Source organism: Ixodes scapularis, unplaced genomic scaffold, assembly GCF_016920785.2.
Source record: "Ixodes scapularis isolate PalLabHiFi unplaced genomic scaffold, ASM1692078v2 PGA_scaffold0__279_contigs__length_252992795, whole genome shotgun sequence".
Taxonomy (NCBI): domain Eukaryota; kingdom Metazoa; phylum Arthropoda; class Arachnida; order Ixodida; family Ixodidae; genus Ixodes; species Ixodes scapularis.
The window spans coordinates 52,797,413-52,868,683 of record NW_024609835.1 but is presented as its reverse complement, the minus strand read 5'-3'; the positions used below and the strand labels follow the sequence as shown (position 1 = coordinate 52,868,683).

Here is a 71,271-nt window from a genome sequence, read left to right as displayed (position 1 = left end):
GTCACAGATCTTGTTGAGCAAACCAAACACACTGTAATAATCAGGTAAAGCATTCTAGCAACTTCTGGCCTTTGTTTTTAAGAAGAGATATAGTTATCATCTGAAATTATTTTGGTTATTACTGTTTCCCCTATCCTTCAAGACGAAGACGCCTAGCATGCAGACTTCGTGCAGGTGAACGGCAGAGTGGCCGAGTGAGTGTCTTACATTTCGGTCGCGTCGATGTTTTTCTCATTTGTTTATCCTATTGCTTGCAATCTTTCCTGCCATAGAAGTTTGGCTTTGGCTTTTGTAGCATAAGAGCTGTTGTTATACTAGCAGGAAAGAAACCAGAACTCGAGTCGTTGCTCCAACTTTTCCTTCTAGAATGACAATGTACCGATTATTGGAATTTAGGTGAGTGTATGGAGGAAGCACTGGAGGAAATATTAGAATACAGGATCGCTATCGGAGCTGTATCGGTGGATTCTGTTTTGCATAGAAAGATGATTACTTCAGACCGGTACACTAAACTACGAATAATTCATTTGGTATCACGCCTCAAGTCAATTTAAGGCCATGGTGACATGTGCGACCGGATAAGCTTAAACATTCTTACTTGTGCCTAAAACTGTATTGTTTCTATGCGGAATTATTTCAATTCAAACGCGTTCTTCCTTCCCAATACAGTGTATGCGATAGCTGGTTATTTGAATTATAACAAAGTTACATTAAAAAAACGTTAGCAGTTTAAAAAATAAAATATTCAGCCACTCCAAATTTACAAGGTCTGTCTGTTTGTTTGTTTTTATGGCAGAAATAATCTTGTTGCATTACCGAACCCTCATTCTCCACCAAACGTTGCTGTAGCATTCCGAAATAGATGCCAAGATTTTGAAAAATTAAGTTATCTCATTCAAAATGTATAAGTGATTCTTTTTGAAAATTTGAATGCAAAAATGGGGCCCCTTTTCGGTAACTGGCGCCCATTCATTTCCATGTATTCAAAAGTTTCATACGCCGCCGTTCAAAAATATTTTGCGTTTAAATATAATTTTTCTCAGAAATGCCGTTTTTTTGTACATGGTTGTGATTGTCATTAATATACGTTTCCTGTATTATTGAAAGGACTAATTAAATGAGACTGCAGTCCGGTCAGTGAACCTGTAGCTCCAGGGTACGGTCTTCAACACAGCGTTTCTAGTGGGCTTACCAATAATATGTCAATATAGATCTACCAAATATATTGATTATGTATGCTTCAAAGATATCCATGAAATAATCCTTAAATACGCACATGACCGAACGCTAATTATTAAAGCATAAGGCTCTGTGAGATTTTCACAAATTTTGGCGAACTATATTTCTAACTCTAGCAGTAGAGTTATTTTTATTATCATGCAACGTCGTGCGACAATGAGCAGTACCTTAAATAGCATAGTACCTGGTGGCTTAAGTTTATTTGCGCGAAAAATATATGCTTTGAAAAGCCGGATTCCAGAGGCAAACCACATTTATTAAATACATATCATAATAGACAAACATATTTAAAATTCGAAAACCACCGCATTTTGAAATGGTCGGAATTTTTTATTTAGTCAAATGTCACTTACCACCCATCAGGCTTGCGCGAATATAAACACAAACAGGGGGGCGCCATATCTGACTCTCTACAATATTTGCTGAAGCAGAAAATTACGCGAGTTTCCAAACCTTTTACTTTTGCCTTTTATCAAGTATTTATTAACGCGGAGCTCCAAATCTACTTTGTACTCACGGCTCGGAGCGTTCAGTTTAGTACCCTACTAAAACCATTGTACAGTGATAGCTGTTATGGGCTCTTCCCACAACTGGAATCGACGCCCGTCGTAGATGTTGTAGTTGTTATTGTTGATGTTGTTGTAGTTGGCAAACCCTTGAAAAAGACTGCCTGCTGCTTGCTGCCCGCTGGAATTGAACCTGAGTCAGTGGCGGGCTAAGCGGAGGCGTTACCACACAGCTACGTTGTTTTTTTGTTTTTTTTGTTTTTTTTTTTATTCTTTGTTGCAAGACAACATGAAATGTCACCCTTCACATTAAAAATTAACTGCAAAACTTTTGCAGCATATAATCAGATGCTCGCATCTCGGACATAGCTTTACAGATGCCCAGCCACTCGGGCTTGGGCTCACGGTGGGAAAGCACACTTTCAACCTGTTCAATAAGCGAGAAAAAAATAGATGCGTACTTTTCTGGCATTAAGGGTGGCATGCCTGATGGCTATACGTGACCTCCAGATACTACAAAGGCCGAGAAAAAAAAAAAAAAAACATATCATGGGTAACACCGTTATCGTCCTTCACGTTCAAAAACGGATGCCCTAGGGTGTAATACAATACTCTTTCCTCAGCGCGCGTTCGAGCCTATTCCAGTAAAACATGTCATTTGGAAAAAAGTTAATAACATGCTTCATGCACTGTCTCAGGTGCCTTACATAATACACCCTATACAGTCCAAGGCACATCGATACCATTTTCTTGCAGCCACATCTTAACGGGTAAAATATAGGCATGTAACTTAAAAAATAATTTTTCACCGAGGGTGGTACAGAGATGCGCTTTACTCTCTGAAGTACTTTTTGGTCGGGATCACAACAAGAGGTTCGATAGATCGGTGTCCGAAACAAACTGACCACGAAATTCCCTGTGCGCGCTTTCTTGCTCACTGAAGACAAATATTCGAAAGAGAAACGGGCATACAAAGAGTTAACTGCGTCTATGTCTTATTTCTTAAAGCCAAATAGTCTTGCCAGCTCGCTTCTACACGAATAAGAAAGAAAAAACGGTAAATAGGTGACAGTTTAGTTTGAATAAATACACGTATAAAAGGGTGGTCCTGTTCTCGCATAAAAAAGGAACGAGAAACGAATTGCTTAATAAACAAATGAGAGTGGCAGCTCTAGTCTCACATGACATTCCCAATGGAACACGTTATGCACGCCTCATGCGTTCCAGCTTGACCTTCAGATAAACAAAGCGAAACTACGATTAAACTTCTGCACATTAAATCGGCGACAGACTATGTGGTTTGGAAAACGTACCAAATCTTTCAAGTTTAAAACATATGACAAACTGTCGCCCTCGCAAAGATGGACAGGTCACGATACTTCCATCAGGAAGCGCGGCTGTCCAGGTCGGTGGCGACCCCCGACTAAAACGTTTTGCTATTGCGACAACACATTAGCGGCACACCGAGGTACGCGCACGACACGCCGTCATAGCGAACGCCTTCAAACACTGATGGCGCTGTAGCACATGCGTCGTGTCCAAACCATCGGCACTTGTTCCAGTTAATTGCTGCGCTGGTTGCGTCACATAAGGGTTTCGCCAAAGTAAACGCCGTACCGGCACTTGATTTATCACCACAGAACACTGCTAAGTCGTCGGCATAGCTCAGAATCTTAACCTCCACATTTTTTGAACGAAAGCCATGACACATGGTACAAAAAAAGACAACAAAAAAACTTAAACAGGAAGGTTTTAAATACAAATTGAACAAAGGCGATATGGGGCACCTTTGCCTTACACAAGCTTTCACATAATTTGTTTTGGTCAACGGCTTGCTCACTCTTAACAAAGCCCGTGAGTCTACTTTCCCGCACAACACTCGGAGAGCCAATCACCGCAACTTACGGAGTGAGCTGGGCGAATGACGATGCCAAAACATATGTTTCGACCAAAAAACGCAGTCTGAGTTGTGACATTAAGCAATGCAAGCGTGACGTTTTGCATTGCTTAATGTCACAACTCAGACTGCGTTTTTCGGTCTAAACGTATGTTTCGCCATTGTCATTCGCTGAGCTGCCTTCGTAAGTCACGATGATTGGCTCTCCGAGTGTTGTACGGGAAAGTGGACGCACAGGCTTTTTTTAGAGTGCTGATTATAAGCTTCATGATGCGGTCTTTATATACCGTTTTGACGCCTTCGAAAATGACATCGCCTACGTTTACTCGCTTTAAAACATCGAAAAGAACATCGTGAGTGACACGATAAAATGCTTGGTCGAGGTCGATTTGAAGCATGGCTACTTGGCCGATGCCCCCATCACATGTTGCTAATACACCGCGTGCGACATTTACGTTCGTCGTAGTTGATCTCCCTTGGATTTCACGTTTGACGTTATTCATACACGCAACGGCCTGTTACCGCCGTGCTAGAACCTTTGCAAAAATCTTAATAGTCTACGTTACACAGGGTAATTGGGCGGAAGCCACTGACATGACGCAGTTTCTCGTCATCGTTGCCCTTGAGTATCTGGACGGTAAAGGCATACCTGTAGAAGACTGCGACAATCTTTTCCTTTCGTACGCGATAACTAGAAAACAAATGGTAGCGACATCGCTTTAAACTTCTTAAGAAAATTAGGCACACGGACCATCCAGTCCCAGTGTTTTTAAGGTTGACAAGTCATCGATTGCTTTAAAGATCTCTTAAATTGATATTGGATGAGAAATACTCGAGGCGCTGCCGCTGACTGCGGCAGCTCTTTGAGAAGTTCTCCACACATGGGATCCTTCCTTCCTGAACCTTGTGACCCAAAAAGTTGCTTATAATGCATAACAAACACTTGCCCGATCATTTCCGGGAAAGTCCTGGTGGCGCCGTTTACCTCGATTTCTGCTATTTCACCCCGAAGCGCGTGTCGGTTCCTGTCCGCAAGAACCTTCTTAGTAGATTGCTCGCCCAACAAATCCGCCCGCGCTCGCACCTCGGCGTCGCGGTAACGCTCCTGATGAAGCTGTTCTAACCACCTCTCAAGGCCATCTTGATTCTCTAAGCACACACCGGGAGTTTCATTCTCAGCGCTGTACAGCGCAGATCGAGAGCTTTCGAGCGACCTTTCGATCGACCTTTCGATCGATCGTCCGATCGAGCGACACATAACCTTTCAATCGCCAGCATCTTCACTTCCTGTTTGGTGATTGCCAACTTCTCAAAAATTACCCCCCTCTCGCCTTCAAAACACGTTCTGAAAGTGCTGTCTTCAAGGAAAAACTTATCGTCGAGCAGCTTCGTGTTAAGCTTTCAAAGCCTCCACTTCGGCGACGTTTAATCACCAAACGTTGTCGCTACCAAAAAAAAAAAAAAAAAGAACTGGCGTTACACGGGATTTAGATAACAGTGCTGCCACGGAGTCTGAAAAGCTAATCCCAGCTACGTGGGCCTGTTATGAAGCTTGAAAATGTGTGAGACGCATCTCAGACTTGTTGTTTTAACGGTCCTTGCGTCAACCAGATCAAAATTGCTGAGCAACTCATCTAAAACTGTCATACGTCTATCAGTGCGCCGACTAGTTGTCTACCTTTCTATCGCTCGAACGACGCAATTAAAATCTCCATACAACACGAAGGCTCTATTGCAATCTACAAAACCGCGAAGGTCATAAAAAAAAAAAAGAAACCCGCTCTTTCATCGAACTGGCGGTGTACAAATAAGCCGCCAATGAGCTGCTGAAAACATACACACACACACACATACACACACACACACACGCACACAAATAAGGCAGCGCTCCGTGTCGGAGGTAATAGCTAACTCCGAAAAAAACACATACTAAAAAAAACCCCGAAACGTCAATAGCAGGTGTGACACAAAGTTCGTTCACTGCCAAATAGGGCATCCGCGCACTCGCTACCTGCTCCTCCTCAGTCACCTTGGTCTCCTGCAAGGCCAATAAATCGGATCTCTTCTTGTTAATTAGCTGACGCTGTGCTTGTACAGTATTTTCCCGCGCGCAGAGACCTCCAACGTTTAGCCTTGCGACCATGATGGCGGTGTCGGCTGTACGAAGCATGCAGGGCGTGATACAACACTTTCCTTGGCGTCGCAGAAAGAATCCTTGATACCGGGCGGTGCTTCCTTCCTTGCTGCCGCGGCGTCGCCGATCGTCCGGCGGACAGTTCGGTAACGGCTTGTACTTGCCGCGCTTGCTCATCCCCAACCACAGATTGGGGTTGAAAGTCTTCCCCGTCATCACGGGCCGGCCGTCGAGGGGTGCGCTTTGGGGAATGCGTGCTCTCGTTCATGCCTTCCGGTGACTTGGAAGGCGCCTTGTCACTCGGCGTGAGACACTGCAGTGAGCGGAAATGCGCCACCTTCGGGCAAAGACTCCACGGCGGCAGGAGGAGCTTGAACTTGCTCTGGAATAGCGGCGGCCGGCTTGTCCTGAACCGCTGGCGTAGCCTCCTGAGCTGGACCGCCGCCTCCGGCAGCGCTCACCTGGTGGTTCAGAGGCGGCTGGTCGCAACGCCCCAATCCTCTGGCAGTCAGCTAAGTTTCATCAACCTCCATGGTCAGCGAGGAGCGAGAAGTCGTCCGCCACGGCTCGGCCGGTGACGTCAGCATACATCTTCAAGCGCTCCTCCTTGTCGTGCCCGAAATGGTAACACTGGGTGCACTGGGGGACACGGCAGTCGCGGCGAACAGGCCTCGTTTTTTAAACAGACCGGAACCCTTCCTGGAATGACGACGAAGGTGTTAGCACCATGCTGCCGGAGTTGGTTGAGACGTCTTCAGGCGCGACGCCGGTCTTGAGCGTCATGAATACGAACCGAGTGGTGTATTCTACGCCATTGAAGCCCTCAACGCTCCACTTCTGGCGTCCGACTTCGTAAACTTTGCCTTACGCATCTAAGATTCATCAAACGGCGTCGTCCGAAACGTGAAACGACACCCAGTGCAGGCGGACCCGAACCTCCGTGCAGCTGGGGTCGATGATTGTGCACCTAAGGTTTTTGACGCCGAGCTCCTTGTGCGCGAGCAGTCGGTTCTCCGCTTCGGGCGTTCGAAGAGTTGCAAGCCAGACGTGATGCATCTGATACACCCCAAACGATGTGACGTCCGACAGCACAGCGAGGCTCTTCAATTATTGCCTGAAATCTTGAGGTCACAGTGGATGAGCACGGAGTTCAGGCACGCCTGCCCGGTTCGCATCGGTGGCAAAACAATGCTGTACTCGTCGGCCGAAGCCGCACCAGCCGCAACAAAGGAACCACGGCCGGCGAGGGTAGCTATCGCAGCTCCGGAAGAGCTCGTCAACCTTCGACCGCTTCGTGCGAGCGCAGAAGCCTATATACAGAGCTACGCCGCTTTTGTGTTCTTTCTTAACACGGGGCTACACCACTGCGTTGACCAACGAGTTGAAAACCCGCTTTAAACTAAGAGCTTTCGTAATACCCGTTGCCCACTGCACGCACTCACTGGAAAAAAATAGCCAATAAAAAATGCCGTCGTAGCACTGCCCACGGTTCAAGTTTGAAAAGCGCATCAGTAATCTAGTTATCTCCGATTACATAGAAAGCGCATCAGTAATCTAGATAACTAGATTACTGATGCGCTTTTCAAACTTTTCTATTTAGTGTATTCCCTTTCCTTTATAACTAGTATCTCCTTTCCCTCTTTGAGAACGTTGAGACCCTTCGGGGGCGGTTTTATCGTTGTGCCATTCTATGTTGTTGCTAGATGAAAGATGTCCTGTTCCCGTCCTTGTCCTCTCTGTTTTATACTTTCAAGTTTTGTATCTATTAACCAACATGCTCGTTTTCAATTGTAAAAGACGAAGATCACTCTCATATTGTTGCTTGTTCGAGGTCGGAATGTTCTACACGCCGAACCTTCTACGCCGATTATTCCAGAAGACCACGCATGTACATAAGGGGCTCCGCGTGGCGAGCCACAGTCAGTCTCGCCCCAGCGTTCGACTCTGCTGCCACGCCGACTTCGACGCCTGCGACGCTCTATTATTATCTTTTGTATTCGTTTATTTTTGGCACAAGTTCGCCACATTAAACGTTTATTTCTTCCTGTTTATTTGTTATTTTTGGTAACCACCCGTGACATTTTGGTGGAGGTGCGGGGTAACGCATGTCCCTGCAGCGTACCCCTCCCAGGGCCCGCAGTGCAAGTCCGAGAGCAAGCCCCCGAAGACCCGACGAAGACACCACCAAGACTCGATTAAGTCGCCGCATTCAAGGCCTACACCCGGAATTTGGACCTTTGCCACCCAGGACCGTGCAGTCAAACAGGACGACGATGAACAACCAGTCGCCGCAGACCCCGACCGCTCCATCCGTCGTCTTCATGCCCGTCGCCCCACGCAACCCGACGCCGTTCCATGGTGAGGCCCATGAGGATGTGGAGGATTGGCTACAGCATTACGAACGAGTGGCCCGCCATAACCAGTGGACACCAGAGCAGTGCCTTCAGAACGTCTACTTCGCTCTGGAAGGCACGGCGCGCACCTGGTTCGAGAACCACGAAGCGTCGATTTCGACGTGGGAAGAGTTCCAGGCCGAGCTGCGACGCACCTTTACCAACCAGCAGCGACGACTGCGTGCCGAAGAACGCCTCCAAGCAAGACACCAAGGGCCAAACGAGAGCGTCACAAGCTTCGTCGAAGACGTTCTCCGCCTCATGAACCGCGCCGACCCAAACGCTCCCGAAGAGAAAACGTTGCGGGTCCTAATGCGCGGCGTCAAAGAAAACATCTTCGGGGGCCTCGTGCGGAGCCCGCCTACGACTGTCCAGGGTTTCATTACTGAGGCCACCAACATCGAACGTGCCCTTCACGCACGGGCCTCACACTACAAGAGACTTCCCGGCTTCGCTGCCCTCTCGCCGTCCAGCTGTAGCATCCCGGACATCCGCGACATCATCCGGGACGTCGTCCGGGAAGAACTCAGGAAGCTGCTGCCTGCTGCCAACCAGCCGGCTTCGCTCTCGATAGCCGAAGTGGTGCGCGAAGAAGTTCAGCGCGCAATTCAACCGGAGACTCCTGCCAGCGTGGCGCAGCCGATGAGCCGACGCTGACCTACGCCGTAGTGGCCCGAGGACCGTCGCCAACTGCTCAACACTACCCGGTGGCGCCACGACAAGACCCATCAACGCAGGCGTACCCCCGACGCAACGACGAAGTACGTCAGTACGACCGCCGAGAACTGCAGGCGCCAAGGAAAACCGACGTGTGGAGGACAGCGGATCGACGACCCGTCTGCTACCACTGCGGGGAGACCGACCACATCTACCGTCGTTGTCCCTACCGGCAAATGGGCCTGCGTGGGTTCCACCCGAACGACCCACGCCCGAGGTACGGCGAACGCCCTCGTGACATCGAGGAGTACTTCCGACGTTCACCCTCCCCAGTGTCGTCTCTCCGCCGTGAAGCCTGCTCCCCATCGCCACGACGTTCAGCCTCCCCAGCGCCACGATCCCGCCGAGAGAGCCTGTCTCCCCTGCGTCGTCGGGAAAACTGAGTGCGGCAACGCCTGGAGGTGACGTTGCCGAAAACGACGGAAGCAAACAGCCTCCAAGAACGCCGGAGCGCTCCCACTCTCTCGACGCCCCGCATTGCACCGACGCGCCTACAACGGTGTCCAACAACCTAAACGTTGTTATCGATGCCCAAAACGCATCGGCACTCGTTGACACCGGGGCAGACTACTCAGTATTGAGTGGGAGGCTATCTCGCCACCTTCGAAAAGTCACGACACCGTGGGATGGACCGCAGATACGAACCGCCGGAGGACACCTCATCACGCCTGTCGGACGGTGCACCGCTCGCGTCGAAATTCACGGCGAGACGTGTCCTGTGAAATTCGTCATTCTACAAGACTGTTCCAGAGACGTCATTCTCGGCATGAACTTTTTGTGTGAATACGGCGCCGTCATCGACCTTGGAGAAAACAGATTGACGCTGCGGACACCTGTTCCGCCTTCAGAGAAACTCCAAACTGCGTCAGCCGCCGTCCGAGTCGCTGCCGACCACGTGAATCTGCCGCCGCGATCAAGTGTTGTCGTACCCGTCGTGACCGATGCAGCTACCCGTAGCGAAGTTCTTCTGGAAGGTAACCTCCAGTTGCTCCTGGGAAGAGGAATAGGCGTCGCACGAGGAGTAGCTGAACTTCAGGATGGCCGCACTGTGGTCCTCGTGACGAACTTCCGGAATGAAACGCAACACCTCACAAAAGGTGCAGCCGTTGGCCACGTCGAGGATCTCCGAAACTCCGCCGAAATCGCCGCCATTACTGATGAATCCTCGCCACCTCAGCAAGACGGTACGTCGCCAGCGCAACTCGACATCGACCTTAAGCTTCCGGACCCGAAACGACGGCAGCTGATTAACCTCCTCGCCGAATACCGTGACTGCTTTGCGACGTCGTCGAAGGTACGCCAAACAGCCGTTGCGAAGCACCGCATCATTACCGAGGACGACGCGCACCCTGTGCATCGATCACCGTAAAGAGTCTCCGTTAAAGAAAGGGAGGTGATCCAGGAGCAAGTTCAAGAGATGCTGAACGGCGACATAATCCAGCCATCAAGCAGTCCGTGGGCCTCTCCAGTCGTACTGGTTAAGAAGAAGGACGGAACGCTTCGGTTCTGCGTGGACTACCGGCAGCTGAACGCGGTGACGAAGAAAGACGTCTACCCACTCCCCCGAATCGACGACACGTTAGACCGGCTGCGCCACTCTCGATACTTCTCATCGATAGACTTGAAGAGCGGCTACTAGCAGATCGAAGTCGACGAACGGGACCGAGAGAAGACAGTTTTCGTCACGCCGGATGGGCTGTACGAGTTCAAGGTAATGCCCTTCGGACTATGTACGGCGCCAGCAACTTTCCAGCGTGTTATGGACACCGTACTGGCAGGACTGAAGTGGCAGAGCTGTCTGGTCTACCTCGATGACGTCGTGGTGTTTTCCAGCGACTTCGACGAGCACTTGCGACGACTCCGAGCTGTTCTTCAAGCCATACGGACCGCTGGACTCACCCTCAAGCCGTCAAAGTGTCGGTTCGCCTATGACGAACTGAAGTTTCTAGGTCACGTGGTAAGCAACGAAGGCGTGCGCCCAGACCCTGAGAAGACTCGCGCGGTCGCGTCGCGCGGTCGCGAGGAAATTACATTTGCCTTCCATTTTTTTTTTTTTTTTTGGCAATTGATTTGCTTCATTTTTTCGCGCAGAATCAAGTAGAAAAAACGCTGACTGGGGAAGAAAAAATGTGCTATCTTAAATTGCAGCTGTGATTATCGTTTTTCAAAGTCCCATGAAATTACGTTGCGGCTTGTTTTTATTTGATTAAGTGCATCTTCAAAGTAGGACATCGTAAAATATTAACCAACATCTTTTTACCGGATTTAGGCCGGCTCCAAAGTATTTCCCTCTTTTTCTTTTTCATTGAGGACAGCTGTTTAAAAACAGCGGTAACAATACATGTTAATGCGAAGGTTTTGTAACCTTGATTGGAATAAAAATGTCCAAGAATATTATTTTAGTATTACCGGGCCCACGTGTTTCTTTCAAACAAGAAAAGTTGATGACAAAACACCAGTGTTTTATTTATAAATTTCTAGTCTTTATAAAGTGTGACAAACAGTAATATAATTGTCCTGAGAAGTAGCCTGAAACTTCATCGGAAGAATATTCGCAAAGGATAATGTCAGACATAAAAAATTAATAGTCGGCGTGGAAGTTAAGCATGCGCCGGTTAACGGCACCAAACAGTGTGTCGCAACCGTAGAAGCAAGCTTTGTTCTAATCAGCAGAAGTCCGGTTCAAGTGGTCCCGAGGCGCAGTATAGAAGTTAATACCGTGTCATTCTCCCCTAACCCGCGACCACGGCTCTCATCCTCTCCGCTAAGGAATAATGCAGCGCGGCCAAGAAGTCTGGCTCGGCTCGAAGCCTATTCACGTCTCACCGCGTCTCACAATTCGTCGGCAGTGGCACGGTAGAGGGGACGCGGTGACATGACTTCCTTGATGCGCCTCCGAACCTGTTCGATGATATTCAGATCGGCACCTTTTGGGGGCCAAGGCAGCTCCGTCATGCTGCGCTCCTCGAGAAGATACGAACGTGACAATGCATTTTACACTTAGGCGCTTTCTTGAAAGGCACTGAGATGCATGTTAGCTGGAAACATTGGGCTGCACGGCACACGCATCGTGATGGTGGTTCCATTGGCGAATATTTTCGCTAGCAGACGGCCGGAAGAGCGCAGCGGCGCAGTGAGCGCAAGTGAAAATTTATCTCAACCTCAGGGTGCGGCGTGTTTGCGGAGCGATGCGGCAGGCGGCGCAGGTAGTACCGTGCACAGGCCGGAGCGCTGTTTCAACTCATATTGTCCGCGATAGTACATAAGGGGCTCCGCGTGGCGAGCCACAGTCAGTCTCGCCCCAGCGTTCGACTCTGCTGCCACGCCGACTTCGACGCCTGCGACGCTCTATTATTATCTTTTGTACTCTTTTATTTTTGGCACAAGTTCGCCACATTAAACGTTTATTTCTTCCTGTTTATTTGTTATTTTTGGTCACCACCCGTGACAATATGAAGGTCTATTGAAACAAATACACACTATTAATACCATCTTTCTGGCAATTTATTTAGAAAATAAAACTGTATCAGGCGCATTGATGGGGCACTGACGCAATTGTAAATGTAATTCCTTATTTTTTTGTAACGTGTGCAAGTCTTGTTCCAGCATATAAATAGGCAAAACACAAACAACAGATTCCTGTTGCTTTATACAATCCTTGCTGTTTTGGATTTATTTCAACATTTCGACGCTTACAAGTCTAGCGACTTCAGGGACCTTGATCTACATGTCGGAGCAAGCGGAACCAAGGAAACGGGATATCGCCGCCTGCTGCGATTAGTCAGCGGTGCGTAGCTGGCCAATTGCAGCAGGTGGCGATGTCCCGGGCCCTCCGTCCCGCTTCTTCCCGCCGTGTAGATGAGGGACCCAGGTATTGAAAAGTATAACAAGGTGTTCTAAGAACGCCCAGAATAAAGGCTGGATCACGCAGCCACGTTTTCTTGCATTACGTTAGGATAGCTAACGTCGGCTTACGTCTTTAGTCACCGGGACAGCTATAAGAGAAGTGCGGCTACCAGTTCAAGAAGATAGCCTGGCGCGCGACAATCGAAACACGAATGTTTCGGTGACTTATACGTAATGGAAAAAGTGATGCTGTGTGAACCAGCATTTGAAAGCCCATACAAACAGTTGCGTTTGAGTGGGTTTGACTGCAGTGCGCAGAAAAACGGAAGCGATACACCGCAACATCTGTGCTTCGTACGAAGCGTGGATCCCAATTCAGGGATTGGCTTGGCAGGTGACGTACGCGAAGCAGGGATGCCCTGGTTTTTTGCATCCGCAAGAGAGTCAAACGCACTGAAGCACTCTCAAGCGCAACTGTATGTATGTGCCTTAAGGCCTATTTACACAGGAGCTTTTTTTTTTTTTTGCCTCTTCTTACGCTGCGAAAACGTCACCGGAACATCTGTGCCTCTAATGTCGCCTTCAAGTCTGGCACTTCAACCGGTTGCCACGCTTCATATGAAGCACAAATGTCTCGGTGACTCTCAACGTAAGCCGACGTAAACTTTCGGAGCATAACACAACGTAATTGCCGATACACAGATTTCCGTTCGAGTGCATTCGACAGCGCTGTGTCGAGAACCAAAAGCGAGTCGGAGGCACACCTGTGCTTTGTATGAAGCGTGGAATCCATTTCAAGGAGTAGCTTGGCACCCCACATATGAAGCAGGGATGTCTTAGATTATCGCAGCCGCAACGCAGTCAGAAGCACTCTAACGCTCTCAAAAGTAACTTTGAGTAGGGGCCTTAAGAATACGGTGCGGTGTGAACCGGCCTTAATCCGAAAGTGTGAGGCAAGATTCGAACGCGCAACCGCACACGTTCTTACCCGAAGGCAGAAACTAAAGCATAACGAGAGAAATAAAACAATTATGTTAAGGCTATACTTTTTACATACGCCAAAAGCTGAAATATTACTTAATAATACATACACTATTTTATATCGGTGTTAGAAAAAATATGAATACTTGTGCAATGTTACGACATCCCAAGACTAATACCCCATTCACACGGTCAACATAAAGGTACCTTTAACCTAGGTCCCTTTGCTATCGGCGAATGAGCCGCGCTCTTGGGTCGCGAGCACACGCCACGCGCGGAAGAACTTAATTGATTGGCCGCAGAAAATAAAGGTCCCTTAGCTAAATGTACCTTTACGGTCGTGTGAATGGGGTAGCTCTCCGCATCAACTGCCCTAAATAACAAAAACAAGCCCTGAAGAACATGGGTAGCATAAAACGGCAGAGGCTCGTTTTCTGTTGGTTTATACCGCCCATGTACTCAAGCTTCAACCTCAAGTTGTAAGAGGAGGAAGGAGTCACGAGACAAGAACCATTGGAAGCAAGCATCACGCACTCACACACAGAGATTCCGCGATTCGGACATGCCGCACCGCGATCACCAATGAGAAGTATTCACTGGGCGCCATATTTGTGGGTGATGTCTAGAGCGCATGCTCTGAAGGAGCCTACATTAATAGGCTGCTAAGACCGGCAATCTTGAGGGTGCGGAATGCACGTTACAAAAGAACTGTGCAAGCTCGCCATCAGCACGCGCTCAGCAGTCGTGCACACAGCTATGGCCGCCAGTGAATACTTCCTGTAGGAGGTATTCACTAGACGCCATATTTGAGGGCGATGTTTAGAGCACATGCTCAGAACGAGCTCACATTAATAGCCTGCTAAGACCGGCAACCTTGATGGTGCTAAATGCACGCTCCAAAAGGACTGCGGAAGCTCGCTGTCAGCACGTGCTCAGCAGCGGCGCACACGGATATGGCCGCCAGTGAATACTCCCTATAGACCCTTTCTGAAAGTCAGTCTACCGAATGACCTTAAGTCTACCCACCCTGCGAAGACTCCAAACCGACGCTCTAATGGCGGCGCTACACAGCCTCTCCACACCAGAAAAAGGTAACTTCTTTGAAAACATAGAGATAAAGAAAACTACACCGACTTGTCTTAAAAGGCAACTCCGCTTCATTTTTGGTTTTGAAAAAACAATGCAGTCCTCTTCAGTATCGCCTAGGAAGACCACACGTGAAATCTTACGTCGCAGTTTTGTCTAAATGTTTCTTAAACGGTCCGGCAAACTTTGCAACTCGCCAAGTTGCCGAAATCGGCTGACTTGAGCGGGCGAATTTAGGCGCAACCAACAGCGCAGTCAAGGCTACGGCATGGGCGGAGCCAACATTGAGCTAAACGCCATCTACATGGCCCCCTTTTGCTTGTTTTCACTTCTCCGGGCGAGCGTAGCGCATGACGTCAGCAACGTTGCCTCTCGGCGCTCAGCAGTGTCCACGTGATTGGCGTAACGCGCCTGCGCAGCGCGTTTCTTGGGAGCCGTCCGGCCGCCCGCCGTGGTCCCGCCGTTACCGCCGTCTTCCGTGTCACAACCGCCGTCGTCGTCTCACCGATTGTGATTATTGTCTCTCGGAGTTTCGTCCACACTACGTCCACACTTATGCCGCAGTTGTGCAGACGTCGTCGAATGCCGTAGACACCAAAGCGTGGCGAAGAGTGCGGTGCAGACGACACTCGCGCCTGCCACACGCCCGCCCCAATCCCGCCCGTCGCTGGGCCGAGGATCACGTGACATCTCGTACCACGTGATGGCCATGTATTTGGCGACCCGAGGCCAATGTTGCCGGGCGGAGCCGAAGTTTCGGTTTCGATTTCCGCTCGTGTTTAAAATAAGATTTAAAAATATATATCCCACTTTTCGCGAAGCAAACGACGTAGTGTGTTTTACTAGGGCTTTTTAATTGGAAATCAATCATTATCTCGAAATCTTCGGAATTGAGCGGAGTTGCCCTTTAAGAATATTGTTAAGTCAAGTCGGTGTATTTTTCTTTATCATTAAGAATACTGGTTTTGGGAACATTCTTCCATTCCTTCGAAAGCATAAAGCAGAAAGGAGAAAAGATGTTGGTACTTTTACGTCATCTTCACTTCACGAAATCGAGGGCGCATGATCTAGCCGAGCATGATCTCTTATCACCACAATTAGAGCGGCAATACTGGAGCTTTTTTGACTGCCACAAAGTGACTGACATTTTAAAAGGGACTATTTACTCCGTAAGTGTGACGTCACTGCTCTAAACAAATCATTGCTATAGACCAGGGGTGGCCAGGCTGGCCTGGCCTAAGAGCCGCAAACAAAACCACGGAACTTCTAAGAGCCGCGGGGGGGGAGGGGGGGGGGGAAAACTTAATTTTTGTTCATAGTCTGTCTGTATGTATGAGTGCACAAGGCTGTACGACTGTACGTATGGGAGTACAAGGCTGTCAAACTGCAAGCTGCAGTGTGTTTTATTCTGAAATCCTTTCAGAATAGAACTTCTAAGAGCCGCGGGGGGGGGGGGGGGGGGGGGGGTGTCCCCTTACGAGGGATCCGCGAGCCGCACTTGGACCAGCAGAGAGCCGCATGCGGCTCGCGAGCCGCGGTTTGGCCACCCCTGCTATAGACCCACACGCGGAGCGACTCTGTTTACCAACACGGCCGGAAGGACGCGCATGCGCGGAAGCTATGTGGGCAACAGCGGCCCGGCTCCCCGTGTTTTCGCCCTTGCGTTGTGTGGCGCGCGCTCGCTGTTGACATTGTAGGGACGCGTCTAGCTTTATTTGTGCGTCGTATTTCCTGACAACGTATGCCGATGCTATGCCAGACAATCTGAGCTCGCTACCCGAGCCTGAACGGCAGGGGTATCGAAACAAACTCTGTGTGGACGGCGTTGCCTTCGAGGATCCGTATGCCGTAAACAATGCCTGCTGGACTTCCGACGTGAAGTTGCGGCCATCGAAGTCGATGGCGCACGTCGTCGTTCATTTGGATTTTTCGCCAAGCCAGTTCACGGCCGACACAGTGCAGGCGTACAAGTCTCTCGAGGCCTACGGTTACTTCGAGTCGGTTTCCGCACTGCCGTCGGGGTCAGCAGACTGTTGATCTACCGAATAGTATTTATTGATTGATTAAATACGCACAGCGTCTTCAAGTCAAGGTATGATATTTTCCCTACGCTCATGACCACAAGGCATGACAAGTAGTAACGCTTTGTCCGTTCTGCAGTCTTGGCGGTAACACGTTACAAGTAACGGCGTTACCAGGAACGCATTACTTTTTATATTAACGTAGTAACCTACTCGATACTTTTTGGACGCAGAAACGGGTAACATAATTGCGTTGCTATTTCAAGTAACGTAGTTACGTTACTTGTTACTACTTCACAAATCTTAAAGAAATTATACACTTCAATTTTTTTACGTGTTTTTAGGCGTCAAGCCATGTGAATTTCTGAGTTCTCTGCGTTTTTTGCGTTTTTTCTGGCGAGTATTTAGTTGAAACCGTAAAAAGAGATAAGTAATTATGTTCAGTTTCTGCATGAACATAATGTTTCTTGATATAATGTATCGTCAAAACATAATGTTTCTTGATGCCTGTATCGTCAAAACAGTAAAACGTGTTAAATCATGATTTAAAAAGTAACGCAGAAGTAACGTGCGTTACTTTTTACCGGTAGCAGTAACGCGTTCCGTTTATTTTTAGATAAGGTAGCTTCGTAACGCGTACCTTTTATTTACAAGTAACGAATAACGTATTTCGTTGCTTTTTTTCGGTAACGCCTACAACACTGCCGTTCTGTCGCCGATCCCCTTCTGCTTAGTAGCGCGGGCTTAGCGATCATCCCACGAGCGCTTGGCCGGTGCTTTGTGCGCGAACACCCTGGGAACAAAATCCGGGGGGGGGGGGGGGGGGGGGGGGTGCGGGGGGGGTCTCGATCAGACGACGGTTTCTCTGCACATAAGGAAGCCTCGGGACGGAAATTGAAATGGAAGCCGCACTTGCCTTCAAGAAAGTGCTTGCCGCACAAATGGTCGTTCGCGAGAGGCGACCATTCTTTTCGATCCACGGATAGAGGGGCTTTAATAATATCCACCTTCTGTGCCTTTCAGACTCTGCCGGGAACTTGTGAAAAATCACTCCGCGACTTTTTTTTTTTTTTTTTGTACCTTTCGGTGCAATTAATGGCAACACAGCTTCGCGGCATGATGAAATGCTATGACGCCCATGCAAAACGCGCGCCCTTTTGCCCACACCCCTCGGCTCCGGCTAGCTGGATGGATGGATGGATGAATACGGCTGAGCCCTTTGGATCGGGCGGTAGCTTACGCCACCTAGCCATTTTGTTTTACCATTTAAGCTTAGAATATTTAAATGTGAAATCTATATTCACTCCGCAGTGCAAAGAAAGTGAGGCTATGAAACCCCCTTGCCATCAGTGAATAAGAAAATACCTAGTTTTCTCTCGATTTCTGCCACCATTCACTTAATCTTTGCTTGGTAATCTCTACAGTCTTGAAATCCACTCTCCCTTCGCTGTCTCTAAAACCCAATGACTTTATTAAATCTATGTTGTCTTCGGTAGGCATAGGGTGAAGCCCTTTAGAGTAGAGTATCAAGTGCTCAGCCGTCTCGTCCTCCTCTCCACAAGCAGTGCACACTGTATCAATTTCCTGGTACTTCACTCTGTATGTTCTGGTTCGCAGAACACCCGTTCTTGCCTCAAACAGCAATGAGCTTCCCCTAGAATTGTCATAAATGCTTTCTTTGGCAATAACTCTTTTGTTTAATCTATAGCTTTCCAGAGCCGTCTTTGTCTGCATTCCCTCTAGCCACCGATCTCTTTCTGTGGCCTTAACTTTCTTCTTAACTGAGACTTGCTCTTCCGTATCTTCGCTATAGCCCAAAAACTTTTCTCTTAATTTCCTAGTGCGCTGTCTCCACTTTGTGTCTACACTCCTCATGTATAAATAGCTGAAAACCTTTCGTGCCCATTGCTCCCCGTCCATTAGCCTCAACCTATCCTCAAATTCTACCTTGCTCACCGCTTCCCTGCTTTCAAATGATGCCCATCCCATGTCTCCTTGTACTCCCTGGTTTGGCGTTTTGCAATGTGCCCCCAAAGCCAGTCTACCTACTCCGCGCTGTTTTATTTCTAGTTTCGCATGCGCTTCGGATTTCATGCATAGCACTGCGTTTCCAAAAGTCAAGCCAGGCACCATGACCCCTTTCCAAATCTCTCTCACCCCCTCATACCTGTTGTAATTCCAAAGTGCTCTATTTTTCATTACAGCTGCATTTCTGTTGCCCTTACCTATTATATACTTTTCATGGTCTCTGAGATATTCTGCACCATCACATATCCATACTCCTAGATACTTGTATTTACTAGCTCTCTCAACTGTAATATTCTGTATCTTCAGCCTCTCAACTTCATCCTCGTTAAAAATCATGACTGCCGATTTTTCGCTACTGAATTCTAAACCTAATTCCTCTCCTTCCCTACCACAGATGCTCATTAATTCCTGCAACTCTGTCCTGTTGTTAGCCATTAGTACAATATCATCCGCATACATCAATCCCGGTAAGGATTGCTGAATTTTTTGGCCTAGCTTACTGTAAGAAAGGTTGAACCCAAGCCCACTCTTCTCTAGTCTATCCTCCAATCCTCTCAGATACAACATAAACAGCAAAGGCGATAACGGGCACCCCCGCCTAAGGCCTCGTCTTATCTCTATTTTCCCTGTCGCCTTTCCTTCCCATGTTATAATCACCTTGTTATCTCTGTAAATGTTCCTTAATAGTGCTGTTAGTCCTTCATCTAGGTTTAAGTTCTCCATTATGTCCCACAGGTTTCTTTGGTTCACATTGTCATAGGCACCCTTGATATCCAGAAATGCCAGCCAGAGCTGTCTGTTTTCTTTTTGCGCTATTTCTATACACTGTGTTAGAGAAAATAAATTGTCTTCCAACCTTCTTTGTTTTCGAAACCCGTTCTGTAACTCGCCCAGTATGCCCTCGCAATCTACCCATTCCTCCAGTCTGTTCTTTATAATCTGCATTACCAACCAGTAAATAACCGGTGTCACGGTTATAGGACGATAATTCCTAATATCAGACTTATCTCCCTTTCCCTTATATATCATACTCATCCTACTAAGCCTCCCTTCATCTGGAATATTTCCTTTTGTTATCATGGTACTCACTACCTCCCTTAGTTTTGCCTTAGATTTAGGACCCAAATTCTTCACCAGCTTAATAGGGATACCATCTGTGCCTGTCGACGTGCCACTAGGGACTCTTCGTTCCGCCTTTTCCCATTCTCTTTGTCCAAAATCCGCGATGTCACAAACTGGACTGCTACTTCCTTCGGTTCTCCTATCTTCCACATGTACCTGTTCCCGAAATTTCTCCTCCATCACTGCTCCTATATATTGTATCGCATCATCTCCCTCTAATTGATCTCCCTGATGCGAGAGTATAAACCTTTGTCTAGCTTGCGTCGTTTCACCGAGTGAGTTCAAGTGCTCCCAAAACTTCTTGGCAGCGTTTCTATCTTTCTTACTTACATTACTCATCCATTCCTCACCCTTTCTCTGAATTTTCGCATTGATCAAATTGGATGCCTCTCGGCGACATGTTATAAAATTGTCCCATTTTCTTTTTACTTCCGTTTCGGACTCCCCACTACGCTTGGAATACCTGTGTTCTCTAGAGGCTTCCTGACGTTTTTGTATCGCTTGCTTCACTTCTTTGTCCCACCAACTTTTTGGTCTATGTCCTTGCTTCCCCTTTCGTTTACTCTTAACTTTGTCTAGTTCTAGAGCAAAAAGCCTAGTTAGGCTCTCATAGGTCATATCCGTATGCCGTTGCCCTGAAACTGCTGCCTCTATTCTTTCAACAACTATTTCCAACTCTTTGTCGCTGCAGACAGTTTGCTTTGAATTATGTTGTCTAGTTTCAGCATTTACTCCTCTGGCAAAATTCAGCTTAATACGTTTGTGATCACTACCAAGACTTTTGGAACCTTCTTCATCTATTTTCATTACTTGTAACTTACCATATATTTTGTGTGACATGAGTACGTAATCTATAGTTGAATGTAGATTGCCAGTTTCCCAAGTTATGTGCCCGTCACACTTCTGACTGGTATTACATAAAACTAAGTCATGCTTTTCCACCAGTTCTAGTAATATGCTTCCAGTTGAGTCCGTATACCCATCCAGACCCTCAATATGGGCATTCATGTCTCCCATAATAATTATTTCGGAGCCTTCCCCTAGTTCACTAATGTCTCTTGATATGCACGGAGCTCCGGCGGGATCGCAGCGCCGCCGCAGCTCCGTGACGTCAAGCTCGCGTGTCGCTCTGTATAGACCTTTTCCGTGTACTCTCGTCCCCAGCCACCTAATAGGCGTATCCGGTATGGGCGACGAAAAATTATTAAAACATTTCAACCTGTAAATAGTAAAAAAAATAGAGGGGAGGCAAAATGAGAATGTGTGACGGTTATGCTTTTCTGCTAAATGTCTTCTATCGGCGTGGCGACGGCAGAACAATGTTTTCGCCCATACTGGAAGTGACGACAATTCAAGATGGAGGCGCCCTTGCGGAAAAGATCTATACTCGCGGTCAGCCTTCTGTGGCAATCCGCGGAGAGGAGGAAAGCGCGTCTACAGCGGTTGGCGCACCCTCTTCCCTAACATTGACGGTATTGCCACAGAAAGCTGACCGCGAACGAGGAGACGTAGCTATGGACGAATACATTGGGCAGGATTTCTCTAAGAAAAAAAAAATTGTTCAAGAATCACACGTAGAATTAAGACGTCAGGAAATAATAGATATAGGAAGCCGAGATTTCATACTTATCACGGCAGAAATTCGCCGCGGCTATTTTTGAAATACTAGTGACGGCAACTCGATATGTTTCGAGATGCCTGCTGCAGACGACGAACGCATGAAGAACGCACGCGGAATTACTGAAGTATGGTGTCTGCAACAGTTTAAATCGTTTGCATAATTGTAAGATTTGTATCGTGCATTTATTAATACATGACAGTTCTAAAACAATGCATCAGGTTTATAAAGACGATTTATATTAGCGTGCGATACCGGATACTCTCTGATGCAAATCATCGCAAGTACGGAGATCTGCTAAAAATACAATGAGATAAGCATATGTTTAAAGCATGATATCAAAGCAGCGTCAGGCCCTCTTTTTTATTTTGCAGTCAACGTGCATTGGAATGAAGGCCCAAACATATTAGGGAGTTTTAACATGTCGTTTCCACACGAACGGTTCGCCCTCGAACGCATCCGCGACGCCACTGCGCATGCGCGCGCGAGTCGTTCGGCGAGTCGGGAGGCTCTTCTCGTTCGTTTCTCCCATTCCGGCCGCTGGAGTCGCCACCGCAACGCAGCCAGCACCGTTCACCGACTCGGGTAAAAAAACAAAAAAAAAAAAAAAAAAACCCGCATCTCCACGCGGTGAATGATGTTGATTGGGGCGAAGCTCTGGTGGTGCCTGTCTGCTTAGACGCTGAGCCGCAGTATGCCGAGCCTTTCGTTTGTTTTCATCCATGTCACGCTGCGGTCAAATGCTCAAATGCGTACATAACCACGTTCCATACCACACAGTCTCGTTCTGACATGGATGAAACGAACGAAAGGCTCGGCATGCTGCGGCTCACCGTCTACGCAGACAAGCACCATCAGAGCTTCGCCCCAATCAACATCATTTACCACAGGGAGATGCGGTTGTTTTTTGTTTTTTTTTGCCCTACACGAGAACGGCAGCACGTGCTCAAGTGCTCGTGAGCACGAGCACCCGACGCCGGACATCGGGCGGACATACGGACATGGCTAGCCCCTAAGGAGCTTCGCCCCTAAAAAAAGATGCCGGTCGGTTCGGCGACCGCCTTCGCCGACCCAGCCGAGCGTTAGGCTTAAAGGGCAACTCCGGCCAAAACTCAAAATGAATTAAATTACTGGTATCGCTTTAGTGACACAAAATCCGACCCCAGCCAAAATTTCACGTCCGTGGGACGCCGCATTCTCAACTAATGCCGATAATAAAAACGCGACCCGCCGCGAGCCGCTGCTCCTTAGCGGGCGGCCAGCGGGTTGCCGATCGCTAAAGCAACATTGGGCCGTGACGTCAATATCGTTCTCTTTCTTTCCTCCGGTCCGGGCGTTGCGCGAAGTGCGCTTCTTTGATCCGCTACCACCGCTACTTCGGCTTTTAATTGGCATGTTTAACCGTTGTTTTTATCTGTAGCCCGTGTAGCTTCGGTATAGCCTTTTGTTTATTTGCTTGTGAGGTCTCCTAGACTCGTTTTAGCGAGCAACTCGGTGCGCCCAAGACTGCCCAGCTGTTCCTCGAAAGATGCCGAGTATGACTTAAAGCGCTGTGGGCTGCTCAAACAAGCCGCTGCGCAACCCGGGGGTGCTTTTTCACAAGTTTCCAACGGATCGGAAATTGGAGAAGGTGTGGGTGAACGCTGTTCGACGAGTGGACTTTGGAAAGCCTTGGACGTCGACCCCCAGATCGAAGCTCTGCTCCGATCATTTTTCGCCGGAGAGTTACGAACGAAACCTACGGGTGTTGGTTGCTTGTGGCTTGTCAGCGAAGGGGTCGAGGCTTAAAAAGGATGCCGTGCCGTCGCTCTTTGCCCATCGTACGTGTACAGACAAGTTAAACAGGATAAAAGTATCCTGATCAATAAATAAAACAGTCATTGTCAAGTGCAGTGTTGAAGATTGAGCATTCATGCTCCATTGAATGTCTGTTGAATCGGGAATGGTGGGCATGTAGAGTACAATCACTAACTAGCTCCAAACACTGAAGTTTGTAATGAAAACGAAAACAATGTTCTGCTTTGCGTCACTGCTTGTTTACTACGCAATCTCGTGCGTAGTATTCAGGTCCGTAACGACTACTATACTTCGTTTCAGCTTCGGTCCGAGCGCGGCCGATGTTATAGACGCTTTACAGCAGCTGTGCATGGGTGCCGCCATAACTGACCTTCAGTTTTTGTTCCCTCTTATTCCGTTCGCTTCACTTCATCATTACAACAGCAGGACAGGTTATTGCCATTTTAGATGCTACTGTGTTCTTGTGCCCAGCATAGGCCCTTGTGAAGACCCGTCAACGCCCGCTTCAGTGGCTCGGCATCTCGGTAAGACAAGAGAAGGGCGGCTATGGCGGCTCAATCTGGCGCGTGTGTAAAGCGTCTATAAGCCGAAGGGCCGATCAAACAGCGCAAAAAGCGCGGCGTCATGGCGTGCTGTCTGTGCCTGAAGGACTAGCCGGCGGAGGAACACGCACAGACACACGGCGAATATCGGCTGGTCCTATCAACTGCAAAGAGCACGCCATGACGTTTGCCTATTTCGCCGTTTGATTGGCCCTTCGGCCCATAACATCACCCGCGCTCGGACCGAAGCTGAAACGAAGTATAGCGAACAGCCGGCGCGTGAAGCTCATGCGATATAAACATTCGCCTCCCAATCGTTCGAACCCGTTACGCAGCAGTATTAATTAACATTGCGCTTGTGAATACCACAAGGGACTTTAAAGAAATCGCGAAAGTTCGGATTCGTAAGTTACAACTCTCTAATTTGCCCGAGTTCGGCTGGAGGTAAATATAATATTTAAAATGCAAAAAAAAAACAAAAAAAACACTTGCTTTAGTCAAAAGTTACGAAGGAAAACTTAAAATCCTATGTATTCTAATAAAACAACAAATTGTTGTGGGTGGGGGTGGGAATGCGGAGGGAAAGAAAGTGTTCTCACCTTGCTAACGTCCTCTGTTTTCCTTTATCACCTACAAAAACTTTTGCTAGCTTTGAGAAGAAAATGACTGCCAAAAGAACTTTTTTTTTTTTTTTAAGTGCGGCAAGTTTTTTTTTTTTTTTTGTACAAAGATTCACCACCTGGACGAACTTATGTGGTGAATTAGTGTCGTAGCTTACAAATTCGGCTTTTACGCGCCTGAGGAAAAAATAACGAAAAAACAGACGTCTATAGCTTGACACACGTCTGTTCGGTTGTTGCGGAACGCGGCGGAGAGCCTCAAAGCTTCGTGTCTGGGACCGACCCGCCGCGCGAAAGCGATAGCACTGTACGTCACTGGCAGCGCGGCGTAGAGTAACGCCGCTCCATCCACGGAGCCCCGATGACAATTTAGGCCTAGCGACGAGTGCGGGAGACCGCACGCACGCCGACAGCTGCCGAGTACGGCACCGAACGTGTTCACTCGTTTTCCAGTCGCTAGCTTTTGGGTATACAAGCAACGAGTACGGCACGCCATAGCGCACGCGCGGCGGCGGCCGCCGAGTACGCCACCGAACGAGTTGACGGGTTTTCCAGTCGCTAGCTTTTGGGTATACGCACTAACTCTTGCTACATATGCTGGATAACTACCACATATGCAGAATTAAAACAAAATCAGTTTACCTTCTATCTTTAGACGACTAGCGCAACAGAGGTAGCTGCCGCTTGGACTGCGTACACGCTGAACGAGAACGATCTTGGCGTCACGTCCACATAGCGGCTGATTTCCAGTGTTGCCGGAACCTTGAGCGGCTAGTTTCGGTTTTGTCGGCCGCGCCCCAAACAAAACTTTGAGACGTCGATATCTTGAAAACTACGCACAATAACGAGAAAAAAATTACACCTTGCAACTCAGGGGCGCTAACTGCACTAAAAACAGCCATAATCCCAAAATCGAAAGTATGGACCGGAGTTGCCCTTTAAGACAGCGGGAGGCGATTTGCCGTCCTGTTAGTCTCCTTCATTTGAGAGGTTGAAACAAATCATTTCGAAGACAACTGCGCACGCTAGTAAATTTTTGCGATCTGCGGGGCAGACTAGCTGCCGTCTCGTCCGCGAGCAGACGAAATGATTTGGTTCGACGGCACACAACTTGAACGATCGTTCAAGTTCAAGATGACGGCGACACACCAAATACCTTTACGGTCGTTCGGACACTTTTTACTCTATCTAGCTTGGCAGTTCTTGAAATTCCGACCGGCAAACGTTACGTCGGCCGTCTTGTTTACATCAGTCGTACGCCGGAAACACCAGCCGCCAGATTTACACGTTGCAGGATGTTTCACATGTTTACTAGAAGATGGCGCCACCATTAAGCATGATCATCATCATCGTTTACTTGGTCGCGCCACTTTCACAATTCGCTAAAGTATGTCAAATTTGACGTACGGTTTCACGGAACGGACCAGCTGTACCGTTCGTGATTTCGGAACCTTCCGAAATCACGAACGGTACAGCTGGTCCGTTTCGTGAAACCGTACCTCAAATTTCACATACTTTAGCGAATCGTGTGCTTGAAAAACAACTCGCTAAAACTGGAGTTTTATGGCGCATTCACACTGGATGCGGATCCGCGTTCGCGAAGCGGTCGCGGATGCGGTTCGCGAGCGACCCCGTTCAGACACACCGAGAGGCGGCTGGCGGCTTCTCGGCGATCACGCGTGATCTTTTGAGACTTGCGTTTGGCAACCCTGTTTTACAATCCAAAATCCACTTTAATTCAAGATCCAAAGCCAAACTCTTGCTATTTTGGCACTCGGAATATTTTCTCCGGGATGTTCGAGCGCATCTCGAGTTCAGGCAGCGAACAAAAAAAGCATGGACCCGCCAAACTCTCCTGTGATTCCCTCGACTTCGCCCACAAGCAAAGCCCAGCTAGGCGCGCCTAGCTGACTCAGAACAGAATGCCCCCGACCTTTTCTCCGGAAGTGGACCTTTCCCGCATGAATAGCTGACCTTATTTTCGGGATACAGGGCCAGTTTCCCCCCCACGTTGTTCTTCGCTCTTATCATTTTCGAAGTTGTGAGCTGTGGGGTGGACCGTGATGCGGGGGAATGTGTTCGGTGCTAGCCGGTCGTGGCTTTGTTGGTGGCGGACTCTCCTTTCGTCACTCGCTCGTCGATCGAGTCTACTGTTTGTTTGACATTAAGCTCAAATAAACGCCGTATGGATTACCTCTGCATTGTCTGGTACGTACACTTTATTCCTTGAGTAGATTCCCTTTAGTTATTTTATTAGTAGTAGATGTTACAGGTCGAGCTATCGCAGGTACCCCGCCCCCTCCGCGGTAGTGCGTTGGCTACGCAATCAAGCTCACGACGTCTCTATCGGCCTTCGTCGTGGTCATGCACGGTGTCGAAAGCTTTCAATAGTTCACGCGACTATCCTAGTGGGCAGAAAAGCTGACATTTCGGTCTATCTGGGGCGAGTTCCGACGTTCTACAGGCAGAGATTAACAAGGCAGCGAGCTTGGGCTGTGGCACCCGGAATAATAAACAAACTCTTACCCGAACCAAATCACCGTTGCGAAGCCCATTAAAATCACGAGTCAATTATTTTCGCGGTGGATTCAAGTGACGAACGTCAACATCAAGTTTCTCCGAAGATTTGTCGAAAGCTAAGACTACAGTGCTAGGACCAGGGTGTAAGATAGACAGGTGGGGAAACGGCCCATAGAAACCTACCGCAGCGCCGTGACCCGATTGTGTACTCGTCTGCTTGTGGGTGGCTTGCGGGTACCCCCGATTTGCGACAGATGGCGCTGCGGCGAGAAGAAAAAAAATTGGAATCGAATTTGCATGGAACTTTATGGGAGAGTGCGCAAAATAAACTGAGAGCACGACAGTCCTCCATTGAAAATCCACGAGAAACCTTCTCCGTCAGTTTAACCAGTCGCCAGCGTTCGCCCACCCGGAGTGAAAGTTCGCGGTGCTCCAAATAGATGGCGCCACAGAAAAAGAGAAAACCGAGGGGGACACAATTTGGTCGCTCATTGGGCTCTCGTTTCACCACCTGTCTATCTTACACCCTGGCTAGGACTACAGCGCCTTGGACGCCTCACCAGCGACAGGTGCGATTTTGTTTCGAAAGTCACTGACGTCACGTCAGCGTCGCGTTGTGATTGGTTGCCGCTTTGCGGTTCGTGAAAGCGGTTGGGAGAAATCGGTCCCGAAGCGGTTGGCAAAAACGCGCTCCAACCGCTCGATCCTAGCCGCTTTGCGGTTGAGAACGCGCGGATCCGCTTCGCGAACGCGGATCCGCTTCCAGTGTGAACGCGCCATTAGCGAGTCGTTTTTCAAGCACACGGTTCCGAAATCACGAACGGTACAGCTGGTCCGTTCCGTGAAACCGTACGTCAAATTTCACATACTTTAGCGAATCGTGAAAGTGGCGCGACCGTGTAAACGATGATGATGATCGTGCTTAACGGTGGCGCCATCTTCTAGTAAACATGTGAAACATTCTGCAACGTGTAAATCCGTGCCGACGGTGGCGGGCACCGTGGTGGCGGCTCGTGTTTCCGGCGTACGACTGATGTAAACAAGACGGCCGACGTAACATTTGCCGGTTGTAATTTCAAGAACTGCAAAGCTAGATAGAGTAAAAAGTGTCTAAACGACCGTAAAGGTATGTATTGTGTCTCCGTCATCTTGAACTTGAACTATCGTTCACCGTTGTGTGCCGTCGAACCAAATCATTTCGTCTGCTCGCGGTCGTCACAGCAGCTAGTCTGCCCGCAGATCGCAAAAATTTACTAGCATGCGCAGTTTACAGTATTCAGGATCGCTTACCATTGTGAGTAGACCTCGATATGATTTGGTTCAACTCTCAAATGAAGCGGACTAACAGGACGGCAAATTGCCTCCCGCTGTCCTAAGCCTAACGCTCGGCTGGGTCGACGAAGGCGCGAAGGCGGTCGCCGAACCGACCGCCATCTTTTTTTTGCCCGAGTCGTGAACGGTGCTGGCTGCGTTGCGGTGACGACTCCAGTGGCCGGAATGGGAGAAACGAACAAAAAGAGCCTCCCGACTCCCCGAACGACTCGCGCGCGAATGCGCAGTGGCGTCTCGGATGCGTTCGAAGGCGAACCGTTCGTGTGGGAACGACCTGCTAAAATATTGACTCTAACGGGAACGGTTGAAGACCCAAATTTTGTTCTTCAGGCTCGCAATATGGGTATCTGTTTTGTACCTGCTTGCAGTCATTACACTGAGGAAAAATCATGCTGATTCTTCAGTTTTCAGTAAGACCCCGAATAGCAAAGGAACTAGAAAATAGCATCGGGGTAGTTATATATAGAGTGTTTGAAATGTCAAGGCTCGATCTAAACTGGGCCTTAAAATTTGGCGTCTGCACGTAGCAATCTAAACGTTTCGTCAAAGGTGTGTTTCACGGGTGGGCTTTACCTTGTAAAATACAAGGCGTGGCTCCCTTTATGTAAAAAATTGAACCAAAAACTTACCAGAGTCAACCGCGGATGACGTCGCAGACGACCGAGTCGAGTCTTGTTGGCGAACGGGTTAATAGATGGTGCTATCTCCTGCTCTGGCCGGAACCAGATTTGGCCATGTATTGTCCTCGGTGACCTCTTACTGCTTCTTGACTCCTGCCAAAGGAGTGTCGTCGCGTCTAGCAACCGCGTAAAAAAGGGGGAGGCCGTGGGAACGACACGCGCCTGTCTGCCATTACCGATCCCACTCCCTACGCGCGCCATGCCGGGTCGCATGTCATCCGTGTACCAACTTCCGTTTTTTTAGGTTTTCTGGTTAGAAAATTGTCGCATGTTGTGCAGTTGAATGCTTCAACTACATTCGTAAAGGTTTTCGTTTTTGTATGACCTAAAGTATGTCCCAGAAAGAAAAAAATCAAAATATAGACTTTATAAAAATCAAGTGGACGACCACTGCAGGCACGATCTTGAGCGATAAGAATTCTTGTTTTGACTTGAAACTATTTTTAGAGAATAGAGCGGTCTTTGAAGTTGCGATCATACGTGTACGAGTTTCTAAATAATGGTTAGTAGCTTCGATCTTATGGAACAGGCTCTTGAACTACCCAGGTAGCACAAGAAGTGGGGCCCACAGGTACCGCACATGGGCATTCTGGGCTGGGGCTACACCCATGAGACTTGCGTTTGTCCCCTGTGGGCTCAGCGCGTGAAATGTGGGCTAGGGCACCCCCTACAAAAGTCACGTTGGCCCTGTAAGCACAGCGTAGACAATGTGGGCTGGGGCAGCCCGAACAGAACCTAGGCTGGCCCCTAGTGGGCATAGCGTGGGCAATGTGGGCCGGGGCAGCCCCTACAGAACTCAAGTTTGCCCCTTGTAGGAAACATGTGGGCAATTTGGGCTGGAGCAGCCCATAGAAAAACGATGTTGGCTCCTTGTGAGCATAGCGTGGGCTGCGATAGCCCCTACAAAATCCACGTTGGTCCTTTGCGGCCAAAGCATGGGCAATGTGGGCAACAACAGCCCCTAAAATTCCACATTGGCCCCTTGTAGGCAGAGTGTGGGAAATGTGGGTTAGGGCCCACGTTGGCCCCTTGCGAAGCCCAAGTTGGCCCCTTGTGAGCAGAACGTAGGCAATGGTGGCTGGGGCAGCCCCTACAAAATCCACGGTGGCCCCTTGTAGGCAGAGCGTGCGCAGTGCGGGCTGGAGCGGCCCCTATGGAACCTATGTTGGCCCTTTGTGGACAGAGCATGGGCAATGTGGGCTAAAACCCCCCAGCCTCTACAAAACTCTCGGTGGCCCCTTGTATGCAGAGAATGGTCAATGGAGACTGGGACGACCCCCGTTCGGTCCACTCTTACACTCTTAGCCAGGTACCCATTAGTAGAGGGTACGTTTTTGCAAATTTGTACCTTTGATTGTAGGAGTTACAATGTAACCGCCAACACTGTACCCTCTACACAGTGGTCACGTGGAAGCTCCTATATAAGGGTTACAGTAGCGTCCGCCGTACACAGTTTTTTTTTTTTTCGTTTTAAAGTTTAAAAATGTAGGCGACCGTTGCGTCGGGGCTTTTCTTTTTACAGTTGTTTTTAGAAAAGGCGGTAATAGCTACGTGGATGCCGTCTTCACCGTAGTTTCGCGTGGTCGGCGTACATTATACGAGTCGATAAACGTCACATTATGTTCACTAATTAACCAAAATTTAATAATTAACCTTTCAATGAATGGCTTACTTGATCGTAACGGGAGTGATGTTTACTGCCTAACCCGATTGAGGCCATTTGTGGGAAGACAGCGATCTTTGAGATATTCATGGTCAAAATCTTGCCTCTGCTCGATTCAAGACCGCAAGCTGATTATAATTCGTACGAAAGTGACGTAGTTACTTCTGTCCCTTCGTCACTATCATTTAAGTTTGACGCCGGCGCGTCTAACAAAGGCATGCCGTCGAGATAGTTACGAGGACGCCCGATCAAACTGCGTCACGCTTCTATGCACCATAATCAGGCGCGCCTCTCTGTGTGCGGTTTTCAATCAAGCGCGAAAGGCAAACTTTAAAAAAAAAAAAAAATCTCAAAGGTTTTTGGTGTTTTTTTATGAACTGTCTAAATTGGGTCAGGTTTTAATAATTGGTCCCGTTAATTGCGACAATTGAGCTAATAATTCAAAAGTTAATACACATATTTTGATTAATTAGTCAACAAAATGTGACGTTTCTCCCCTCATCTAATGTCCGCCGAGCCACACAAAAATTCGGCAAAGACTGCATTCACGTATCAATACCTCCTTTTCTTAAAAAGACCGTAAAGAACTAAAAAAATGCGCTCTGTATGTAGTACACACTTACGTATACTTTCCAGCAAGATATCTTAGCCAATTTGAGACCCCCCTTGAATATAAATTTTGCGCAACAAAATTAAACACGAAGCACGTTCCTCGCCTGAAAATCTGCCCTAATTTAAAGTTGACTATAATCAGAAATATTTGTGACCCTTGTCATTTTTATGCTTACATAGGCTCGCTGATTTTCTAATACGGACGTCCGGCATAAAAGTATGCGCTTGGGCAGCCTAAATAATGCAAACAAATGTTTAGAACTACTCTCTTGATTGTCAAAGCCGTAAAGTAATTACAACGAATGAAACGCCCTGTTCACGAAGATGTTCCAAAAAGAATTAACTTTTTATGCAAGTTAATGTTCGACATAGGTCACACAGGTCTTCATTGTTCCAGCTTAACCAGCAATGCCGTCAGTTTTCCGTTCATTAACCTTTGGGGTGCAGTGTCCTTGAACAAAAGCAGTTTTTGGAGCAGTATCAACGACTGCGCAAGTGCGAGAGGGTAGTGGATGTTCCTAATGTAATAAATAGCAAGGCACATCACGAGGGCTTTCTCCAGTGTGCACGGATCACTCAGTGGAACAAGTTCTCCAGGTTTTCTGCCGTAAATCACAATCTTCTCAGCTGCTCCGTATATGTGAGGGACAGACAAAGTGGGTTTGTCTGGCACCTCTGCTTGCGGTGTGAACAGACAAAAAAGAAATTAACTCACCGAGCTTAGGGGATTTTTCATATCGTTGGTGTGCTGAACGTTTATCAATATTGGTCTGACAACATGTATGTGTATTCTGTCTCACGCTAAAAGTAATGCAAGGGGACATTGTCTTACTTTATGTAATAAATGTTTCAATCTCACTATTTTGCCAAATTAAGACGTTCTGTGCACATTGGTCTTAGTTTTGATTAAGATACGACGGAATATATTCGCCCCTTTATGCAACATGCTTTTGGTTTAATTTGTCTTCTCTGGAAAATGTAAAAATTAAACTGTAGTCCCATGAACTACGACAGGTGCACATAAAGTACACAGCGTAACTTCACTACTTTTAAAGACGGAACATTTAAAGCGTTCCCTTAAGTTTAGCTTTGTAAAACCCGGGAGGCACTCACTTGATCGAACGACGTTTTGGCGAATGAAAACAAAACCACGACGTTTCATCGTATGACGCTTCAGCGAATGATATGGCGTCCATATTAGCGAACAGATCTACTTACAATAATCGACAGCTCGGATTAGCTTGTGTACCGCCTTGTCTGCCGCCACGAAGCGGCGCGGACGAGTGGTTAATAGATAATGCGCGCCCAGTGATAGACGCGGGACGAAACGTGCCGCCGTTTACGAACAGGAGTAAGCGGTTGCATCAACAACTCAATATTTTTTTTTTTAAGACGCCTTATGTGTGTTGTTTCAAAGGGGCGTAAACGGGTTTTTCGCATGGGTTAACGTGCTACCCAACGATACACGCGCGACGAAACGTCCCTACAGCGTGCCGCCACCTACAAATAGCCTAATCGCTAACCGTCATTCGCGAAAACGTCTATTCGCTCAAATGATTCCTATTCGCTGAAACGTCATTCGCTCATATGATATGGACCCCTGGTAAATAAGAGCTTACGCAATCGAAGGAAGCATAGCAAAGAGAGCCAACCGCCAACAGAAGGTTTCGCGCTCTAGTCAAACAAAAGGCTAAATTTGTGACATATGCGCGTATGTTCCTGCGGTTGGGAATCGCGATCGACACACACTTCAAATATAGCCTTGCCAATCGCGTTTGTAAGGAGACCATCTACTTACCGAAAATCCCCAGGTGCCCGTGCGTTGAAGGTGTGTGCTGACAATACCCGCATTTCAGCTGCGGGGCACTGGTAGTGAGGGAGGCGGATTCTACAAGGTAGCCAGAACACTCGCAGCCTTCTTCTTTGCACCGTCTCTTACGAACCCAAATACGTCTCTCTCCGTCAAAGCCGCCATGGCGACCTGAATAAACGCGAAGCGTGAAGCCGTGATGCAGATTCAATTCTGCGTCGAGTATAACATCATTCTCACCAGCCAAGCGTCAAGCATACCTTGTGAAGTTTTGGCGTCTTAGAGTAATCCAGATGAAACAGCAGCGACGAGTTCCGAAACGAAATAATGCGCGGCAGCCGCGCGCGGTCACAACGGCGATTCCTTCAAAACCGAAGCGTCGGCGGTGAAGGCAGTGAAGGCGCCAAGGAGTCTGGTGACTAGAGGTTACGTCCCTATAGTTTCGGAATTCGTTGAACTAAAAAGGTTGGGTTCTTATTATGCCTCCTCTCTCGCTCGTGTCGTCCCCTAGCTCACTTCCCCTCCCCGTTTCCAAGTTCCCTTTTTGAGAGGAAAGAAAAATAAACAATCGTGTCAATCATGTACAGGTTACAACCAGAGGTGTGTTTGGTTGCAAACCCGATATAATCGATCGCATTAACTAAGGACAAGTTCACGAAATTTTCCAGATAGAATTCGCTGATCAGCTGATTGCCAAACAAGCAGTAAGCTGAAGATGGCATTTGTAGCGAACGACTTCGTTAGGTTTTTAGGTGGCCTCCTGATTTAAAAGTTTCAAATCTACGCAATCTTGCGGCAGCCTTGATCGAAGTGTTGGCTACAGCACGCATATATCCGCGAACATACTTTGTTTTCAAGATGAAGGCTGTAAGGACAAATTTGGTCCCTGCGAATGACAGAAAAGTATCATCAAAATGTTTTAAAACAATCGGTTTAGAGTTTAAATGGGAATGTTTGCATCATGGCAAGCAATATTGAACAACCAAAATCTTACTGAGAGAGGACTCGAGCAATCTTTTGTGTGTGCCTGAATCAAGATAACATATTTGCATATAACTTTTAGTATCTGAGATTTTTTTTTTTAACCTTACATTTTCATTTTTAGAAATGAAACAACTTCCTGAAATTTCAAAATATAACTAACCATTAAAATATACGTTTGAAGAAACATATCAGGTCCCTTCCGGCAGGCGTCAGCTTTTCCGGCTCATTTGGAAAATATCCACTAGCATTATGCACCTCTATACGTAAAGAGAGTAGTGTAAAATAACAAACTTACATATTCTTTCAAATGTAACGTTTTTGACCTGCGTGTGACGCTTTTTCGTCACACTTTTCCATGGAATCCAGCCCCTAAATACATTGTGTGTTAAAAGTTAAAGTTTATAACTTCCAGTTATTAAGAAAACAAAGCGCGTGCCTCTCGGAAACCTCTGCATTAAAAGTACAAAAAAAAAATCTAGTCATCGGAAGTCGTGTTGTGAGAAAGAGGAAAACAGAATAAATATGTGCTTAATATTGTTCGGTTATCTTAACGCTTCATCTCAAACACAACCCTATGCAATATAGGCTTTCATAGATATACTCGGAAATAGAACCGAAGTAGAATCGTACAGTACTCACATGCGAGGTCAATGAGCTAGCGCTCACCTTACTTTCGAACTTTCATTTTCAAACGACTGAGTTGCTGGGTTGTAGACGACAAGGACCGCAAAAAGCAGTCGAAAGATGATTTTAAAAAATAAAATAGAGAAAGAGAAAGGTCATTAACGTACAAGAACAAGTTTAATCATGCCGACAATGACTGGTAAGCAAATAATCTGTGATATGCATTCTACGGAATAAGAGACTGGCACCTGAACGGCACCAACTACTGAAGAATCGCCCCCTCTTCTGACACACCGCGAGATGGCGCAGCCTGACAGGAAAGGTTGCGAAGCGTACGACCGCGCTTTCGTGCCATGGAACTTGCTTTTGCGTGCCAGCAAACACCGACCCGACAGAGTTTAGTCGGCAAAGCAAGTGGCTCACAATCTCAAGGTGGTGGCAGATACTTTGGAAGATTCAAGTTGTTCTATATGGTTGCCTATGGACGTAACGCTTTTCGGTGTCGTTACAGCCGGCTGTTACAGGCGGCCCGTTACAGTCAAATGTTGCAGTAACACGCTAAAGAATTCCATAGAAATCGGCTGATAAAACAGATTCTGTGTTAAAACGAAACTTCCCTCCAGTCGGCGCCGGTCCAGCTACACTCCGTCTCAACTTATACGGGACCGCAAGGGACGCCACGAGCCACCCCAACTCGTTCAGCGCTGTGAACGCTGACTACGTGCACCAAAGTCGCGTGGGTGCCATGGTACTGGAAAGTTTCCATCCTAAACTCAGTTAACGGGGATCCTCCCTCGGTGGAGAGCAAGCAGGAGACAGGCAAATACTTTTAACATTTTAATACTACTGGCTGGAATGGTCGCCGTCGTCGGGTCGCTTACTGATGGGCTGTTCAACAGGTCGACGGGCTGCGTCGTTCTCGGGTGGCTCGTTGGCTCCTCGTGGTCCGCAGGCCGGTAGCTCGGCGCTGGCTCGAGAGGATTCCTTCGTCAGTCATGAACAGGTCAAGGGCTGGCAGCTCTCGGGCAGGTTACGGGCTGGCGGCAGCATGTCGGGCAGCTCGCTGGTCGCGTTCTTGGGCAACGGCCGTCCAATGCAGGCAGCCTCTTTGGGTGGCTCCTCCGTTCGTCGTCGGGGCAATCTGGCTCTTCCCCTGTGCCACCCGCTCGTCCTCCCTTTTCCCCTCGCCTGCCGCGGTCACGCTCCCTCTCGCCCTAATGGCGTCCCCACCGTTCCCCCGTGACGACACATTTCGCCACTTCAACACTCCGAGATCTGTTCTGAAGGTCCATCCCGCGCCGCCATCGGGCCGCCGTCGGGCCGCACACCCGCAATGCGGCTCCTTACAGTACTCACGCGGAGTTGGATTGGTGTCAATGGCTCGCAGAACCTTTGCAGTCCATCGTAAGGAAAAATGGGAATATGTCGGGCGATCGGCGTCCCGGCGCCCCTGTGACGTGTCGTTCGTTTCTTCTCGGCGTCGCTTTCAATATAGACAGCGCGGAACAAGCACACGAAAACAGTCCATCGATTTATAAATTTTATTTTGGTGTTTATGTCGTTTCTATTCACATTTCTTTGCGGCAGCAACAAACTAAACAAAGAATAGCTTTATAATTCATTGGCAGTCAGCTAGAAGACGTACGTCTCAGACCCGGCTCGCTAGCGCCAAGTCGTGCTGCACAAAGACGTTACGTGCATTTATTTATTTAATTATTCATAAATTCTCTTCAGGTTGCTGCCGTCTATTGGGGCAACACTGCGCCACCCGCCGCGCCCTGCCAAAAGCAGTTGCAGCTCAAATTGTATTACGCCGAACCGTTTCCAATGAGCCGGTAACCGCCATATAAGATAGTGGTTTCGTTCCGGTTCTGGTTAAAATAAAATGGAATGTTAGAGTACGGCTTTGAATTCGTTCCGGTTTAGGCAAAAATAAGGATTTTTATCCGGGTTTTGTTTTGGGGCTCGGATTCGGTTCGACACCCTGGTTAAGTAACGGTTTCAGTTAATACATAAATAAATTATAAATATTTGTCGTTTGTGTATGCGTTAGGGTTCGGTATTTGTCAACGTTGAATTCGCAACAACAACAACCAAAAAATGCACTCGAAATACATAGACTCCTAAGGTGTCCTTGTCAGCACCCTGTTAACCATAGAATTTTCGAACGACAGAGACAGTGAACTGAGTTAGCAATACAAGCGCGTGAAGAGAGTGTACAGAGGAGGCCGCTGATTCCAGGTGACTGCTGGGAACCTGCTTCGACTTCGGACTTTCTTGTGTCTTTGGTGAGGAGGGGGGGACCGCATGTTGAACATTTTCTGATATTCTGTAAATGCAAGACGATAAGATTATGCATATTGAATTAACGCGCACAAAACTGATAAATGCGTGTTTATGTGTGTGTGTGTGGGGGGGGGGGGGGGGGGTGTTATAATACAAAGGACAGTTTGCAAGAGTTGTCTGCCTGTATCTTTCGCTGGGGACATTTTTTTTTTTTTTATTCCATGCGTATCGCAAGTTTCTAAGCGGCTGAGTAACCATTGGTCGTAGAAGGTGCTGTAAAGTAATCAAATACTTTACTAGAAAGAATACATTCTAAGCCACTCGTTTTCGTTAGATAGCGCTCCTACAACTATTAATGGGAGGGCTCGGAAAAAATATTATTTTTGAGAAATTCGTTTTTAGCGTTTTTTTTTCTTTTACATAAAAAGTGGAAATTATGGAAAAGCACTGAGACCCAGTATATTTCAATTATTGGTAAGCCTATTAAGCAGCTGTCTGCAACAGATCGTAGAACCGTCATTATTCACTACGTGAAACCGAAAAAAAAATACTATCGCCGGTAATTTCGTCGACGGTCCAGATGGAGGATTAAACACACTTTACCATATTCGATTTCCTAGTCCATAAACAGAACAATAAAGGCTGCGGTGACGGAGCAATGGGAGCAAAACGTCACTAGGTCTAAAGGGAAAATATTTGATGCTAATCTTTCCTGCACTCGAACTTGGTACGGTTAATGAGAGCGAGGTCATTTTTCAGAATTTCGTCTTGATGAAAAGAGGGATTATCCTCGTAACGCGACTTCTGAAATGTACAGACGAATCTAAAACAGCAGGCCCTGATGTGATCTCACCGAGAATTTCGAAACGTTGTGCAGATGCGATTGCCTCATATCTTTTTGTAGTATATAAGAAATCGTTGAGCGATGGCCTATTTGCAGACGACTGGAGAGTTGCACACGTGGTGCCGGTCCACAAGAAAAGGCCAAAAATAAGTAGGTTACTAACTGCAGACCGATTTCATTAACGTATGTTGTGAACTACTGAAACATCTTTTATATTGTCACATCATAAAGAATTTAACTATCACAAATTTTTTCTTTGAATCACAACATGGATTTCGAAAAGGGCTATCATGTACTACACAACTGACTGAGCTATGAAATGATTTGATCACGGGTCTTGGCAAAGGCGGACAGATTAATAGTGTTTTCTAAGACTATATAAAAAAACGGTCGATACGGTATCACACGCACTATTATTACACAGACTAGCGCGCCGAAAAGTTACATGAGTATTGTTAAGTGGATACAAGCGTATCTATAATCACGTTATCAATGTGTTATTTTAACTTGTTATTTTTAATATTTGTTGATGACAAAAATGACGGTGTAAATTCGCATGTAGGTTTGTTTGCGGTTGATTGTATTATTTGCATGGGTATAACAGGTGAGTAGAGTTTCAGACAGCTGCAGGGTCACCTGAACCGAATAGAACAATTGTGAAAAAAGTTGAAGGCGGAGTTAAATGCAAGAAAAAATGTGTCCATTATATTTTTACTTGTAAAACTAAAACGAAAGTTGAGATATGTTATCAACTAAATAAAGAAATCGTGCCAATGAATCAAACAGTTAAATATCCTAAGCGTCACGCTTTTAGCGGTCTGTCCTTGGAATGCACATATTGACGATATCATGAGGGCCAGCAGAGCGCTTGTCTTTTCAAACCGAAATTTAAAGAAATCGATTAAAGCGATCGAAGAGCTCGCCTTTCTGTCGTATGTACGATCAGTATTAAAGCAAGCCCTGCGCCGTCTGGTATCCTTCTCAGCAAAACCACATTGTTACACAAGGCCGTATTCAGCATCGTGCTGCTCGTTTCGCTTTGGTGCGGCGTGAACGTTTTGCGAGTGTAACAGACATGATTAAAGAATTAAGAAGGTCTACATTGAGATTAAGACGAAGAAATTTGTGCTTGAAGTTTTCATACATTATGTATCATAACATTAATGACATTAATATAATATCTTACTTATTACATCTAAATCATATCTTGAAAAGAAAACACTACATTCATGAGAAAAGAGAACTCCGCACTAGGGCTGATGTAGGCAAAACTCTTTATTGTTAAACTATTAATGAGTGGAATGCCTTGCCGAGTGCGATTGTGCGTCCCAAAAATTCAGAAATTTTTATTCAAGTTGATTTGACCCCGGCGATAATGCTTGATGGAGATGCAGGTCCATGATGAATAAAGAGTATAAAGTATAAAAAATAAAGAATCAGGAATGAGAATAAAGAATATCCGGAAGTTGCCGGGCTTGCCTTCGAAATATATTTTGCTTCTCTTGTACTACATAGCTTCCCGCTTATTGTATAGCTTTTCTACTATGTTCATGATTCTGCAAGGGTTGTCTTGCATGAATACAGAAACAGAGAGCAACAAACAGGTGATGACTGCGGCTGTGCACTTTCTTTGTGCCAAGGAATACTGCTGATATTTTGATAACGGGAAACCAACGTTCTCTGTAGGCTTACATCACCCCTTTCTGTACAACCTTTCTGTTTTATGTATTTCCCCCTTGTATTCTGAAGTTTCACTACCTATCACCCATTACACACTCCCTTCCTAAAAAAGTATGTCCTATCAGGAGATGTCTATCGGCCTTAGAGATTTTTCCTAAAAGAATAGCTTTTTTTATTATACATACTTCCGGAAGAGCAGTGGCATCCACAATTTGCACGCTTCTCGCAGCTGGTCAGGTGCGATCGTATAGTTATTGGGCTGCATGAGCAGTAACCTCGGGTTGTCCACCGTATGCAACGGCCAGTCAACGCCAGGAGCAGGTATCACGGGTTTCCTGTAGAAAATTTGGTAAGTGAAAAAAACGGTGAGCTCAAATACCATTGATAGTATCTTCTGTACGCAATGAAACACTCCACAAATCGTTTCTCCGTGCTTATTTTTCCTTTCTTGCTTGCGGGCTGCAGACCGATTGAGGGATGGTGCTTAGAAAGTGTTTAGAGTAAAAAACGTGGGCTTCGCTGAGTTTCTGTGCAAACGATCTCTCATTATTGGTTTCCCTGCGATGATCGCATTTTTGGCTCGGGTCTTTTTTTTTTATCTCCACTTCTTCTTAGCTCTTTCTTTACATCGCAGTCACTGGTTATACTCGTGCTTTGTTGGGAAGTTAAGGCAGTGGTGTTATACCCGCATTAGAGCTACTTTCTGGTATCCACATTGTGCACTAGTGGTTCGAGTGGTGCCTAGCTCTCTTGTTTTTCTGTCTGTCCATGTATTTTTCGGCGCTTTTCCACCGTAGGCATGTACCAACTGACCCATATAAGTATATTGTTTCAAGTGTTTCTTGGGTACAGCCTATTCAAATGAGTTATGTCAAGCCACCTGCCGTTACACATAATACGATGACATTGCGACGACATTTACGCGTTCTCGAGCACAGGCGCGTTTTACATTGCGGAGGAATATTCACGCCATTTGACTTCTTACCATGGCTCCTGACATAATTAGGAGTTGTTTGTTAACGCACATACTAATCCAAATCGGTACGTAACCTTAATTAGGCCCACCGTTATCGACTAGTTTTGTCATCCTAAGACATACAACGCATCTGGTGGCTATCGCTATGCTACCCCGGCTGTTTTATAATAGGACCACGTGTTTCACGAGTTACACACCTCATCACGCGCGATATCTTGGGCTTCAACTGGAAAGGTGAGTGTGTACTCACCTTTGCTATTGAAATAGCACTTGTCAGTAGCAACTAAAAATATTTGCGAAACTAAAACCGGTCAGTGGTATTCTCTGGAAAAACCTTCATTTTATATTTTGTTGACAAATTTCGGTAAAAAATATGTGATATCAGGCTTTTCGTTTATCTTTTTAAACTAATTTAAGCTTTTTTTTTCTACAACAGGAAGCTATGAAAATGAGAAATAAAAATGTGAGTCTTTGTGGCGGGATGAAATATCCGGTATTCAAAAAGGAGCACGTGCGGCCGTTCATCTTTACGAATTCCTGTATGCTGCAAAGCCTGCAGAGTGCGTCAAAGTGCCAAAAGCTGTTATGGGTGATGAAGTTCCGAACCATCTCAATGATTGGCAGGTTGCTCAATCGTGTCCGAAGTGGAGACTTTCCTGTGGGGGACGTCCGCCGTGAAGGGCGCCCCAAAACGGCAGCCCACGATGAACATTTCTCTGTTGTGAAGGCGGCGGTTAAGGAAGATAGTCGAGTTACCACGGAGAAGTTGAAATAACTACCTGGTATAGATGCAACGTAAATTTGGAAAATCGTGAGTGAAAACCTTGGTTACAGCAAGAAATCTGCCAAATGGGTCCCTTACCAGCGGACTCCAGAGCACAAGGCATCCCACGTGATCTTTTGCCGCCAGAGCCCCCAAAGGTTGAAAGAACGCAAAAATGCTGCTTGGAAGCAAATTGTGACTGGTGATAAAACCTTGTTTTGCAACAGTGACCTTGACACCAAGTCTGAATCTATGGTGTGGTCGATCAAAGGACCGCCGCCACCGAAGAAATTTCTACCCGCCAGATCATCCGGCCGGACAATGTTTGCAATTTTCTTCAAATTCAAGGGTGTTGTGGCCTCTGTCCCCCCTGAAGAGGAGCGAACTAGCTGCGAACTTTAAATGGTACACAGAAGTGTGCCGGCCGGAAGTTTTCGAAAAACTACTCGGAGGTCGCCCCAAGAAGGAAATGCGTCGTCACATCCTCTACTACGACATGTCTGGCAGAACGTTAAACGTCATTGCTGGTTGCGAAATCGATCTGCTGACTTCACCCGTCAATTCCCCTGACCTGGCGTCCTATGCCTTTTGGCTATTGTCGAAACTGATGGAATCCCGCCGTGAAAAAGTGTTTTAGACAAGAGAAGACCTCATTTTCGTTGTTTAGGCGCAGCTTTCTATCCCGAAACCGGATGATTTCCAGCGTTGTTTCGACCTTTAGATTTATCGAATGCAAAAGTGCTTCAAGGTAGCTGGTCATTATGCTCAAAGAAGTTGAAGTTAACTCCTGTGAGTGAAATAGCGTGAATAAAACGCTTTTTGAGATTTTCAGTGCAGTTCCGGCATAACATGTTTTTTGGTGACCGGACTTTCGAAAAAAAAAACTATATGTTTGGTCCCTCCTAATCAACAACGTGATATATTAAGTGGTTGCTTTCTTGAGCGTAAATTTGAAGTCTAACTTAACAGAAGTCACTACAGTTACCCGCGGCCTTACAATTATAGATTCATCTCACTAGGCGTTCGGCGCATGCTTAACGCCGCTATAACTTTAGTTCACGGAAGTCAGACGGCCGTGAATGCGAGGGCTCGTGCCGCCTCGTGTTCCACACGCGCAGAGCTCTAGCGAGGTTTTCGCACGTGCAAAAAGACTGAAGTTCCCTCGATGCACTGCGGCTGCACTGGCCTAGTAAAGCTGGCTGGTGAAATCGGTATATTAGGTATCTGTTAATTCACCCGTAGCAACGTACCTCACACACAGGCAATCCTGGTCCGACGGCAAAAAACACGTAAGGCAAGGCGGAATACACATAAAACCATCTTGGTAATACAATGAATCCAATAGGTGTTAGCGACCTAGACAATAATAACGATAAACATCCCTGGAGAAGGGGAACAAGGGGGACAAAGTACAAACGCAAATCTCCAAACAAATCTAGGTGGCTTCTTCGCGACTGAAAGAATCCGCCTGGACCTGGTATCGAACCAGGGACCTCTCCATTTCAAGTGGAGCGCTCTTCCAACTGAAATTTCGGTTTGTCCTTTGTTTAGACCGTTCACCTTCGTTGGTGTTCGACTGGTGGCAGGTGTTGAAACCCGTTTATTCTACTGATGTTCAACTCCTGGTCATCTCAGTTGGTAGAGCACTCCACTGGAAATGAAGAGGTCCCTAGTTCGATACCAGGACCAGGCGAATTTTTTCAGTAGCGCACCAGTCACCCAGTTGTGTTTGGAGATATGTGTTTGTCCGTTGTCCGGCATGTTCCCCTTCTCCAGGGATTATTATCGTTATAAGTAAAACAGCTCTTGACACCTTTCCCAGCTCTTACGGTGCAGCTCGCGCCTAACCCTGCGGCGTTTTGATGAGGAGGGGCGTTTATACTGGCTTCTACCAAAGCAGCATAGCAGTACTTGGCTTGCCTGGTGTGTTTATTTTCCCACGTCCCGGACTGGAAGTGTGCCTGAAGCACCGCCGCCGCGACGCGATGTTAGTGTGAGGAGTTAGTGTATAACATTTTTCATGACTTTCGAGCCGCGTTGTCGCTAGTCATTGCTTTCATACTGCAATTATTCTACAACCTCACGCTTCTGCCCTTGACAGCGCTACATACATCCTTTGTGATGGAGACCATCGCCTTTTAGTTTCACAAAAGAATGTAAAAAAAAAAAAAAGGTGGACTCTGCATGCAGCCCAAAGGTATCATACAAAACAGCTTACCCAGTTTTGGCAAAGGCAGTCCATGCGCTGACCAGTTCCTTCATGAAGCGTTCTTCATCTTCGGTGTAGTTCAAGCGTCCCAAGTACTTCCTGCTTGACTCACTTAGTGGTTCAGTATATCTGCTCTTGTCAAGAATGAATGGAAGAGATCCAACGGTTAACATTATTTCGTCGCCGTGAGTTACCCCCATCCACCCTGGCCAAAAGCTGTATGACGGTCTGTGGGCGAACACGTATCGATAGGTGCTGATTCCTTGCTTGGATGTCGTGTCAGCAAAGAGCTGGGTAGGGCAGTTAAAAATAGCATCACCAAATATTTGGCTAAATATAGCTTCAACGGTTTTTACATCGTGGTGCACATCATAGTCTCCATAGTAGAAGTCCACAATGCGTCTGGCTTGTGAGAGTGAAATATCGAAAACGGGTCCCAGGGAAACTGTCACGGCAAAACGATAGTCACCAGACAAGAGGTTTCGCAGCGCAGGAAACGTGTATCTCAGGTTATCGAAAAAAAGTGTTCCTTCGTTCAAGTTTGTTCCGAGGAGAATTTCTTTAAATGGAAGCTTTTTGTATGTATTTTCTGATAGTATGGCGCGGGGAATAAATTCGTCTCCTTGCACCGGAGAAAATATCTGTTGAACTGGGTCTACAGATTCAAGAGTGTTGAATATCTGATCTGCACCTTGCTTTCTAAGGCAATCCATCACGTTTGGCAACTGATCCTTTATATTCTTTTCAGAATCATAGCAGCCTAGAGCTGTGACAATACCTGTAAATTTTCCGAGTCCGCTGTACGAAATTCCGAGAATCATGGAAAGGGGAGTACCACTTGACATGATTGCCCTTTTGAACAGACCTTGACTGTGCGGAGAAATCGCGTGCAGACCCGCCGAGATGCCTCCAGCGCTTTGGCCGTCAATCGTAATATCATTCGGGTCACCCCCGAAGTTTCCAATGTTTTTCTTGACCCATCTCAGTACCAAGTTTTGGTCCCAGAGGCCCATGTTTCCTGGCAGCTCTGGGGTATCCGATGACAGAAATCCGAGTATGCTGAGTCGGTAATTGAATGTAACGTAGACGACATCTGACAAAGCAACAAAGTTGGCGGCATCATAAATGAAGAGTGACGAATCGCCCCATTGAAATGCTCCTCCGTGAATAAAAACGATGACGGATTTTTTCTTCTCGCAGGAATTAGTGCTCGCGCAAGAGGGTCTCCACACGTTCAAGTACAGGCAGTCTTCAGACGCGTTTGAGTAGTCAATAGTTTCATTCGCTACGAAGCGAAGCTTCAGCTGCCAGCAAGGTTTGGGCTTACTTGAGGCATTGTATGTCCCTTTCCAAGGCGCTATCGGCACAGGCTTTCTAAAGCGAAGATCCCCGACGGGCGCTTGAGCGTATGGTATTCCAAGAAACGCTTCAACCTGCTTGTCGCCGGCTGTGACTCGAACCCCAGACACGAGTCCGGAATCTGTGGCAACGACCGGGGCATCAGATTTTGCAGGCCTCACTATACACAGCATGCACACTGTCACGACAGCTGTCGCTGCTCGAAGATTCGAAGAACGTTGAGCTTGACACGAATTCGTCATGGTTGGTAACATACACTATAGAGTAGCTTTGTAAACGGTGGTTACGCCTCATCTCACAAGCGCGGCACTGTGAAAGAAACCGTGAGCAACTAGCTTTTTCCCGTTCATCGTTTGTAATATATACAACTTCTTATCGGGGGCTGGGTTTTCTGTCTCTGACGTGCTTTCCTTTATTTTTTGTTCAAGGCCTTGAGCGGGCTCAGGCGGAATTCAATCAGTACGCTTAGCGTATGCCCCCCTTTCCTTCTTCAGGAAGCTGTCGGCGAGGACCACGTAGTCGCGATGCCGTTGGCACGCTCATAGCGCAATAAGTTGTTTTCGTATCTATGCCAACTGCGAAGACGATATTTATTTTTCGGTCCGCAACTGAGACATGACGTCAGCAGCTGACACATGACGTAGGTTCCCATACATTGATTTACATTGACATATACATCGACCTCGACAAAAACCTCGCCATTCAGGTAAACTTACTTTCAAAATGCCTGCTTTAAGCAGAAATGCGGAACGAAAATTGTTGCTTGCCATTTACTCGCTAAAGCCATATGCACAAACTTCAAGGACCTCCTGCAGTATACTGCTCTATAATAAAACCATTGGCAACTGGACACTACCATAAGCTCCATTCGTCATTCTTTTATTCGTGGTAGTGAACGCAAAAACCGATCTATATTTCTAACTAGCAAACCTCAGAAACGAAGTACGGTACGCAGAATAACTTGCCGCCCTGCATGTGCTCCCGCGGGGGGGGGGGGGTTTAATAATGGCGGACACGCGCGCGTCGTTCGCACGGCGTTTTTCTTTTCTAGGTGGTCACTAGGGCGCGACGTCACTCCTCTGGGAAGAGCCAAGAGGCACTAAAAGGTAACCAAGGACAATAGATGATCAAACGCTTCCTTTGAGGGCTTTGCCTTTGCGAAACGTCGCGGCGCCGAAAACAATTCCGGAAAATTCCGGTAGAATCAGGCATATAGTCACTGAGAGTTTGAGAGTTTAAACATGCGGGGCTTAAAGAGTACCCAGCAGCTTATTATCGTTCCGCAGCCGATGCGATGGAGATAATAAAGGATAAGAACTAGCCACGATGCAAGAACCGCGATATTAATATACCAGGCTCAGCGACTTTAGGCAACAAGGTTGTGAGGTTAGATTTTTCGGCGTCACCTAAAAAGGTCTAACACGGCATGCAGATTAGACGCACTACTGTGTCAGCATTCGGTTAGAACTCTTACTGATTGGACACGACTCCCGTCCGAAAGGTGACGAACATGTAGTGACCTCCTCCTCTTCGTCATGACAAAAATTCAGCACTAAATGGCCTTGCTATCTAGAGGAGGGGTTGACAGCTGTGCTACCGTGTCTCTCGCTCTCTCTCTCCCTTTATGCAGCTCTTTTTAGTCTGTTCTGAAACTTTAAGCTGGACATTCGGCGAAAAAGTAGCCAGGATCGTCGACCGCCGCAATCGGCCGGCGCCGCGCTGCGATTGGCAAGCGCCAAGTTCAATTTGCGGCGCTGAAATATCGCAGCGGTCGGTGATCTTAACGACTGTCTCGACGGGCGTCCAAACATAGAACCCTTAAAAGAGTCAGCGAGGACGAGGAGGTCTACGGTACATTCCCATGATTGTTTGAGCGGATCGAGCGTGGTCATTTTGAATATTTTTATACAGGCTTTTGTTTTCGCGAGAGATTGTTATTGGTGATGAGAGCGATGAATTGAACATGGTACCACATTTAGACAGGGACGAGAGAGGAGAACAGGACAACACAATGCGCTAACTTCAACTGTTTATTATGCACAAAAACATGAGTATCAATACTCTGCGCCAGCGCGTCACTCAACCAATATTCCCTGCCCTCCCGCTGTTTGCAAGAATTGGGTGCCTTTGTCCGCGAGATCAATCGAAGCCACGCTGACACACCGATCCCCGTAACTTGTTATCAGGTCTGGCTCTGTGATATCCCGTACCGTTTTATCCTTATGTCTACTGCTGATCGTGCATGACTTCAACTCAGGTATGCATCCAGTTTCAGTTCCAACTCTCCCAACAAGCAGCATTGATTAATTGAAATTGCGAAATTGAAAATTTCTGAAATAGCTGTATAAGGTGCAAGACGTGACGCATTTATATAATCCTGCCAGGATCGTTTTTTTTTGTTTTTTTTTTTTTTCTGTCACAGTCGTCATGAAATGTCGATATACCCGGTAAATTTGATGTAGAACGTTAAAACCAGTTGATCGAGTTTCGAAAGAAAGGCTGTGCCGTGTCCCCGCCAACTGTGTCGCGCAGTGTAAATTTTGTCCAATATAGGTTGAAATTTGTTATATTGTGTTTCTAACAAGAGGTTGCACTACTTCGAAAATGGCTACTGTTGTTTTCTAATCGAGAATTTATTTCGCAGTGACGTGCAACTGAATTCCTGGAGTGTTTCGCGTGTCAGAAGGCGCGATGCTTCCATTGCCTCTAGCGCAAAGCCCGCTTTTGGTATTAGTGGAACTTGGGCGGTCGGCCGACAGGCATCTGTCTTTGGACGAGACAGAAAAGTTCCAGACCTTTTGTATCTTTGAGCATGAATCATAGAAATACAATAGAAAACAACGACAGAGGGAACACAAAAAAACAACTGCTAGAGAATTTACACATTAAAAACACGAAAAGCTTTATTGGAGCCATGTGTAGAGATTTACGTACGTATACATTAAAATTGCAGGTCGGTAATTTGTATGCACACCCTTCATATACATACAGATCAGCGAACGATTTAGAACGTAGCTAAAGTTGCTTAACTATGACTACGTATCTGTTTTAGGCCACCTGTTAGTTGCTAATAACAACACTCAAATAACCCTTTTTACTTATACTTAGGCTCTTATTCAGGCGCTAAATGTCGCATTTTTTTTAGTTTTTAAGTAATAGGTTCCTGAATTCATAAATAAATAATAAATATTTACAATTCGTCACGGCCTTCGGACTTGTTTTCTTCTCCGTTGTTTCATAATGCAAAAGTTCACTGGAAGTGAATAGACTACAAAGGCGTCTTCATCAGAACCCCCCGTTGATCACAACATTTCCTGATCATATAGAGATACACTAATCTGAGCTAGTAACACAAGTGCAAGAAGAGATTGTACTGAGGAAGCCGCTGACCCCAGGTGCCCGCTGTGTCCCTGCTGTGACTCCAGTTTTTCCTTTGTCTTTGGCGTGAACGGGGGCGCTGCAGGTTGAGCGTTTTCCAGGTTTCTGTAATTGCAACACGATTACAATACGCGTATTGAATTAACGTGCACAAAGACGCGATAAACGTTTTGAAATAATAAAATGAACTGTTCGCAAGTTTTATCCGTTCGTATCTTTCAAGTAGGAGTTTATTTTGTTATTCCGTGCGTAGCACAGCCTAGGACTTCTGGAGGAACGAAAGTATCTCTCATAGCACTCGGGAAAGCGCCAATCGCTCCAGTTTAAGGAGGAAGCTTGGCGAATATCAAGGCTGATGATAATTATTAGGCCTACAAAAAAGTGAAAGACGTTTACAAGTGTCAGTAATGCCAAATTAGAGCGCTGCTCTTGAGGAGGAGGAGGGGAGGGTACGGAAAAGAGGGCCACGTGTGACGTCACGTTTAACGTCAGACATGGCGTCGCGTTTGTCGGCACGCGGGTAAAATTTTTCCGCTAAATTTAGAAATAAATTTTCCCGCTAAGTTCAGCGGAAAAATTTCCCACCATATTTAGGATTAAAGCTTTTCTAGGTTGGATCCGTCGCGTGTGACGTCCCGAGGGAAAAATTTTCCCGCTAAATTTAGCGGGGAAACTTTTCCGCTAAACCCTGTGAAAAAATATTTCCGCTAAATTTAGCGGAAATATTTCACGCCAAATTTAGCAGGAAAATCTTGCCCTCTTTACGACACACGTGACGTCACGTGTTGTGTGATTATGGGAAACGTCCCATAATGCAACGCGCGGTTACGCCGACGGCAACGCCTCTCAAGCCAGAAACGGCCGCCTAAGAGCTGCGCTCTAAACCAGTGTGCGCTGTGGCAATAAATACAATAAAACGACATGCTTTTTTTTGTATTGTCGTAATATTAGTTCTATCATTTCACGTGTCTTCTCCGTAAATTGTAGCGATTGGCTCTCCCGGGGGCTTTGCGGGAGAGCAGTCGTTCCAGAATTCTAAAAATGCATTACAGCGAAGTTTATTCATAGAAGGAAAAAAAGGCGAGACATTGGAAAAACTAATGTAGGCCAAGCGGTGGCGCTTGTGAGCGATTTGAAATTTTGTAGTGACGCTTTGTTTAGTTAACGACGTGTGAAGTTGTTTGTGGAAGTACAGTAAAATCTGTCCGATTTTAGCCCACTATTTCGAAATAGCCCACTATTTCGAATTTTTTTTAGCCTTTTGTTTTAGTGCTACAATCAGCATTAACTCTTACTGCGACACTGATATTTTCGGTAATAGTTTTAAAGGAAAGGGTCAGGCGCATGTAAGTACTTTCCTGCTTTATGCCTGTTTTGTTCACTTGTGCATTCCCGCGTCGAATACGCCTCGGCTGTCTGGAATTGTATTTGATCAACTAATACAGCGCAATTGAGCGCTTACAAAAAAAGAAATTCATTCGCGCGTTATATTGTCGATGCCTTCACCCTAATGCTTACTTCAGATACAAAAAGGATATGCATAGTAGTGAAGTAAGATTCGTGGTACAACAAGAGAACGGTGCGGGATTTGATGTTAGTGTCTGAGGCGATAAACGGAGTTATGGATTCATCCTTGCTGATCACCTGCTTAAGTGTTTTGCAAAGTTTCTACTAGACAGTGTTCATTGTTTTATCCTCCTGATTTCCCCACGTAGCACTCATGGCTCGCTTTCAGGTGACATAAAACCATACTGAACAGACTTCTGCGAGTACAACCCGAGGCATTTTATTTTATGACATGCGTGATTTTCGACAGGTTTAACTTGTTTTCTTGCCTTTATGCTGGTATTTTTGTTATATATATTAGTTTAAGAAGACTTGGGAAGTGCACCACTAAAAAGGCGTCAAGCTGTTTGTGGGCACTGCAAATAAAGGAAAGTGGGATGTAATCAAATACTCTTGCTCCGAGAGAGCTTAAACCAGGGTGGACGATAGCAATCAAGATTATTTAAGTCATGATTTATATAGTGATTTTATTCGGACCAGATTTACTTTGATTCCGAAACTACTTTTTATTTGCCGTTTGTGTATCATTTGATTTTTTTCTTTTTTATATTGTTTTGTATATAAATTCAAGAATCACCAAAAAACAAATACACATATCAGGCTGAACACGAGCAAAAAGCATCGCTTTTCCGAGCAAATCGGATTATTGAGCTTTTTCAATCTACCTTGCACTTCGTTTGTCAGTTACATAAAGCAACTCAAGACGTGTAAGAAAAAAGACGAAAAGAAAACAACTAGAGAGTAACGTTTCATTGCAAGCAAATCGGAATGCGAGAAAAAGCTTACAATGTTTTCTAGCTAACTAGAAAAATCAAGCTGTGTTCTGGTATGGCTGGGGTTACGTTAAAACAATTAGTTACTAAACTGCACCTTAAATTCAAGAGTACAGTAATTCGTTCTTCCGCGTTGACTTTTGCAGTCGCAAGTGTGTGAACGCTCCTTAAAGGCCCGTTCACACACTTGCGTCTGCTTAGAATCGAGTGTCTTAAACGAGACAACACACTGGCAAGATGGCGCCATCTATGCGGTGACCCTGGAACTGCATTTCACTATAGCGAAGGTATTGCGGTACTTGCGAGAACAAGTGTACTTACTACTACCTGTGAGAAATGGTCGTTTCTAATATTGAAAACATTTTTTAGAAGCCAAGAAAGAAAGAATAATGCGCGAAAAACTAGGAAATATAGGGATCGTCAAGTGTTGCACTGCAACGTGACAGGTCTCTCGTCGTAAGAGGTTTTAAGAAGTTCCAGGGCAAACGGTTGTAAGCGCACGGTACTAAGGAGTCGCAAGTGTGTGCACTCGCCTTTAAACATTGCACCTATAATGAAGTCTCCCCTAGCGGTCTGCGGACCTCACGTCGGGACGAACTCATGCGCATCACGACGTCCGCTTTCCGAGGACGAGGGTTATTTGAGAGCTTTCGTAGACCGCGTTTCCCCCTCGGCTAAGCCCTCCGCAACGAAGTTGCTACTGCGCCTGTGCGCCGATAGCCTTGAGTGTAGAGTTCTGGGTATCGAAGCGGGTTGCGGAGGGCGTTTCGGGGACGGAGAAAACGATCTACGCACTGAGACACTGTGTTTACCCGGACAATATAGACGGCTCTCCGCACTGGCGTCAGAGAAACCGCCGACGGTAGATGGCGCCAGCCACGCCTCCGAATTCACAAGGAAACCCCAACTCTAACGAGCCTCCAGCCGTTTCAACTGCGCAGTCTGTCCCCGCCAAGGCTATTGTATTTTTACGGAGTCGGACATATTCTCCTACAAAGGTATTGAGGGTCACTGAAAATTGCAGAGCGCAAAAAATAGCAACATGAGTCTCAGTTTTTGCTTTACGTTGTGCCGTCTGCGAGTAGCAGAGTCAATTAGAAGGTTTTTTGCCGTTTCCTTCCCATCTATAAAAACAAAAAAAATTCTTTTAGGCTTATTTTGTTTCTTACACGTACACTCATAAAATATGATTATAATAAAGACAGCACATAAAGTAAACGTTTGTGAAAGTTATAATGCAATCCACACGCTAGTTTATTGATACCAATGTTGTCCGACAGAATAGCATTCAAGATTGACACCCTGTATATATATTTTTTTTTGCTTGTAAGTTACAATCTGGTGATGACTATCTTTGCCCACTTTCGTTCCGCTAAAAACACTTATGACGTTTTGATAACAAGCGGATGTCAAAGTGCTCGGTCTGTCTGTATATATATATATATATCTGTCTGTGTATGTGTCTATGTCGTTCTGTATGTATGCATGCACGTATGTCCGTCCGTCGGTCTGTCGGTCCGTCCGTCCGTCCGTTTCTATACCCTTTTACTGTTGTGTGAATTCCATCTTTGCATTTTAGATTTCGACTATGAATCGCATTGATATACCCACTTCTGACAGGAAGATGTCACATCAGAAGATGTTCTAGGGACTTTTCCTAAAAATAATGACTTCATCTGTTATACCTACTTCCTGTAGAGAAGTGGCTTCCACAATTTGCAAGCTTCCCGATGCGGGTCAGGTGCGACCGTGTAGTTGTTGGGCTGCAGGTAGAGTAACTTCGGGTTGTCAGACGTATACAGCGGCCAGTCTACGCCAGGCACAGGTATCACTGGTTTCCTGTAGATAATGCGGCGAGAAAACGGTGAGATTTACCGCCGTATTCATAAACATTCCCCTACTCGACTCCAAACTCGACTCGACTTGAGTGGAGTATGGACGCGCGACTCCACTCGAAGTGCCATTGGTATTCACAGACGCGAATCGGCACTCACTCGAACTCGAGATTCTGTTCTCCACTCCAACAAGCTTGAGGACGTCTGGGAGCGAGATTATAGCCAAAGGTTTTATTTAAAACACCATTTTTACGTGAAAAGTAAATATATTCGTTCGTGTTATCTAAAAACATGTACCATACAAACATCAAAATAGTGAACTACGAAGTTTTATTAAGGCAGCGTAAAGTTTAGACGTGTTTGAGCGGCAAAACGGACAAAGTCGTTACCTTGTCTGGCAACAAGCGCATTCGCTAGCTGCGTCGGCTGCGTCTTGTCGTTCTCTCGTCGACAGTCGTCTATCTCACGGTTTGTCGATTTCGTCTCGTTTTTTCTTGCTTTCGCCGCCCTTTGTCTACCGTGCAGCCCTGCTTCGTCGCCTCGCCGCCTCGCCGCCTCGCCGCCTCGCACGACAAATCATGGAGGACCCCAACGGCAACGACTCGGAAATGGCCGATACCGAAGAGCGGGCAGGGGCTCGTTTTATTTATACTGCGGAGGAGAAGGCGCTCCTCCAAGCGCTCGTAACGAAACATGCACGAGTTCTTGAAAACAAGAAGACAAATAACTACTCGAAGGAGGCTAAACTTAAAGCTTGGGAGAAACTCAGCACCGAGTATAACAGCCAGCCAAACGTCCGCCCACGAAGCGCTAAGCAACTCAAGAAGCGTTGGGAGAACGAAAAATCCAGATACAAAACAACCAAGTCCGACGAGACGAGAGACATCCACGCCACGGGTAAGTCGACAATTTGCATATTTGGTAAACCGTTCCCGATGTGTAAAAAGTAAACATCGGAGAGAAGTCCTTTCGACCAGAACAATGCTATGTGCACGACGTCGTGCTCCTTTCCGGGTCTCGTATAAAACGAATTTTCAAAACGAGTTGTTCAAAGCTGTAGCGTTGCAAAGTTCGCTTCATACGCATGCAGCCGATCCAGGTTCGATCCAAAGTGGGCCTACTTCTTTGCTTTTTTCTTGACATATTTTTTTGTAGAACATTTGGCGTTATTGACATTTTTTTTTTTTTACAATCGTCACTGAAAACAAATGAGGTCCCCGCATCTTGCCGGAAGCCTATTCTAACAAAGTGCCCAGCATTCAATTGCCCATAAGAAGGTTCCAGGTGGGCCTCCACTGGGTTGTGCTAGATTTTCTCTTCGTTAGGTTCGCTTTAGTCCCCTTAACAATTGTTTTTATCTCGCACGGAGGCGTTTCGAAAATTCAGTGTGCTCTTTGAATTGTTCGTCCCATACATTGTTCACTCTCTCCAATCTGAGCTTCAAATTCTTTGGTTTCTGTCACAGGAGGTGGGCCACGAACAAGCCGGCCGATGAGCCCCTCACTCATTCTTGTGGGAGCGGCGGCAGACCACATAGGGACAGTGGTCACAAATCTCTGCGACAGCGACAGGGCAAGAGACCGGCCAGTGCTGTCGCTGCCTCCGGCTGCTGCAATGGTGCGAGGCACTGAAGGCAATGACAATCACGCCTGCTGGAACGACGTGCCAGGTAACTGGGGGCTTTTGGATTGGGACAAATTTGCACCAGCATGTCGGGGATGGGTACCGTGAGCCGTAACATGTCTACTTGTATTTGCGACTTGTATCATTTTAACAGCAAATCTGGAACAGAAAAAAAGGCACCGAAGCCTTTTTCTTTTATTGCTCGGCAACGTCTACACTATTGTACATATCTTCGAAGTTCCAAAATTGAAAATGCGAGCAGTGGGTCGTGACATAGTACTGATAGTACTGTGAATTGAAACCAAAACTAGTGGTTAATAGACCTGTTGCAAAGCGTACAGCGCCACGACGGCACAGAATTTTGGGAAGACTCGGTACAGATCACGTGCCTTCTCGTTGCGCTTCCGCGACAGCGAGTGAGTCGTGGCAGCTGCCGCCAGCAGCAGTCGCAGCCATCCGCCATCCCGCCAAACCGTCGGCGCTCTTTTACTCCTCCTACTCCGAGTGCAGCAACTAAACGGCGCATAGCGTACAGGAGCGCGACACACCGAGGCTGCGTTCCAAACCTACTCGAATGGATAAGAGTTACCCTGGCGGATTATGTCACGCGACATCAAAAATAGAGAAACGCTGGACGCGGGTAGGTTTTCGACAACCACCTTTACCCTAGAGTTAGATCGAGTAAGTTTTGGAACACGGGCTTTCCCGCAACACATCGTAGGATAGCGGTGGCGCAGCAGGCATTTGCGACTTTTATTCAAGCGCATGCCCGCATAAAGCTTTATGCCTGTGGTGCCGGGAACGCCATCCAGATTCGGCGACATTCGGGCATGTGCAGTTTCATGGCTCCGGGTTCGTTCCTCCGACGTTGCGTCAACCGCATGTGGCGATGGCAACAATCGTAAAGAAACGTACGTCGCTGACGTTCGCGACAAAGCTTGAAATCATCCGCCGCGTTGAAAAAGGAGAAAATAAGTCCAGCATTGCCGAAGCGTACAACATACTGCGAAGCACTTTGAGCACGCTGCTGAAGACGAAAAGTGACATCAAACCGAAGGCTGAACAAAGCAAGCACTCCAGCGCACGCCGTGTTAGGACACCGGCCTTCGAAAAGGTGGAAAGATCACTTCACAAGTGGTTTATGGACGCAAGGGCTCGGAACATTCCGGCGTCAGGCCGATGCTTCAACAGAAAGCAAAGGACTTCGCGTTCATCCACCAAGCACAAAACGTCGCCGCAAGTAGCGGGCGGCTGCAACGCTTCAAAGCCTGTTACAACATTGTCGGGAAGACGGTCTCACTTTTACGCCGCTACTGCAGTGCAATCGACGGTAGTGATCTGGCGCTGGTGGACTGCTTGGAGACAGTGGAGCCGGCCGTAATAAGGCATGCGGTCAGCTCCATGCAGCAATCTACGTTGCGGCAGTTTTTTTCGTCAGAATAAATAGTTCACCTTAACGCTTCACGTGAATACTATACTTCGTTTCAACTTCCGTCCGAACGCAGCCAAAGCTACGTGTGGCCGGAGCCAATCAACACGCCGGCAATTGGTCATGCGATCTCGCCTGCACTTGGTATCGCTCCGCTGCGCCGCTGGCCGCCCGCGCCGCCCGCGCTCACCGAGTATTTCGTCTGCTACGGGTGTATCAACGAAATCGTCTGCTACAGGTTTAAAAAGTGACCTTTCACGTTCTGAAATTTAGTCGCAGGGGATGTCAGTACGTATGCTGGCCGCTGGCGTCTGTGTCCGAGCTTTCCACCTGTTCGGCATTTCGGCATAGTTTCGAGATGTAAGTAGACATTGCAAGATGCCCGACGACCCGGCCGTTGATGTTTCCTTGTATTGTCTGGATATACCAGGGCTCGAGCCACAGTCCTTTCTACCAGCTTCTTGGCGTACAATGTGATCGGCAGGTAAAGGGGTGCCCTGATTTCGCTGTGTATCAGGGAATTGTAGTGGCCTGGACGCTTTTCTTTTTTACAAAGCATTTGCGGTACGACGCGGCCGGAGTCTCCTGCAGAATTGAAAAGTAGACATTCATCACGACCTCTCGCGCCTGACGCCCAGACATGCCTTTGCGAAAGGACATTTTGAAGAGACTCGGTGAGGAAAGCAACAAACAAGCAGCGAAGCACATGATTCGGCAATTACAGGAACAAAATCAAAACTGAGCGCTGCAGCCGTGTTGCCAGCGGACGTACGTTTTTTCACCAAACCACATGTATCTACATATATTAATAAGAACTTAAACTTCAGATATTTAATTCCTTTAGTTGCAAATCATTCTCAGCAGTACACATCTGGAATATTGTGCAACGTTTACGCACAAAACAGTTGTTTAAAACAAATTACTTTTGCGGACTACTTTGCGATGCGTAAAAATGCTCTTCTCGAAGTTGCGAAGCGTCCGTCAGCCTTTGGCTGCGCTCGAACGGAAGCTGAAACGAAGTATAGTAATTTTTTGCCGTTAGCCTTTCACTGATTAAATCGCGCTGTACTTTGACACTCTTTTTGTGTGCGACTTTGTATATCGAATTTTGATTATATCGAACTATTTCACGGTCCTTGCACTGTTCGATATAACGAGGTTTGACTAATTTGCCAACGCCTAGCTTTGAACATTTCTACGAAAGGCCCATGTGGCTGTTGGGCCTCTTCCCCTAGCACTCACAGTGCCAATGTGTTTTGCACGCCCAGATGCTCCTGATCCGTCCGCCTCACCTCTCCAAGACAGCAGCGTTGGAGCTGCTTGTGTGACTCCGCCGGCAAGGAGCATCACCTGCCCCCGTGCTGAGCTGCCAAGCGGGGCATCCAGAAGAACTGGAAACCGCATCGCAGCACTGGAGCGGATCATGGCTCCCGAAAAGGAGGCCCGTGTAGACATCCTCGAGAGGGAAGATCGGTGGAAGGAGGCGCAACATTTAATGCAAATGCGCATACTCCGCAACAAGCTTTTTGAGCAGCGACGACGCGGACGGGCAGAGTTCCAGCTGCTCCAGCTGGAGAGAGAGATAAAGGTGGAGCAGCTGGCAGCCCTGCGCTGCAAGCTACAAGGGTGTGGAAATCACAATTAAATTTGGGTTCTTTCAGTTTAAAAGCATTCCGAGGATTTACTTATTTATTTTATGTGCGCTACATTGTAGTGAAACGATAGAACCTAATGTGTTTTGCATATTCGGAAGTTGAATGAAACAGCACACTACAATTGAAGGGAAGGGTAGGTCTTTCGTTAGCTCTGTGCTGGCCACAAGTCTTTCCCAGAATATGTTAGATTGACCAAATACGCAGAATTGGATTTGAAAATCAATTTATTCGAGCACTTACTACTGAATTTGTGTCCGAGTATTTGCACGAGTCAGTGACGGGTCAAGAACAGAGTACAAGCTGGAGATGAGAAGTAGAATGGAAGCTTTAAGTGGAGAGGAGGTTTCTCCTCTCCACCTCAAGCTTCTGTCTGCTTCCTCCTCTCCAGCTTGTACACTATCCTTGACCTGTCATTGACTATAAACATGTGCTACTGGTTGAATATCCCTATTGGAAACACAGTGCGATGATCTCTGTGCGTTTCAGCGAGCCGTTGATTGTGTCGACAGGGTCTGGAGGTGATGGCAGTACATGAGGACGCAGCCGCCTCCGGCGTCGGGGTACTGGTGGAGAGGGTAGAGCAGGTGGGCATGGCTCTTTTCGCAGCAGGGCCAGGTTGTGCAGTGCAGCACAGGCGGTGATGATGAGGGCTGACCGTTCCGCCTTGTACTGTAGCCGCATGTCCAAACAAGGGAAGCGTCGCTTGAACACTCCAAATGCCCGTTCGACCGAGTTCCTTGTTTTTAGGTGAGCTGCTTGGTACCTATATGGTGCAGCATTGGTAATGGAAGCAACGTTGCAAGATAAAGGTCTTCAGGTGTAAAAATCACCACTGCTGCAACCATCAGTATGGTTCAGTAACCTGTACAGTGCGGCCCATCCATGCTAGCTGCATTTTCGGCATTTTCTATTGCTTACCAGAGGCTACTGTTCTGCATACAGTGGTTTTGGCTGGTGTTTTCTACATTACCGTCTTAATTCAAGTTCTTGGCCCTAGTCCAATTCTAGTGACAAAAAGCAACAATTGACACCGACTAACTGTGACGAGGAAGAACAACAAATGTTCTCGAGGAAAATAAAAATAGAACTAAAATGTTGTATGCTACATACTTTTGAAACAAAAATTTGTCCACAGGAAGTGAATAATGCCAGCTTTTTTTGCCATACAAAGGCTTAAAGGTCATGAATCTAGCTGTGACAAAGATTTGCAGAACTAATAGTAACCAATAGGAACACTGTGGCTACAACATCACTTCTTGTTAGCTGTTCTGAATTTCATGCCATTATTTCTTCCAACAAATTAGTACATACCTGCCCTTTGGGCTGTTGGCTACACCTGGGCTGGTCAGGGGCGTCAGAAGAAATGACATGCAGGCATAGCCTGCATCTCCGAGCAGCAGGCCAGGGATGCGCCGATTCTCGTACAGGACCCTTGCACGACTGTTATCGAATATCCTGCTGTCATGCACGGAGCCTGGCCATCTAGCAACAAGGTCAAAAAACTGCAGCTGGGGTCCTGTGATGGCCTGTGGATAGGAAGGAGCAGTACAGGAATGAGCAGGTTGCCATGATATGAACACAAGTGCTCAAGCTGATATTTCTACTATGATTAGTATATTTTTGACAAAGTGCATCTGCAAGCTTTGGAAATTAACTAGCATTTGAGTTCTCGCAGTTTTATGTCACGTAAGCTTCAATGTGGCTTAATTCCTAAGTTTTTCACGCAGTATAATAGAAGAGAATTTGAGCACGGGATAAAATCTCCTTAATATTTTGTTCGAAAAGTATAATTCAAGGGGAAAATGCTATAAAACATGACCGTTTGCTATAAAATAACAAAAGCCACCTTGGCACCCAATTAAATGTATGTTTCCAAACACAATACATAATTCTTGGTTTTGAACCCTCTCTCGCTGGCCCACCACCACTCTGCACTGTCACAGAGTGCAGATCTCTCTACAAGTTCTAGTCTATATCAGTCACAATATCGCCGAGCTTTCACGTGCCACACCGGGTCTTGGCGTGCCGTTGTTTTCAACTTACTTCGCTGCTGCTAACAGCACAGACAGAAGTGAACTTACCTGCACGTTGAGGGAGAAGAACCCCTTCCTGTTCCTGAAGACTTCCCCATTGGGACCGCCAGGTCCCTTTATTTTGACGTGGGTGCAGTCGATGCACCCAGTCACACTGGGGAACTTCCCGATGTTGTAGAAATCCCGCATGACCTCGTCGCAGTCGCCCTCCGGGAAATCCACGAGGCGGGGGAAGAGAGTCTCGGCGAGGACCCGGGAGACGCGCTCGATTACGCGGCACACCGTCGGCTGCGACACGTTCACGAGGTCGGCCGTAACTACTTGAAAAGTCCCGGCGCCATAAAATCTCAGCGCTACGAGGAGCTGGAGCATCGGGGACAGTGGCAGGCCGCGACTGCTCTCGTTTGCTTCCAGCGGCAGGCACTGCAGGAGGCTTACGACTGTCGATTTTGTAAAACGATAGCGCACCAGGAACTCCCAATCGTTGAAATGCTCCAGCGGATTGAGCCGGTCCCGGCAACGTCGTCTCGGCACATCGACGTCCTGGTCGGGGTCTCGGTCGTCATGAAGAACTTCGTCCGTTCTCAACACGAAGTCGACGAAGTCGGCGAACGATGCGTCGGCCGCCATGACACTGAACGCACTCGAGTGACTCGAGTGGCCGTTCAAGGTAGCTCCGGCGCAGACTCGAGATCTCGAGTAAATTTTGGAGTTTCGAGTGGAGATTTTGGAGTCGAGTGGAGTTTCGAGTGGAGATTTGTTTATGAATCGCAAAACCACCCTCAAGTCGAGTTTCGAGTCGAGTTTCGAGTCGAGTAGCGTTTAAGAATACGGCGGTCAGACACTTTTGACAGCTGATTATTTGTACGCAACCGAACGCTGCACAAATCATTTTTCTGTGCCTATGTTTTCTTGTTTTCCACGCAAAAAGCATTGTGAGCTAGAAAAATGGGCTCCTCTGGGTTAGTGAGCGAAGATGGCATTTTCAGGTCGGAACTTTTCTGCCTTCGCATGCGATGAGCTCCATCTTTACATTTTAGTCAGTGGTTTGATGCGGTCAGCTGAAAACTGAAAATGGTCGCAGTTGACGTGCTTGAAGATTACATCCTGACACCCTCATTATGGATTACATTGCTTTAAGTTCCTGCTAAGTGCAGTTTGTTGAAATATGTGTATTCATACGCCACATGCCGTTGCACTCGCAAGATGCGATGGCTTTCCGCACAACCTCTGTCCTACAACGCATGCGCGTTCTTGAAAAGATGCGCATTTGATATTGTGACGGAACATCACCAGGTGTTAATTAGCTACACGTACTAATTAAAATGTGTACGTAACCCCTGATTAAGCACACGCTTATCAACGCGTTTTCTTCTTAGTCAAATGTTGAATCAACGTGGGTGCGTCTATGATATCCCGGCAGTTTTGTAATCGGCCGAAGTGTGTCACGCGTTATACACCTTGTCATGCGCGATCATTTAAATGCACGAACTCACCTTTAGATTGGTAAATAACAATATACCAGTCAAGAAAACCTCAACAAGCCAAAGACTAAAGCTTGGGCTGGTTGGTGCAGCTGTAGCCCTCTTTCAAACAGCGAGAACAGCCCACACAAAAGACAACAACTAAAGAAAGGTGCAGACACACATGCGTTGTCTTTGTGGTTGTCGTTGTGTACACTGGTCTCACCGTTTAGAAGCGTGGGAAACCTGAACGAACCATGGGAAAGTGGTAATAATTTCAATGCTGATTTTACTTTTTTTTTTTAGTTGGAATAAACGAAACCTCGACACCTAATTGGTTGTCTGCACCCCGGCACGGGGAAACAGTAAAGTCTACACAAAAGCTTTTTTTTTTTTTTTTTTTTTATCTTTCTAAAATTGAAGTATAGCGTCTGCACCTTCCCCAGTCCCCATGGTCGCCTACTTAATTCTACGTGAACGGTTTAACAATTCTTTTACCACTGTAAGACTAGAGGCTGAAAGCAAAATCAGTAAACGTTCTGTTACGTGCACGGTTCTTGCTGTATTTATCAGAGCGATCTCATTTCTGTTTAGTGGGTTTTCGTATTTTTTTTAAAATATTGTTTAAGAGTTCAAAGTTGCCTAAAATGGAGTTATTTCAGCGTGAGTAAAACTATTAATAAGAACCGTTCAAAAGTTCTTCGTTACAAAAATAAAAATAAAAGATTAAAACCTCACTGTGTTTCTTTACAAACAATAATGAGAAACTAACGAAGTTTTGCAAGGTTTGACGCACGGATGACATTAATACACCAAAAGCGCTGCAGTTTAAAATCATATAAATTATTTGATTAAGTCTTCCACAGTACTATACTGCGATATATATTTTTATTTTTAAATATACAGCAAGTGCGATCAGTTTGCAAAGATATTGAATGTAGAGTCGGGCAGGCCTTTTATTCATCTGCAGCCGATAAATCAATGAAAAAATGTTCACGTTTTCTTGCTTTCTTTGTTATCAAATAAAATGCACCGACCAATGATTTCCCTTTCACACGACAGCAAGATAACCAATAGCAAAAGAAAAAAAAAGTTCTGTTTAATGCCAAGTTTTTATTTAAGCGTGACCTTCCCTATTTTCATTCACACTACAAATTCACCATAGAGCCACATCGCTTCAGTAATTACAGTTTAGTTTTTTTTACGAGACCGATGATTTTTTTATTATCTAGAAGAATGTGATGTAAAGAAATAAACTTGCAATGTCTTCAGATCGACTACCCACAAAAAAAGAAAAAAGAAAAACGACATGCTATATCTGTATAAGTTCTTCGACATCAACAACGAGATATATTCAGTGTCATTTTGTGTGTGTGTGTGTGTGGGGGGGGGGGGAGGGGTGTAAATGAGATGTAAATTAGCGACATCGAAAGTTTTGCCCTATGCTCACTGAAAAAAAAAAAAAGAAGCGCAATGTCACGATACCTGGCGGCGTGGCTTGACACCCTTCACTTGCCAACGTAACTTTTGGTGGAACCAGCCACAGATTGTCCATAGGGCTGTGCCTCTAAATTTATCAGGAAATTGGAACCAAACATTTTTCCGATGACGGCAGGGTGTGGCTACCGCTAAGCTGACGGCGACGTGACGGCGAGGCAACGTGACAACGACATCGACGAGAGGAAAATCCGAAATTCGCTTCCTTTAAAACGCCTTTAGCATTAAAAGAAAAACCTTCCGTTTGACTTGCTGAGAAGTGAGAAGCATTAAAAAAGAACTGTGACCTTGTGTTATAAGTATAGAAAAGATAGCCATACGCGTGCTTTCAATAACACCTGCTTTTTTATTACTAAATGCATATCAGTACTATACTCAGTATCGTGTTGATTCGTTGCGTATGGTGTGGGGATTCAGATCTGGATGCAATAAAAAAGTAAGCAGGATTGATTAGCGCGAGGTCACGCCCTTAGAACTTCGGCGATGATCGCTGCTTTGAATACAAAGTATTATCCTCGTGCTCGGCCGGGTCGCCACTTTTGCGTAAACAGACGTGGTGACATCCCGCGTAAGCCAGGAAACAAAAACGCCTGCGGCATTTAAACGAAAAACAAAAATGCTGGCTGCAAGTGGAGGAAAACAATTTATATGTTGCCGAGTTGAGTGGAATATTTTCGAAAGCGAAGGTTTCGAAAATCCATGCACTACAAACCGAGCAAACTCGTACGGAATTCAAAACCTGAGAAAATGGTTCCACGCTACATTTTTGTACGCGTATACCACGCGTGGGCATTTATCGTAGAAAAAATCGCAAATATCCTTTTAATAAGATTGTATTTGCCGTATACGAGCAGAGAACATTCTTTCTGGAAATATAAAATGAAAATGGTTTGCATTTCCAGACTTTGTGCCATCTTCGGTTGGTTTTTCGCACATCCGTTCCAGCCCTAAAGCTCGGAAGGCCCACGAAAAGTCGTATTCACTCTCTAAAACACTGTGGTCATCCTATGCAAACTTTACGGTGGTTTCTGCAAGAACTGGAATCCCGAAAGACAGATATGTGATTTTGTCGGAGATGCACGAATAAGGACGTACCTTATACGTATTTTTGCTCCGGATATCCGCTTTTATTGTTGTTGTTATATTACAAGGGGCTTGCCATTTTACGAGCCTCAAGAAACCTATCTTGTTTAAGCTTCAATACAGTTGTAACTAAAGCCATCTCATGTTTCTCGAGTCGGCCGTCAAGATGGTGGCTGCGGAACCGCGCATGTCTATTTGCCTTTCTCTTTTAATGCAGGGTTCCTGCACCTGGATATTTCACAACGATGCCGATGACAAAGTGGCGCGATGTGTTGGACTCTGCTTTTTTTCCCCCTACATGTGCGTAATACACTGTGAAGCCTGTGTGCCAAGAAACTGAGGGAGAGAAGGAGACAGGTGCACGCGTGGACGTTAGAATGCAGAGTTCTGGTTGGAATGATTAGTGGGTACACCTAAACCTAAAGCTGCCTTTGTCTCCACTACACTCATCGAGCGCTTTAGAATGCGGAACGCCGGCGTCCCGCCGTTTGGATTTCGCATTCAAACGCGATTGACGAGTGCAGTGGAAGCAATGGAAGCGAGCCTTTAGGTGCCGACTAATCATTCCAACCAGCCTATATACTCGACGTTATGACGTCCGCGTGCGCTCTCGTATCCTACTCTCCCTCAATTTCTCAGCGCTATAGCGAGAGCGTAGGAGGGCATGTCCTAATATAATTTACACTCGCCGTTCCTTTCACAGCAGTTAATTTCTTTTTTACTGTTTTTTTACTTGTGCTGCGTTTTATTTTTCCCGTATTGGTTCAGCGGATATTTTATGCGAGTAACTCAGCAACAGTGCTGTGTTTTTCATACGCCATCAGCGTTATGAAAGCCAGAAATGCGTAGGATTCACGTGCAGTAACGTCCTTCCCCAGGTGTATAGGAGATCGATCCACCGATCTAAACGCAGCAATCATACTTGGTGCTGGAAGAGGTCCCTCTGCTTAACGATTGCGTCCACGACAACCCGTAAACAAGCCCTTAGATAAGCTGCTTCATTGTTATCACTTTCACCGGATTAACAATTTATCGAAAGTTCATAAATAGTTTGGTACGTTAAGAAATGGACGCTCCTGCCAAGCCGAGACACCATGGCTGCGCCGCCAAGATGAATCGCCGGAGCGGGTAAAGAAGCATGCGCTCCGCTTGTTGCCTAAACATCAACCCACAAGTTCTATGTGTTAAGGTCACCTGTCTACAGATGGCGCAAGAACCCCGCATCATCGCATCATTTTATATTTTTACACAAGCTGCCTTGGGAGTGGCAGAGAGTGTGCGCGAGATGATCGACGCGTTATCTCGGGAGTGCCGTTGAAATGGTTAAACAATGTCGTTAAAAAAGACCCGGTTATCCCGATAGTAAATTTTAAAGCGTTTTCCTGTCTAAAGTGCTCACCTAGTGAGTATGCTCAGAACTTGTGCGCAATGGGGGCTAGGGCACTGCCAAAACGTTTGCGCTAGAAAGCACTTTTGACACAAAACCGAGAAAATCAGTTCACGACGATTTCTGAAGCCTTTGCCATTGGCATACTTTTTCTCCCGACTTCAGCATAACATAACGCGAGAAAATTGCGAATTATACGTTCTTGCAGCTGGCCGGAAGCGCCATTAAAATGGTCTTACCCATGTTTGACGAAGGCAGCCCATGCGCTGACCAATTGCTTCATGAAGTTTTCTTCATCTGGCGTGTAGCTCAGGCGTCCCAAGTACTTCCTGCTTGACTCACTTAGTGGTTCAGTATATCTGCTCTTGTCAAGTATAAATGGAAGAGATCCAACGGTTGACATTATTTCGTCGCCGTGAGTTACCCCCATCCACCCTGGCCAGAAGCTGTATGACGGTCTGTGGGCGAACACGTATCGATAGGTGATGATTCCTTGCTTGGAAGCCGTGTCAGCAAAGAGCTGGGTCGGGCAGTTAAAAATAGCATCTCCAAATATTTGGCTGAAGATATCTCCGACAGTTTTGGAATCATGTTGCACGTCATAGTCTCCATAGTAAAAGTTAACAATCCGTCTCGCTTGTGGGAGTGAAATATCGAAAACGGGCCCTAGGGAAACTGTCACGGCAAAACGATAGTCACCAGACAACATGTTTGACAGCGCAGGAAATGTGTATCTGAGATTATCGAAAAAAAGTGTTCCTTCGTTCAAGTTTGCCCCCAGGAGAATTTCTTTAAAGGGAAGCTTTTTGTATGTATTTTCCGATAGTATTTGGCGGGGAATAAATTCGTCTCCTTGCACCGGGGAAAATATCTGTTGAACTGCGTCTACAGATTCAAGAGTGTGGAATATCTGAGCTGCATCTAATTTTCTCAGGCAATCCAACACACTTGGAAGCTGATCTTTTATATTCTTTTCATAATCGTAGCATCCAAGTGTTCCAACAATACCTGTAAATTTTCCGAGTCCGCTGTACGAAATTCCAAGAATAATTGAAAGGGAGGTACCACTTGACATAATTACCCTTTTGAACAGACCTTGACTGTGCGGAGAAATCGCGTGCAGACCCGCCGAGATGCCTCCGGCGCTTTGACCGTCAATCGTAATATCATTCGCGTCACCCCCGAAGTTTCCAATGTTCCTCTTGACCCATCTCAGTACCAAGTTTTGGTCCCAGAGGCCCATGTTTCCTGGCAGCTCTGGGGTATCCGATGACAGAAATCCGAGTATGCTGAGTCGGTAATTGAATGTAACGTAGACGACATCTGACAAAGCAACAAAGTTGGCAGCATCATAAATAAAAAGTGACGAATCGCCCCATTGAAAAGCTCCTCCGTGAATAAAAACTATGACGGATTTTTTCTTTTCACAGGACATAGTGCTCGTGCAAGAGGGTCTCCACACGTTCAGGTACAAACAGTCTTCGGAGGCGCTTGAGTAGTCAATAGTTTGATTCTCCACAAAACGAAGTTTCAGCTGCCAGCAAGGTTTGGGCTTACTTGAGGCATTGTATGTCCCTTTCCACGGCGATATTGGCACGGGCTTTCTAAAACGGAGATCCCCGACGGGTGGTTGAGCATACGGTATTCCTAGAAACGCGTCAACCCGTTTGTCGCCGACAGTGGCACGAGTCCCCATCACGAGTCCAGAATCTGTGTGAACGATCGGGACATCGGATTTCGCAGGTCTCGCTAGACACACCATGCACACTGTCACAACAGCCGTCACTGTTCGAAGAACATTCGGAAAACATGGAGCTTGGCACGCATTCGTCATGGTTCCTAGCATAATCAAATAACCTTTGGAAATGCGAGTTACGCCGTGGCTTCTGCAAGAGCAAAACTGTGTGTGAAGCCGAGAGCGACAAGTTTCCTCCTTCATACCAATTTGTATATTTCGTTTGTTATCGCAACTTGACTTTCCTGTTTTTGGCGAGCGTCCCCTTCAGATGATTCCAAGGCCTTTACCGCAACCTCACCTACCCTCCACTATATGCTTACCTTGCCTTCTCCAGGAAGTGGTCGGCGATGAACTCCGCTGTACATACGTCGATTGCGCCATATAGCGCCTTGAATTGCTCGTTTCAGTGCGCCTGCTGCGAAACCATTTTGTTTTTTCTGCCCCACACGAAGGCTTCACATAGAAACTTAATTACTTTCGTTTTATTTTGGTGTACACTGACCTCGGCAAGGGCCTTGCTCGGAGGAAACTTGAGGAAAATGGCTCTACACAAAAAGACGGTACCAAAAGGGACCGCTCGCAATTTTCTCACAAAAGCAACGTAACCGGGCGCACAACCATCGAGGGCCTTCCATTGTACACATTATAATGATGAAACCATGAGCCGCTGTACACCGCCCTATTATCTATAATTTTATGCGTGGTAGTAGAGGTTAAGAAGCCTGCTTCAAAACGTGTGGCGCCCTACGCGACTCCGAATAGAATTCTGGGAAATGGTGGCAGAACCCTCTGTAGCGAAGATCGGCGGCGACCTTCTAGACCAAGAAGGCGAGCCGAGTCAAGCAGGCGAGGGCTACCGTCCATCCAACATCTCCGGAACAACACAGCCGTAGGGCTCAATTTTCCGCGTCACCTGGAGAAGTCCAACGCTGGGATCATCTTAAACACAACACCTGCGTCAGTGTTCGGCTGGGATTCATGTTCTCACTAATCAAACACGAGTGTCAGCCGAACGGTAACATGAGTGTCAGCCGAACGGTAACCCCCCCCTTTAAAAAAAAGTTTTTTTTTTTGGCAATGTCGAGCGCAGTCACACTGTCACACGGGTTGTCCATTGCAAAGGGAGCCTTGGCACTATTCAGTTCCCCAAAGCCTTTCTTTACAACACCAAACCCCTGCTTCTGTTTTAATATATTTTTTACACCCTAAAAACAATGTCAGAAGATCCAAATCTGGATCTTCTGATCCAGATTTGCTGTAATATTGAAAAGTAATATTCATGCTGTCCTTTTACATTGGATCGAGAATCATGAGAGCTTAGGATTGAAGCTGAATTGCTTGCGCAACAGCATTGTTCTACTCTTTGCATAGAACTCCCGATTCTCCAGCCGACTTTCTATATCAGTGAAATAACCACATGTTCTTATAACGGAACAATAGGCTTGCGCCCCGGTTATTCGCTAAAACGTCGATTCGCTCACATATCGGTGTTCGCAAAAAAGTAATTCGCTCATGTGAAATGGACGCGCGTTTTTGAACGGCATCAAGAAAGGTACACACGGCAAACATGAGTTTACATTTCCTTGTTTTAACCGACGTTCTAATTAATTGTTGTTTTGAGCGTCCTGGTGTATTTTTTATCATTACTTATATTTATATACTGAAAACGTTTTCTTATTGGCTGTGTTTAGAGTGCTGTCCGACGGCACTCCTGAGGAGCGTTCTAGTGCCGTCTAACGGCTCTCCACTCGCTCCTTCAAGTGCCGTCCGAAATTGTTAAGCGCAGGTCACACTTATTCTCACATGTACTCCATCAGCAGCTCGCCGACAGTTTGTTTTAACATAAAGCCAGTGGGAGACGAACGCTGCAGGAGCGAGCAGCATGTTTTCTTATGGCGAGTTGTGCACGCGCTGTGGAGGCGCGCGATCTCCTCAAGTTTGACGAAGGTGCACTCTGTCGAAGGTTGTGATTGTGGTTTAAAATAAATTTGCGTTATTCTCTAGTGACGGGCGACAACAGTCTCGAGTAACAGCACTACACATAGCCCCCCCCCCCCTTTTTTTTTTCAATCAAAAAAAAAGTTACTCGACTTTGTTTAAGGCCCGCGTATGGGACCTAAATATTTGTCGAGACCGGTTACTATTCGTTATGAAGAGCGTTTTATGGAATCTGAGTGTAGTCATAATTTACAAATTTAATACAAAAAGTACATGTAAAGTAGGCATACTAATTTCGGCCACAAAGTGTCGAAACCAAGACATTCTTTTCTAAAGTACGGCATTTGTTCGGTACAGGGGCATCGTAGAACGGCGCTCGAATACGGGCGCAAAGTGCGTCAGGCGGCACTTGAGCTCTCCGCAAGAGTGCACCACTCTCAACAAAAGGGTTGTCGTAGGGTACTACACTTGGGGTAGTCAGAAGCCGTCACAGATATCGCTACCCCCCGTTCGTTATACTAACAACCCCCATGGGCAGTCACACGGCAAGCAATCAGCAGGTAATCACAGCAACATGGCGGCTGGCAAGCGACAGTGGAGCAATACGAGTAAGGCCTAGCGAGCTGGACTGCTTTTTGCTAAACTATGATTCTCAGGTGCGTACGCCCGTTCGCTGCCTTCCGTGCGCACAAAGCACTCCGAAACGCGCCTCGAAGCACCGGCGCCGATGTGAGGGGGGGGGGGGGGGGGGGCGCATTCGAGGGGGTTTGTCCGCGATTGCTTTCGCAAGGCCGGCTGCATTTACTTCGCGGCCAGAACACATTCAAAGAAGGAAACAAAAGAGCGACAAATGGAATGATGTCTTTATTGAACAGAGCATCTCCTTGCTGTGCTTGCCGCAAGTGATCCGGCGTTTTCGGTTGACAGCGGCGAGGCGAAGCATCACCGCTGTCAACCGTCGGTTCCGATCGTTCAACGCTCCTGCTCACCTGTTAGCATTCGTTATCCACTTTCAAGTCCATGGTAATCCTCAACGCATCTGTGCACGCACTTGGCGCTATTCACCGCACGGAATACCCATTCAACTGGCTATGGGACTGATCCCATTTGGACGAGAGGCCGAGAACCGAACCAGACCGAACTGACCGAACCCTTTGTGGCTGCTACGTGGAGCCATGGAACGCCTTTATGTTTTTCACTCAAATAAGTAGACGCATAAACGCGCGACTCCTTGAATTGGGCGGCGACACGCGCCACCTAACGGACAGCGCTCAAACTAAAGAAAAAAAGAAACCAGTTATTCTTGCTCTGAGCGCCTCGCCAGACAATGGCATAATACACATCCCACGCCACACTTCATTCATACGCGACATACAGACATCACAGCATTTTATACATTAACGCATTCAGAAACAGCACAAGACACAACATCACATATTGACACTCTACATTCCTATACACACGTTTAGTCGACACCACCAGCTTATATACTGCTGTATTTTAGGTGACCGATTAGAATGGTGACTACTGTCATATTTTGCATAAATACGAAAAGACTGTTCAAGATTTAGCCGCATATATTTTTTTCCTCTACTGCCCTTAGGAAAGCGCTCGTATCTGTAATGTAGGGCCATTGCAAAAGTGAATTGCAGGTTATAAATAAAATTGAATAGTTGCTACACGTCACATTTTGAACAGTTTCGTTTTCTCGCTTGCCTACACTTCAAGTATACAGAAGCCTGTTTAATTAATTGTAATAATTATCGAAATCAATTTCTGCAATCACAACTTTCTGAACACACTGATGCATTTTCTTTTCTCTTTTTACATATCCAGACTGACTTTAGCGGCGGTTGGGGACACGTTGAGTACACTGAGCACGCGCAGGTGATTTTAACAAAGCCCGTCCGCCGGTCCTCCCCGAACTTTTAGTTTTCTTCTTTTCGCTAAATATCCGTTCTATGCGCTCGCGCTCGCGCCAAGAGGATAGTGCAGAATTGCTGCTTTCGGGCCCGTGCCTTCACCTGCAACGAACGCGAAATACGTATGCTAAATTATCTATATCCTGGTTGAGACAGTAGTGTTTGACTGCGTGCGTCTGACTCAGTTGCGGCAGCAAGAAATCAGGACATCCCTGCTGCTTATATCGCGTGCCAAGATGATTCCTTGAATTGGATTCCACGCTTGATACGAAGCACAGACGTGCCGGTGAGTGGCTTTCGGTTCTCGACGCAACGCTGTCAAACGCTAGTGTCTGAACCGGCCTTGTTTGAAGCATTTTTTTTATCGAGTATGATCGATGAAATGTGCCAAATGAACCAGAGAAGGCGAATCATGTACCTCGAGACAGAGAAATAGTGAAATACACGGACATGATCCCAGATATCTGCGTACGTTCGTCCTGTCCGGCCTCAGTCGTGGTGTTCAATGCTTCATACTTCACTGCACTTGAAAGCAAAAAAATTGGGTACGACAGGCGCGCAAGTTCGGCGGAACCGAGGCGGCCAGTTGCAACTAATCTGCACGCAGAACTGACCGATCACACCTTTACTGAGAGCATGCTCTTTACTGAACCGCACAATAAAAGACGACGAGAGTATCTCGTCCGGCGAACATTCAAGTCAACTCACGCCTGTGCGTAGCTTCCTCTGTTTTTCTAGAGATTTGGTTAAATTCCTCGAGCACGACGCCAGCTGCCAGCTGTTTACTGCTGTACATGGTAAAACCCGCGACGGAACCAAAAAGGACAACCGCGATACTTTTTATCTGCCTCGGGTTTTAGCAGGTGCGTACCAAGGTTGCTTGTACTTGTTTGTTTTCTGCCAGTTTAGGCGAACTGAGCCACACGCTTGTTACGACCGGTTCAAATTTCAATAAATGATAACCAACGCACAAAAAAAACAAGTTTCAAGTACTTTTTGAGATTTTTGAAGTGACTTTTGCTATTGAACGACTGCATGCACTTGAATGTTCAATTCAAGAGT

At 46.7% G+C, this 71,271-nt stretch overlaps 4 protein-coding genes across 4 annotated transcripts in view; all 4 read right to left on the bottom strand.

The window, feature by feature from the left end:
- The window catches only part of LOC8032357 (acetylcholinesterase), a 4,511-nt gene extending 4,458 nt beyond the window's left edge, over window positions 1-53 (bottom strand). The window contains exon 1 of the mRNA XM_029986727.4: window positions 1-53. This exon is cut by the window's left edge and continues 1,503 nt beyond it. Within this exon, the coding sequence (XP_029842587.4) occupies window positions 1-53 (53 nt within the window).
- A 36,866-nt stretch (window positions 54-36,919) lies between these two features.
- LOC115325999 (acetylcholinesterase-1) lies at window positions 36,920-45,143 on the bottom strand. The gene is made up of 3 exons (XM_029986725.4): window positions 43,540-45,143; window positions 39,768-39,917; window positions 36,920-37,101 (listed from the first exon to the last, which is right to left on the bottom strand). Exons 1-3 carry the CDS (start codon window positions 45,141-45,143, stop codon window positions 36,921-36,923), a joined length of 1,935 nt encoding a protein of 644 aa, XP_029842585.2. The 3' UTR covers window position 36,920.
- Window positions 45,144-52,291: 7,148 nt separating this feature from the next.
- Window positions 52,292-66,457, bottom strand: LOC121048502 (acetylcholinesterase-1). Its single transcript, XM_040504926.2, has 2 exons — window positions 64,851-66,457; window positions 52,292-52,445 (listed from the first exon to the last, which is right to left on the bottom strand). Exons 1-2 carry the CDS (start codon window positions 66,455-66,457, stop codon window positions 52,292-52,294), a joined length of 1,761 nt encoding a protein of 586 aa, XP_040360860.1.
- On the bottom strand, window positions 57,501-60,022 carry LOC115309602 (putative nuclease HARBI1). The gene is made up of 3 exons (XM_040221359.3): window positions 59,230-60,022; window positions 58,460-58,674; window positions 57,501-57,911 (listed from the first exon to the last, which is right to left on the bottom strand). Exons 1-3 carry the CDS (start codon window positions 59,809-59,811, stop codon window positions 57,596-57,598), a joined length of 1,113 nt encoding a protein of 370 aa, XP_040077293.2. The 5' UTR covers window positions 59,812-60,022; the 3' UTR covers window positions 57,501-57,595.
- Window positions 66,458-71,271: the final 4,814 nt, after the last annotated feature.

Excerpts from the sequence above, each read along its gene's own strand:
- LOC115325999 (XM_029986725.4), bottom strand. The coding sequence starts at position 45,143 with ATGTTACCAACCATGACGAATTCGTGTCAAGCTCAACGTTCTTCGAAT. Across the intron at positions 39,918-43,539 it reads ACTGCCTTTGCCAAAACTGG|GAAACCCGTGATACCTGCTC; the intron begins GTAAGCTGTTTT and ends AATTTTCTACAG. Across the intron at positions 37,102-39,767 it reads ATGCCACTGCTCTTCCGGAA|AATATCAGAAAATGTTCAAC; the intron begins GTATGTATAATA and ends TTGCATTTACAG.
- LOC115309602 (XM_040221359.3), bottom strand. The coding sequence starts at position 59,811 with ATGGCGGCCGACGCATCGTTCGCCGACTTCGTCGACTTCGTGTTGAGA. Across the intron at positions 58,675-59,229 it reads TCTTCTCCCTCAACGTGCAG|GCCATCACAGGACCCCAGCT; the intron begins GTAAGTTCACTT and ends TCCTATCCACAG. Across the intron at positions 57,912-58,459 it reads GCCAACAGCCCAAAGGGCAG|GTACCAAGCAGCTCACCTAA; the intron begins GTATGTACTAAT and ends TGCACCATATAG.
- LOC121048502 (XM_040504926.2), bottom strand. The coding sequence starts at position 66,457 with ATGCTAGGAACCATGACGAATGCGTGCCAAGCTCCATGTTTTCCGAAT. Across the intron at positions 52,446-64,850 it reads GCTGCCTTCGTCAAACATGG|GAAACCAGTGATACCTGTGC; the intron begins GTAAGACCATTT and ends CATTATCTACAG.